General features: G+C 43.8%; 3 protein-coding genes, 1 long non-coding RNA gene and 1 pseudogene across 8 annotated transcripts; 2 read left to right on the top strand and 3 right to left on the bottom strand.

The window, feature by feature from the left end:
* Positions 1–1671: 1671 nt before the first annotated feature.
* LOC115147812 (zinc finger protein 76-like) lies at positions 1672–10105 on the bottom strand (annotated as a pseudogene).
* Positions 10106–20022: 9917 nt separating this feature from the next.
* Positions 20023–28228, bottom strand: LOC115208138 (bombesin receptor-activated protein C6orf89 homolog). Of its 3 annotated transcripts, none has more exons than XM_029775974.1 (8): positions 28103–28228; positions 27066–27438; positions 26472–26637; positions 26180–26346; positions 25687–25835; positions 25187–25322; positions 23541–23664; positions 20023–23351 (listed from the first exon to the last, which is right to left on the bottom strand). In XM_029775974.1, the coding sequence occupies exons 2-8, from the start codon at positions 27252–27254 to the stop codon at positions 23269–23271; spliced, it is 1014 nt and encodes a 337-aa protein (XP_029631834.1). In that variant the 5' UTR covers positions 27255–27438; positions 28103–28228; the 3' UTR covers positions 20023–23268. The 3 variants fall into 3 exon arrangements, with proteins under 3 accessions (XP_029631834.1, XP_029631836.1, XP_029631835.1); XM_029775976.1 differs by having other exon boundaries at positions 26198–26346; XM_029775975.1 differs by lacking the exon at positions 28103–28228 and having other exon boundaries at positions 27066–28073.
* Positions 28229–28505: 277 nt separating this feature from the next.
* Positions 28506–43828, top strand: LOC115208139 (ADP-ribosylation factor-like protein 8A). 2 transcript variants are annotated; one of them, XM_029775979.1, is made up of 7 exons: positions 28506–28955; positions 37277–37357; positions 37521–37594; positions 37761–37854; positions 38846–38913; positions 39628–39698; positions 39984–43828. In XM_029775979.1, exons 1-7 carry the CDS (start codon positions 28842–28844, stop codon positions 40040–40042), a joined length of 561 nt encoding a protein of 186 aa, XP_029631839.1. In that variant the 5' UTR covers positions 28506–28841; the 3' UTR covers positions 40043–43828. The 2 variants fall into 2 exon arrangements, with proteins under 2 accessions (XP_029631839.1, XP_029631838.1); XM_029775978.1 differs by having other exon boundaries at positions 28507–28964.
* Positions 43829–48073: 4245 nt separating this feature from the next.
* Positions 48074–53444, bottom strand: LOC115208137 (G-protein coupled receptor 37-like 1). 2 transcript variants are annotated; one of them, XM_029775973.1, is made up of 2 exons: positions 52294–53444; positions 48074–50931 (listed from the first exon to the last, which is right to left on the bottom strand). In XM_029775973.1, the coding sequence occupies exons 1-2, from the start codon at positions 52696–52698 to the stop codon at positions 49960–49962; spliced, it is 1377 nt and encodes a 458-aa protein (XP_029631833.1). In that variant the 5' UTR covers positions 52699–53444; the 3' UTR covers positions 48074–49959. The 2 variants fall into 2 exon arrangements, with proteins under 2 accessions (XP_029631833.1, XP_029631832.1); XM_029775972.1 differs by having other exon boundaries at positions 52030–53442.
* A 4652-nt stretch (positions 53445–58096) lies between these two features.
* Positions 58097–65327, top strand: LOC115208136 (uncharacterized). Its single transcript, XR_003881098.1, has 2 exons — positions 58097–58287; positions 65065–65327. It is a non-coding gene; the product is annotated as an uncharacterized LOC115208136 (long non-coding RNA).
* The last annotated feature ends 6126 nt before the right edge of the window (positions 65328–71453 follow it).

Genomic DNA, 71453 nt, shown 5'->3' with positions numbered 1-71453 from the left:
CATGTTGTTTTTATATTTTTGCTCAGTATATGTCTACGGCCACAACGCCACAAGCTATATGTTTGGCGCGCATGATGCCCAAATTGCAGCCTTCCAGACTGTAAGCAACCGGTTACTGCCAAAATAAAGGAAACACTTGAGTAAATGAGGGACACAAAGTTTATTTTATTGTGTGTGGGTGTATTTTCCTGGCATGGTTTAGGTCCGCTTGTAGAATCTATGCCAAGGCACACTAAAGCTGTTGTGGCAGCTCGTGGTGCCCAACACCCTTTTAAGACACTTTATGTTGGTGTTTCCTTTATTTTGGCAGTTACCTGTTAGCGCTTGTGACATTTTTTTATCCAGTAAATTTTTTTTAAACTATTGGTCCTCCATAGCTAAATTATGCTCTCTGGTGTATTTTGAACATTGAGAGTGGGCAAAATGTATTTTCTCTAAATGTTTTGCCTCTTGGGCCCCTGACTCACAATTGACCTGTCACATGTATTTATTATGCAGTTTATTTACTTTATTTTGATTTATCAGTTACCCAATCATGGCAGGCCCCCACAGTTACCTACGTGGGCTCCTTCCCTCCTCTCCTCCCCCATCTGATGATTAGCAGAGCGGTGGCAGTAGGCTGTCTGCACTCATTGAGAGCAGGCTCCTGAATCCTCCTGTGGTTTGCTGTTGCAGTAAAAAAATAAAAAGATATACTTCATATCAAATACAGTATATACTGTATTTTTGTATTACTTTTCTTGCTGCCTCTTGGGCCCCTCACAGGCCTGGGCCCAGGGGCTTCAGCCTCGGTAAGCTCCTGCATTAAACCGGCCCTGTTCATATTATTCAGATCAACATCAGAGGGCCACTCCTGTGTTACAGGTTGTAACTTGACCTCCTTCCCAGGGTGCATTGCATTGTGATTACCTGTGGCAGGAAGCCAGTTCCTGAGAATGTCTCTGTTCATCAGATTAGTAAACCAAGATAACGGCTGATTATACCACAGGAGAGGTCCATTGTTTTAAGTTATGGCTAGAGCCAGCCACCCTATCGGCCCCCAGCAAGACAGATAAGAGGTCTTCTAACTCCACCCAGCTCAATGGAGAGCACATTGTTTTGTGCTGAGACCCATCTAAAGCATTTGGGACACCAAGTCAACAAAACCAATGTTTAGTCAGGTCTAAAAGTAGTCTGAAATTGTAACCCAAAGGGAATCCTCCCCAACCCACCAGTGAGTCTTTAGGAAACAGTGGTCTGGCATCATTTAGCTGAAGAGGATATGATTACAGGCTATGAGGGGGGTTTGCTGAGTGCTAGGTTTCGGGGAGTTTGTGTGTGGGAAAGTGTGTGACTAAGACTTGAGTATGTGTTGGTTCTAGGCTTCAGGGTTAGTATGTGTGTGTTGGTGCTAGGCGTAGGCTCTAGTCTCCTCTCTCCGAGACAGGATGTAGCCAAGGCCGCTCTAACACGTGTCTCAGTAAACACAATAAACACGGAAAGCGAGGGAGCACGGAGAGCTGGGTGGAGCACAATAGAGAGGAAATGCAGGTTGTCCAAAGCGCTCATCTCTCTGGCCTCGCTCTATATTTCTCCTATCCTCCTCTTACGTCTTTCTTTGTTCCTCTCCTCTGTTGTTCTTTATCAAATCTCTATAGTTACTCTGTTTCTCACTCCTCTTTCACTCTCGCTTCACTTCCACTCCTTCTCCACTGCTCTCTCGACCTCCTCCGTCTCTTCCTTGCTGCAGCTGTTGGTCTCGATGAGGCGTGATGTCACAGCCGACCAGCCAATCAGGTGCTGTTGTCGAGGGAGAACAGAGCGACTAAGCAGAGGAAAGAGAGAAGGGGTGGAGGAAGGGTTTCCTGTGAAGTGTTCTGCCTGGTGGGAGCTGGTGTAGATAAAGGCCCTCCTTGTGAACAGCGATGAGAGCCAGATCACCATACCTCTGTGTGTTTAGTTCTTCTCTTTCCTGGCCTGGACAATCAACTCTTCAAGGAGCCCAGCCTCCAGCCCCAGTGTTTATTATCATATTCCCCTGGACTTCTTTCATTAGATGTAAACACAGGTCCTTGACTGTGAGTCTTATCTGGAATAGGTGAAGCCACACCCACCGTACGCCACAACTACTACCACCAGTGATAAAGAGGGGACTGGTTGGTACGTGGCTGGGCTGGAATGCACCGATCCTGGGGAGGGGAGAGAGGGCTGGGGTGTTACTTGGCCATCCCCCTTTGTGTGAGGCAGGCAGGATGCAGGGTGGGTGTGGCTTCAACATTGGCAACCCATAACAAATGAAAGGTGGAGACAGCTGGCGGTGGAATGCAAAGATTCAATGGAGACCTCATGTTTTGTCTTCTCTCTTTATCTATTTTTGATCCCAAAGTAGATTTTTCCACCCACTTTTTTTTGTCATGATTGGAGTTGTTTCATTACAACACGAATGATCATTGAATAGAGTCACGGACTCTATTCAAAGACTCATGTCTCTCGTTTCCTTTACCCATACCCCTTAACAGTAGGATCAGTAGAAGGCTAGCTTTACATACATTTAAGATGCAGTTTGTACTGTGACGTTTTACGGGGCGTTACTGCTTTTGTCTTGTGTTTAACATGCGCACGATGCCGCAAACAAAACTTCACATTAGGGGAGACTCAAATCAGTCAAGATAATCAAAGACAAGAATCTTATCTTTCTGAAAGGACAACTCCATAAAAATCTATTCCCCAAAGGAAAGTGTAACATTTAGGAAAGAATTAGCAGCAATTAGCCCCTTTCCTGTACTTTTTTTCTACAGTTTATAAAGTCAAGAAACTTTTCGATTCAGCAATTGTCTGAATCAAGGACTTCCTCCAAAACATGGTAATTGTTCAGGGTATTCTAGGTGCGAGTCTGACCCCTGGTGGTGAAAAGACAATGCCCAGATAAATTGTCTGGTAGAACCACAAACACACGCACACAAAAACAACGATTTATTAACAAATTTACACCTCAGCACAGGTCCAGATATACAGCACAGCATGATATCATATTGGACTCTGTGATTTTGTTCATTTCTTCAACGATTTAGACCGACAGCATCACTCACAGCAGATTCATCAGTGAAAGAATCCATCTGTTTAAGAGTGTCCTCCAAAGCAAAACTTCCAAGTTTTAGAGCTTGATGAGTAGACACAGAAGTACACAGTACTGGTCCTGGAAAAATCATTGCAGTCAGTGTTGCAAAACCACACCAAAAGTTATTGTATAAATGATTATTGTATTGTGATTACAAAGATTGGAGGTGAAATCTAAACTTCAGCTAGCTTCAGTGGAGCTGCAGCTTCTCAGAAGCATGAGTATACTACTGTATTGTGGTTAAACAAACAAAGATTGATCTGCTCATGCTCACATCCGAACATTCTAACCCAGTCTCCATGACAACGGGCCCTCGGATTCTCTCTCTCTGATTAGTTCTGAGATCCGCACACTGTGTTTGTGGCAGGAGGCTGGGCTCCAGGAGTGCTCTGGAGCTGGTTGGAGCGGGCTCCGTGTCGTACCCAGGGACGAGGGGGTAGGTGTGGGGGTAGGTGTGTCTCAGCAGCCCCCCTCTGAGGTGTCCTCGTCCCGAACCAGCCCTCCCTGCTGGATGGCAGCTGTCGCCATGCTGACGGCCTCCTCCGATGTCTGCTGCTCCTCCAGCCACACACACAGTATAATGCTAAGAGTGCAACTCGACAAGTTCTTAACCTCTGTGTGCATGAACTGACCTGAAAGGCAATCGGTGTGCCGTTATCCGTGGCCAGCAGCACCACCTGCTGGTAGGGCCAGAGCCCTGCGAGCCGCCTGTCATAACACCCTCCGACGTCACTATGGCAACCTGGAGATGAAAGACAAACCACCAGAAACATGATGATCCACTTTACAGCACAAACATTGACATGCAAGAGCAAATACTGCTTCATACATTTAGCCTAGTGTGGGCTAAGGAGTACGCGCGTGTAACCTACCTGCTGCAGCTCCTTGCCCTCCCCTGTAACCATGGTAATGTGGCGGTGTCCCATGGCGAGCATGTCCGTCTGCTGGGTCGGCAGGGAGATGGTTGTGCCGTCCCGCATTACCATGGTAATGGCCGTGCCAAGCGCCTGTAGGTCCTTTTCCGACAGACCCACCTGCCAGAAGAGAACCAACCAACTGTTTTTATAATACACGCAAGTTCTGAGAAACAGAACAGCTTGGGACTGTGGTGACAGCGTGTACTAGAACTGAGCACGCGGCTATCAAAAGAATGGGAATGGAAAATGTATGCCCTTTTCCCATATCACACAAGTGGAACCACTAGTTAGGAAAGTAGAACTACCTGAGAGCCAATGACGTCCTGGGAATCTGACCCATCCTCTTTCTGCTCCGCCCCTTCCAGGAAGGAGGCCTGTGAATGGTCATTCATCGCTTTTGCAAAAGAGAAAATGGAGAGGCGGGTCATTAACGAATGAGGGGATTCGATTATCTGGCCCGGGTTACTCCGGTGAGAGGAGTTAGCACCGTGTTAAAAGTGATTGCATTTGTTTTGGAAACGGGCAGCCTCCCGCTCATGAGCCGGGTGCCCCGGTCAAAGTCGACTTAAAACAAAAGTGACGTAGCCTAGGCTAGATGGAGCACGTGGAGTAATGAGTAGGATTCTGTGTTCTCACATTATAGATTGTATGTTTCTGGATGATGCACCATGCTGCCTTGTTGACAACATGACCGAGTGGCGCAGATTTATTGTTCAATTTGAGAAGGGCGCGCCTCCCTCACCGCTTTTGTCCGTTCACGTCACAGGTCATGGACCGTTGCACCGTGGCTCAGGTTAACAGAACTCCCTCAACGAATTGAATACTGTTAAGATCTTCAAGAGGAAATGAGTCCACAGCTGGTGTTTGTTATAAGACTGTGTGTGTGTGTCTCTCTACATACCTCCCCTGTCCCCTGTGGCCTCAAAGTCTCTGTGCATGGCCAGTATGGAGGGCTGTCTGTAGGTCTTGCCACAGTGGATGCAGGTGTAAGGTTTGCAGTGTGTGTGAACCACATGGTGCTTGTACAGGCTGGAGTACTCTGTAAATCACTTCCCACAGCCAGGTACTGTGTACACAGGTAGGGCTTCTCTCCTAAAGGAGAGAGGGGGAGATAGAAAGAGGGAGGGAGCAGGGGAGAGAGAGAAAGAGGAGTACTTATTTAATGTGAAGTATCTAACTAAACAGTCATGTAATCGCTCACCTGTGTGTATTCTCATGTGGTATTAGTAGTGTGCGTTTTATCTTGGGGTGCGTCCTACCTGTGTGTATTCTTGTGTTGTTCTTGTAGTTGGTGGCACTGGCGAAGCTTCGTCCGCAGGAGGGTTCAGGGCACATGTAGGGACGCTCTCCCGTGTGTGTTCTGATGTGGACCTTCCTGATGTTCGAGGTGGTGAAGGAACGACCACACCCCTCAAATGGATACTTAAATGGCTTCTCACCGGACAGAGAGAAAGACAAAATGTCAGGGAAAGAGATTGAGAGAAGGAAAGAAAGAGATATGGGGGAAGAGCACGTACAGCCCTTGAATGGGCACTTTAACAGTGTCCCATCTAACAAAAGGAGGGAAGGAAACAAGGAGGGAGAGAAAGTGAGAGGGAGCATAAGAGGTCTACACTGAGCTGTACAAAATATTAGGAAGACCTTCCTAATATTGAGTTGCAAACCCCCTTTTACCCTCTGAACAGCCACAATTCATCAGGGGCATGGACTCTACAAGGTGTCGAAATCTTTCTATAGGGATGCTGGCCCATGTTGACTGCAATGCTTCCCACAGTTGTGTCAAGTTGGCTGGTAGTGGATTTCTACTCAGAATAGCTCGTTCCATCTCATCCCATAGATGCTCAATTGGATTGAGATCTGGTGACTGGGCAGGCCACTTCAGTAAGCTGAATTCACTGTCATGTTCGTGGAACCATTCCTGGACAGTCCTAGCTCTGTGGCATGGGGCATTATCCTGCTGAAAAACTCAATTCGCAGATGGATACACTGCCGCCATGAAGGGATGCACCTGTTTGGCAACGGTGTTCAGATATGCTGTGGCATTCAAACGCTGCTTCACTTTTATCAAGGGGCCCAACGTGTGCCATGAAAACACACCCCACAACATCACCACCAGCCTGCAATGATGACACGCGGCATAACAGATATGCAAGGACTCGTGGTTTTCTCCATACCCTAGTCCTCCCATCAGCATGAAACCGGGATTAATCAGACCAGGCAATGTTTTTCTAATTCAGTGCTTTCGTTCCTTAGCCCACTGCTTCCACATTTTTTATTTTTTTATTTTTTTTGCTGAAGGAAGCGAAACTCAGGTCATCGACTTCCATACCCCATTCGTGTCAAGGTACAACGAGTTGTGCATTATTTGATGGGTCTTTGGGCACTAATGTTGTACTGGACTGTCAGTTGACTAACTGTAGCCCGTCTGTTGCTCTGCACAATTCGTGTCAGCCTCCTTTGTCCTCTTTCATCAATGACCCGTTTTCGACCACTGGCCTGTTGTTGGCTGGATGTCCTTTGGGTGGGTGGTGGACCATTCTTGATACACACGGTAAACTGTTGAGCGTGAAAAACCCAGCAGCGCTGCAGTTCTTGACACGCTCAAACCGGTGCGCCTGGCACCTACTACCATACCCTGTTCAAAGGCACTTACATATATTGTCTTGCTCTGAATGGCACACATACACAATCCATGTCTCAAGGCTTAAAAATCATTCTTTAACCGGTCTCCTCTCCTTCATCTACACTGATTGAAGTGGATATAACAGGTGACATCAATAAGAGATCATAGCTTTCACCTGGATTCACCTGGTCAATCTGTGTTACCGAAAGAGCAGTCATTCCTAATGTTTTCTACACACAGTGGAGAAGTACAGAGATATGAGGAGACTGAGGGAAAGAGAAAGTGAATGAAAAAGAGGGGGGGAAACGAAGGAAAGAACTGGTGGCGAAAATATGCAGTGTGTGTGTGTGTCCTGCTACCTGTGTGTGTGCGGACGTGTTTCTGGAGGTCTCGGGAGGTTTTGAAGGCCTTGAAGCATATGTCTTCAGGACACTGGTATGGTTTCTCTCCAGTGTGTGTTCGCAGGTGACTCTTCACCCTGTAACCTGTGGTGAACGCCTTTCCACATGTCAACACGTCACACCTGTATGGCCGGACATCTGTGTGAGCCCGCTCATGCACCTGACAAGACAGGGGGCAACGTTAGTACAACATTCACATCTTGTCACATGGTAACAAGTGTGTGGTGTTTGGTATCTTGAGGTGGCGACGCATGTGGAAAGAACTACAAACGATTGCGGCTTATAAAGCCAGCTGTGTGGCAAACACTGATGCCCCTCTCCCAGACCAGCTAAAGCACTTTTTCTGCTGACTCGGAGGTAAAAAAATGAATACCAATCCTCCTACGAGGGCCACCGGTGTTCAAATGGACTGTGTGCTCTCGATCTCTATGGCCAACGTGAGTAAGACTTAAGCGTGTGAATACTCGTAAGGCAGCCGGCCCAGACGATATCCCAGGCCGCGTCCTCAGAGCATGCCGCAGACCAGCGGGCTGGAGTGTTTACGGACATACTCAACCTCTTCCCGTCCCAGTCTGTAATCCCCACATGCTTCATGATGTCCGCCACTGTTCCGGGCTCCAAGCAAACAAAGGTAACTTGCCTAAATGACTATCGCCCTGTAGCGCTGACTTCTGTCATTGTGGAGTGCTTTGAGAGGCTAGTCAAGGACCACATCAGCTCCACCTTAACTGACACACTGGACCCACTACAATTTGCATACCACTCCAATAGATTCACGGACAAAGCAATCGTCATTGCGCTGCACTCGGCTCTATCCCACCTGGACAAGAGGAATACCTATTTGAGAATGCTGTTCATTGACTACAGCTTCGTTTTCAACACCATAGTCCCCTTCAAGCTCATTAAGCTCAGGCCCTCTGCAACTGGATCCTGGACCTCCTGATGGGCAGACCCCAGCTGGTGAGGGAAGGCAACAACACCGCTGCCATGCTGACCCTCACACAGGGAGCCCCCAGGGATGTGTGCTCAGCCCCCTCCTGTACTCACTGTACACCCACGGCGACAAGTGGTGGGCCTGATTGCTGACGATGAGACAGACTACAGGGAGGAGGTTAGAGCCCTGGAAGAGTGGTGCCAGGACAACAGCCTCTACCTCAAAGTCAGCAAAACCAAGGAGGCGATTGTGGACCACAGTAAACAGGGCGGAGCACGTCCCCATCTGCATCAGCTGGGCTGCAGTGGAGAGGGTCAAAAGCTTCAGTGCCTCTTCAACCTAAGGCAACTAAAGAAATTTGGCATAGCCCCTCAGATCCTCAAGAAGTTATACAGCTGCACCATCGAGAGCATCTTGACCGGCTCCATCACCACCAAGCTCCCTGCCCTCCAGGGGAACCACAGGAAGATCATCAAGGACTCCATTCACATGAGTCATGGACTGTTCACTTAGTTACCATCTGGCAAACGGTATCGGAGCATCGGGTCTCGGACCAACAGGCTTCGAAACAGTTTCTACCACCAGGCAAATCAGACAAACTTGCACCTTAGATACTATTTGACTCCCCACACATCCAACCCTTACACACAAGCACATACATACCCATTTTATACCTGCAGTAAACTGTGTACGTGACAAAAAATGGTTTATTTGATTTGACTGTGGTGAAGGGTGTGTGTGATGTAATGTAGAACAGTGGTTTCCAACCAGAGGTACTAGGACCACTAGGGGAAATTGGCCTATCCACAGGGGGTACTTGAGAAGACTCATGAGACCACTGGTAAAATGCACGAAGGGGTACACTAACTGAAAAGGGTTGGGCGGAGAGTGTGTGTGGTACCTTGAGGTGGTGTGCTGTGGTGTAGAGGCGTCCAAAGCCCTCGTAGTCACAGCCGAAAGTCTCCTCAGATGTCTGCTCACCCTTAGGGGAACCCCTGTACGATGGGCTCTATATCCTGGAGTCCATTGGTACAGTTCATGATCTCATCCACCTCCACCTTTGACCCAGTCATCTAGGGAGAAAATGGGCGAGTGGAGAGTTGGAGTTATAATGAATCAAAGTCCTACACTGTTTATGTCACCACAACAAGTACAACCCCTTATTATGAGAGCGAGAGCAAGAAAAAAAGAGACAGGGGAAGAAAAACAGAGCTTGCAATAGAAATAACTGAAAAAGAGAGAACGAATGCACACAAAGCAGGGACATGTGAAATGAGAGAGTGATAGAACAGACTGAAAGAGAGCGACCTTGGCATAGTTCTCCAGCGTGGTGATGGTGTCCACGTCCACGGTGTCGTCCGCAGCCAGCTCCGCCAGGGCGCCTCCTGGCTGCAGAGTCAGGATGGTGCTGCCAACCTGCAAGCCCAAGGGGTGGTGGATGTACGCTGCGCTGCCATCGTCCAGCTGCACTGCCTCCACAGCATTGGGGTCATACCCTTCTGCAGGGGTTAGAGGTTAGGGGCTCGGTTTGTGGATATTCGAGATCCCTTTCCTTCCATCCTTTTGAGAAGTAATACTAACTGATGTGTGAGGGACTGGACCAAAGAAAACAAGGTGACAACTCTATTGCTTTCACCAAGCCAACCTTTCCTAGAGTGGTGAATGCTGTATCTGGCCCAGGTTTGATGTTAATATACCTTTGGGTGTGTGGTGGATGTATGCGGTGGTCCCGTCCTCGAGCTGAACTGCCTGGCCGTCCTCAAAGGCCAGGGGCTCTGGAGAGAGGACAGGAGAACAGCCAGTATCAGGAGCAACATGGTCTCACAGAACACAGACAAGGTTATTCACAAACCCTCCAGCAGAGATGTGGTTCTGAGGGTGTAGAATGACCTTTCTGCTGTACAGTGACCTGGTGGATGTAGGCTGTAGTACCATCTTCCAACTGAATAGTATCACTTTCCAGCAGGTTACCATCTGAGGGTGAGAAATGTGGATTGTCGTTAATATCAGCTGCATCTATACATACTTAGGACATGTAAATGTTAGCTTTGAGTGTTTCATTATTTTTGAGTAGTGTGGCTTGTCACCTTTGATGGCTTGTTTGATGTAGGCGGTGGAGCCCAAACTCTCCATCCTTCTGCTCAGCTACAGATGCTCTGACAATGAGACATTCAAACAGAGCTACTGACACTCCACCGCTGACACACTTCTGCTACTGAGGAGCCCCAACAATCCTGTGTAATACTGCATTAACATTGTTCATATTTCTGTAGCCATTGTCCTAACATCTTGCTCTGTAACAAGGGTAGATAGTGTCACATCAGCTGACCTAGGTTATTGCACTGATGATGACCTAGGGGTTGTGTGTGGTGGCTTGATACATCAGGGAAGAGAAAAGGTGGTGAGTGACGGGTATTAACAACCTATGGCTGTCCTGGACCCACAACCACTGACTATACCATATTCTATAATATTTGTATTATGTGAATGCACCTAGGTTAGGTTCAAGATGAGTCTATGGGGAGAGTAACTTGGAGATCCGACGTTGAACCGCATTGGATTCAACGTCGGGTAGAAATGAGCGTTTGGACCTCTGCAAGCCAGAATGTTGAATAAAACTTCACCGGTAGTCCGTGCGGATAGTCCTTCTGCAGGTAGGAATGTGAGACAACATAACCACAGGAAAGTATAATTAAGTCAACTTTTCAAAGTGCTGTTAGTGCCTTCAGATCTTTAGCACCTGAAGCACGAGCTCAACATGTACACGTATATGTACAGTGCATTCGGAAAGTATACAGACCCCTTTACTTTTTCCACATTTTGTTACAACCTTATTCTAAAATGTGTTAAATTGTCCCCCCCCCCATCTACACACAATACCCCATAATGACAAAGCAAAAACAGGTTTATACATTTTTGCAAATGTATTAAAATTAAAAAGGAAATATTATATTCACTTAAGTATTCAGACCCTTTACTCAGTACTATGTTGAAGTACCTTTGGCAGCATTTACAACCCCAAGTCTTCTTGGGTATGACGCTACAAGCTTGGCACACGTGTATTTGGGGAGTTTCTCCCATTCTTCTCTGCAGATCCTCTCAAGCTCTGTCAGGTTGGATGGGCAGTGGTCGCTGCACAGCTATTTTCAGGTCTTTCCAGAGATGTTCGATCGGGTTCATGTCCGGGACTTGTCCCGAAGCCACTCCTATATTGTCTTGGCTGTGTGCTTAGGGTCATTGTCCTGTTGGAAGGTGAACCTTCACCCAAGTCTGAGGTCCTAAGCACTCTAGAGCAGGTTTTCATCAAAGATCTCTCTGTACTTTGCTCCGTTCATCTTTTGATCGATCCTGACTAGTCTCCCAATCCCTGCAAAACATCCCCACAGCATGATGCTGCCACCACGCGTCACCTTAAGGATGGTGCCAGGTTTCCTCCAGACGTGACGCTTGGCATTTAGGCCAAAGAGTTCATCCTTGGTTTCATCAGACCAGAGAATCTTGTTTCTCATGGTCAGAGTCCTTTAGGTGCCTTTTAGCAAACTCCAACCGGGCTGTCATGGGTCTTTTACTGAGGAGTGGCTTCCGTCTGGCCACTCTACCACAAAAGCCTGATTGGTGGAGTGCTGCAGAGATGGTTGTCCTTATTGAAGGTTCTCTCATCTCCACAGAGGAACTCTGGAGCTCTGTCAAAGTGACCATCGGGTTCTTGGTCACCTCCCTGACCAATGTTCTCCCCCAATTGCTCAGTTTGGCCAGGCAGCCAGCTCTAGGAAGAGTGTTGGTGGTTCCAGATTTCTTCCATTTAAGAATGATGGAGGCCACTGTGTTCTTGGGGACCTTCAATGCTTCAGAAATGTTTTGGTACCCTTCCCCAGATCTGTGCCTCGACACAATTCCCTTGACCTCATGGCTTGTTTTTTTTTGCACTGTCAACTGTGGGACCTTATATAGACAGGTGTGTGCCTTTCCAAATCATGTCCAATCAAATGAATTTACCTCAGCTGGACTCCAATCAAGTTCTAGAAACATCAAGGATGATCAATGGAAACAAGATGCACCTGAGCTCAATTTCGAGTCTCATAGCAAAGGGTCTGAAGAATACTATAGAAATAATGTAGTTCTGTTTTTATTTTTATACATTTGCAAAAAAATTGAAAAACTTGTTTTTGCTTTGTTATTATGGGGTAATGTGTGGAGATTGATGAGAATAACAATTAATTTAATCCATTTTAGAATAAGGCTGTAACGTAACAAAATGTGGAAAAAGTGAAGAGGTCTACTTTGAATGTACTGTATGATATACTTTATGTATAGTTGTGGCCAAAAGATTTGAGAATGACACAAATATTAATTTTCACAGTCTGCTGTCTCAGTTTGTATGATGGCAATTTGCATATACTCCAGAATGTTATGAAGAGTGATCAGATGAATTGCAATTAATTGCAAAGTCCCTCTTTGCCATGCAAACGAACTGAATCCCCCCAAAAACATTTCCACTGCATCTCAGCCCTGCCACAAAAGGACCAGCTGACATCATGTCAGTGATTCTCTCATTTACACAGGTGTGAGTGTTGACGAGGACAAGGCTGGAGATCACTCTGTCATGCTGATTGAGTTTGAATAACAGACTGGAAGCTTCAAAAGGAGGGTGGTGCTTGGAATCATTGTTCTTCCTCTGTCAATCATGGTTACCTGCAAGGAAACACGTGCCGTCATCATTGCTTTGCACAAAAAGGGCTTCACAGGCAAGGATATTGCTGCCAGGAAGATTGCACCTAAATCAACCATTTATCGGATCATCAAGAACTTCAAGGAGAGCAGTCCAATTGTGAATAAGGCTTCAGGGCACCCAAGAAAGTCCAGCAAGCGCCAGGACTGTCTCCTAAAGTTGATTCAGCTATGGGATCAGGGCACCACCAGTACAGAGCTTGCTCAGGAATGGCAGCAGGCAGGTGTGAGTGCATCTGCATGCACAGTGAGGCGAAGACTTTTGGAGGATAGCCTGGTGTCAAGAAGGGCAGCAAAGAAGCCACTTCTCTCCAGGAAAAACATCAGGGACAGACTGATATTCTGCACAAGGTACAGGGATGGACTGCTGAGGACTGGGGTAAAGTCATTTTCTCTGATGAATCCCCTTTCCAATTGTTTGGGGCATCCGGAAAAAAGCTTGTCCGGAGAAGACAAGGTGAGCGCTACCATCAGTCCTGTGTCATGCCAACAGTAAAGCATCCTGAGACCACTCATGTGTGGGGTTGCTTCTCAGCCAAGGAAGTGGGCTCACTCACAATTTTGCCTAAGAACACAGCCATGAATAAAGAATGGTACCAACACATCCTCCGAGAGCAACTTCTCCCAACCATCCAGGAACAGTTTGGTGACAAACAATGCCTTTTCCAGCATGATGGAAAAGGCAGCATGATGGAAAAGGCATCACCTTGCCATAAGGCAAAAGTGATAACTAAGTGGCTCGGGGAACAAAACATCGATATTTTGGGTCCATGGCCAGGAAACTCCACAGACCTTAACATTGAGAACTTGTGGTCAATCCTCAAGAGGCGGGTGGACAAACAAAACCCCACAAATTCTGACAAACTCCAAGCATTGATTATGCAAGAATGGGCTGCCATCAGTCAGGATGTGGCCCAGAAGTTAATTGACAGCATGCCAGGGCGGTTTTCAGAGGTCTTGAAAAAGAACGGTCAACACTGCAAATATTGACTCTTTGCATCAACTTCATGTAATTGTCAATAAAAGCCTTTGACACTTATGAAATGCTTGTAATTATACTTCAGTATTCCATAGTAACATCTGACAAAAATATCTAAAAACACTGAAGCAACAAACTTTGTGATAATTAATATTTGTGTCATTCTCAAAACTTTTGGCCACGACTGTATATATCTTATGCACTATAGGCACTAACAGTGCTTTGAAAGGTTTATGTAAATATACTTTCCTGTGGATATATTGTCTCACATTCCTACCTTCAAAGGACCTACCACACAGACAACTGGTGAAGTTAAAATAGATTTTTTTTGTCCTGAGAGAAAGCTGGCCTGATGCAAACGCTCATTTATGGCCGACGTAGAAATCAATGAAATAAATCCTCTTTGGGATAGGCATGCTGCTAGCGCCCCACCTCGTCAACATCCGGTGAAATTGCAGCGCGCCAAATTCAAAATTCGTAATATTAAACATTCATGAAAATACAAGTGTCTTACATCATTTAAAAGCCTAACTTGGCTCAGTGGCGATTTTAGCATGTAAATCTTGGTGGGGCGATGAAAAACCAGAGGAGAATCCATACGGAATTTTTTTGTTGTTGAGCTCACCACGGTTACTCCAACGACCATGTTGCGTTACAAATGTCTGATTCGAGCTTTAGACTTTCGCGCGCGCTTTAGTTACAGTAGTTAGCTACATGCCATATCAGTTCTGTTATACTCACAGACATTATTTTAACAGTTTAGGAAACTTTAGAGTGTTTTATATCCAATACTACCAATTGTATGCATATCCTAGCTTTCGAGATGTACAAACTATGGCATAAGGGGACGACAAGCAGATAAGAGGCAATCTGTAATTTCGATAAAGACAATGAGCGAGCTAGGACAGACATAACGTTAGTCAATATAACTATTTGTTTAGCACTTTTGAAATGTACAGCGACAGAATTCAGAACATGGGCGTTCTTACAGTGCTCTCCCTGTACACCAAGTTAGAACTGTAGGATAAATAAAAGGGGCATATAAGCAGACAATGAAAGCTCTTACAATATTCGATGAGTACATTTCTCTAAAACAGGTTATAGGCTACAGTAGAACAGTCAGAACAGTAGGTGAAATTATCAGGGGTAAATAGACCAAATTATTGGGGTGAGGCACATGGGCTACTAACATCTTACTACACAACATACACCTAGTATTACTTTCTTAGCTACAGTATACACATCTCCCTGGCATGTTACAGCATTTATGAAGCAGCATACAATACATTTTTGGACTTACATTGTTGTGCTCGGCTCATTTGAACAGGAAGGTGGCGCGGTGGTCCTCCAAGTTAAGTTGTTTTGTGCGCGGCACAAATCATGCTTCATTGACAGCATGGCCAATGTTGAAGGTTTTTCCTTTTAAACTTGGAAAAGAGCCCCTTAATCCCAGATTTGGGATCTGATTCCTTCCAAACCACTCATTGAATTTGCAATTTTCCAACTTGTGTAATGTTTGTCCACCGATGCGTTTTATCTATAATTTATCTTCATATGATTAAAAAGGATTTCCCAGTAGATTGTCGACTTGATTCATGATGACTGCTAGCTAAGATTTTTAAAGTATGACGGTGACATGATCAGTTCAATCAAAGCTACTGTAGATATGTGATTTGACATCATTTTATCTGTGGCAAATGACCTCTGAGCCTTCTTGGATGGGCACTTCTGTGGCAGCAGCTGAAGGGCTAGAACTTTCAATGTCTCCTCTTACATTTGTCAGTGACGTAAAGTCCCCATGAGTGACAGAACGCTGAGCCAATCACGTGGCGCAACGCTCCGTATTTTCTGCTGGCTTGCCCAACCACCACAGAAAGCACTGCGCTTGGCTGAAACACCTGTATTTTGGAGCTGCCAAAAAAGAAACTGTTTGTATGCGGCTTTATTAACTCAATGATATATATTGTTTGATATGTTACTCATATTAATGCCAAAATAACATGCAAAAGAGGCAAGCCCCCCCCCCCAAAAAAAAACAACAGGTGGGGCTCTGCCCTGAATGACGGGTCGCCACTGGATAGGCTAGGGGTGGGAAGGACTGATTCTAGCTCAGTGACTTTCAACGTGGCACAATCATTGAATGCCATTTTTCCAACAAGTCAGTTTGTGAAATTTCTGCCCTGCTAGAGCTTACCCGGTCAACTGTGCGTGCCCTCACTAATGCTGTTGTGGCTGAATGGAAGCAAGTCCCTGCAGAAATGTCCCAACATGTAGTGGAAAGCCTTCCCAGAAGAGTGGAGGCTGTTATAGCAGCAAAAGGGGGGGCAACTCCATATTAATGCCCATGATTTTGGAATGAGATGTTCGACGAGCAGATGTCCACATACTTTTGGTCATGTAGTGCATTTCACGGACGAGCAACTTCAGTCTTCGGGGGCTGGAGAGGTGTCTCACTTTTTCCCCATCCTTAGCAAACACAGCATATTAAACAAATTACATTCTAAACTGAAGATCATGATTAGTTTCAGTTTGAAGTTGTATTAGTCGTATGTATGGGATACGCGTGGTATACATCGTCCAACTAAATATTTACTTGCAGGTAAGTAACGTCACACCAGGGTAAGCCTACACGAAACACAGCCCTTATTTTAAGTGTTTCTAAAATCCCTTATGGGAAAAATGAATGGTAGAAAAACTATTGGAACCATTTCCCTGTTTGACCACTAGGTTTTATGGGTATTATAACATCTCCACTGTGGGGCTCTATAGAGATTTTTATTTGTTGATTATTGGAGTCAGGGGTGTTAGCTGGGGCTGAGGCAAAAGTATGACACCAATCAGGCCCTCGAGGACTGGAGTTGCCCATCAATTACATATTTAGATCCGTGTGTAAAAATAATCACATTTACTTCTGGAAAATATGTAGCTATATAGGAAAAATCCCTGAATGATTCTAGTATGCAAAGAAAAGCAAAGGCTAGCTTTTTCAAACAGAAATTTGCATCCTATAGCACAAACTCCAAAAAGTTCTGGGACAATGTAAAGTCCATGGAGAATAAGAGCACCTCCTCCCAGCTGCCCACTGCACTGAGGCTAGGAAACACTGTCACCACCGATAAATCTACGATAATCGAGAATTTCAATAAGCATTTTCAACAAGCGGCTGGCCATGCTTTCCACCTGGTTACCCCTACCCCGGTCAACAGCTCTGCACCCCCCACAGCAACTTACCCAAGCCTCCCCCACTTCTCCTTCACCCAAATCCAGATAGCTCATGTTCTGAAAGAGCTGCAGAATTGGGACCCCTACAAATCAGCTGGGCTAGACAATCTGGACCCTCTCTTTCTAAAATGATCCACCGCAATTGTTGCAACCCTTATAACTAACTTGTTCAACCGCTCTTTCGTATCATCTGAGATCCCTAAAGATTGGAAAGCTGCCACGATCATCCCCCTCTTCAAAGGGGGAGACACTCTAGACCCAAACTGTTACAGACCTATATCTATCCTACCCTGCCTTTCTAAAGTCTTCGAAAGCCAAGTTAACAAACAGATCACCGACCATTTCAAATCCCACCGTACCTTCTCCGCTATGCAATCTGGTTTTCGAGCTGGTCATGGGTGCACCTCAGCCACGCTCAAGGTCCTAAACGATATCGTAACCGCCATCGATAAAAGACAATACTGTGCAGCCGTCTCCATCGACCTGACTTAGAATATGTGGACAACTACAAATACCTAGTTGTCTGGTTAGACTGTAAACTCTCCTTCCAGACTCACATTAAGCATCTCTAATCCAAAATGTAATCTAGAATCGGCTTCCTATTTCGTAACAAAGCCTCCTTCACTCATGTTGCCAAACATACTATCGTAAAACTGACTATCCTACCGATCCTTGACTTCGGCGATGTCATTTACAAAATAGCCTCCAAACACTCTACTTAGCAAATTGGATGTAGTCCATCACAGTGCCATCCGTTTTGTCACCAAAGCCCCATATACCACCCACCACTGCGACCTCTATGCTCTCGTTGGCTGGCCCTCGCTTCATATTCGTCGCCAAACCCACTGGCTCCAGGTCATCTATAAGTCTTTGCTAGGTAAATCCCCGCTTTATCTCAGCTCACTGGTCACCATAGCAGCATCCACCCGTAGCACGCGCTCCAGCAGGTATATTTCACTGGTCATTCACAAAGCCAACTCCCCCTTTGGACGCCTTCCCTTCCAGTTCTCTGCTGCCAATGACTGGAACGAATTGCAAAAATCACTGAAGCTGGAGACTTATATCACCCTCACTAACTTTAAGCACCAGCTGTCAGAGCAGCTTACCGATCATTGCACCTGTACACAGCCCATCTGTAAATGACATCGCTGAAGACAACCCAACTACCTCATCCCCATTTTTTTCCCCTCCTTTGCACCCCAGTATCTCTACTTGCATATTAATTTACTGCACATCTATCACTCCAGTGTTAATGCTAAATTGTAATTATTTCGTCACTATGGCCTATTTATTGCCTTACCTCCCTAATATTACAACATTTGCACACACTGCATATAGATTTTTCTATTGTGTTATTGACTGTATATGTGTTTGTTTATCCCATGTGTAGCTTTGTGTTTGTGTCACACTGCTTTGCTTTATCTTGGCCAGGTCGCAGTTGTAAATGAGAACTTGTTCTCAACTGGCCTACCTGGTTAAATAAAAGGTGAAATACAATGAACATACCTGACAAGCAACCTCACTCACAGTAGAGCAGAAAACACATTTATTTATAAATATTATCCTAACATTCAGCGTCTGACAGATGTCATGACGCTAGCCCTCTAGCAGAGATGTGACCCCCCCCCCCCCTCCTGTTAGGAGGGGGCAGTGTTATGACTTTGCAACAGCTCCATCAATTTCTGGAAGAGGCCCTCTTCTCCCTTGCAACATGGAGTGTCACAGTAAGACAAAGGGACTCTCCCGCCAAATACTCCTACCTCCCCGAATTGGAGAATTAAACATTTTTCCTAATTTAGAGAATGTGGAAACGGTCAGTGGAGAAGCCAGCTACGGCCCGGTCTGTTTTGTTTCATGTTTGTGAGCTCATGAAAGACAACACAGTCACATTACCCTAACTCTGTTTAGACAGGTTCCTCAGTTATGAGGCTTGCATCTGAATGTGGGATAAAATGTCTAACGAAGTATAAGAATACTTTTCTAAAGATAATGTGATTTAGTCTTCTAAAATGAAAATCTTTGTTTTATGGTAACTTGTGCCCAGTCAGTAGCCACACCCAAGTGAATAGACATTGGTTGGAAATGATGAACCAACCCCTTTTCCACTCTAGAATAAAAGCTCCTGTGACGAAAAGTCACCTCAGTTCCAAATACCATGAGGTCCTCATGTTTAAAAAGGGCTAATTGTAATTTCCACCCTACAGGCCAGAACACATGAGAGCTTGCTCCACACTTGAAATGGTATGAACTCTGAACTATTGATCACTCAAGAAATGAGTCCTAGATTACAGCCTAACAGACTGCAGCTGGAAAGGTAGCAAATCTAGTAAGAATATTGACAGACGCAGAAAATCACAACATCTCACTCCACAACGACCCGGAAGAATCTACAAAAGGACAATGGCAACATCAACTGGGCAAACCAGAGCCTCACACCACTAGCTCAACTATCGAAGCCAGTTTCACATATATACAATGCATTACCTTTCTCCGAACGAGCGATCGTTAGTGGCATAGGTATTTGTGAGAATAGCTTCCCATGTCTGATAGAGACCCATTCCTTAGTCTTCCTTCTGAACCCCCCCCCCCTAACCCTCTGAATCTATCATGTTATAACCAAACTGTTTTTGTTTAGTCCACTAGGGATGGTATTTACTGTATAATGTTATTATGTATTGTATATTCTAAATGTTTAATTAGTTAGTAAATAAATAATTGAGCCAATTTGTGTATGGATGATTCATAGTAAAGGCTGGGTTTGTGCAGATAACCAAGAATTTTACGACTTTCAGATGAGACTGATATTATGTAAAGAATAATTAATTACTGATTGACAAAAGATCATGTATTTAAAAAAAAAGGATTTAACCTTTATTTAACTAGGCAAGTCAGTTAAGAACAAATTCTTATTTACAATGACGGCCTAGGAACAGTGGGTTAACTGCCTTGTTCAGGGGCAGAACGACAGATTTTTACATTTTCAGCTCAGGGATTCGATCTAGCAACCTTTTGGTTACTGGACTAACACTAACCACTAGGTTACCTGCCACCATTTAAGAATGGATTTGGGAGATAGCCGCTCAATATAAACGAACTCTTCCGTGGTGCCCCAGGTTATTAACGAGTTAATTGTTGCATCGTTTAATTCAATCACGTAATCAATCAAACGTTAGGTAATCAATTTGATAAAATAGCTTGGCATCACATTAAAGAAAGTCAGAGACTACACTGGAGTGCATGAAATCAAACTATTTGATATAATGGTCTCTGATTTTAAGATCCAACATGGAAATTATTGCACATTTTATAACATGATTTAAAGGGATATCAAAAATACATTAGTCAAATTAAAGTGTTGATTTCCATGACACCTATTAAGCACACAACCAAAACAAGTGTCCAATTCTTGACTCACATTGCAATTTGATCATACAAAACTATTGTTCAAAGACAATAAAAAAAGTTGAATTGCCGCTTTCACCAAAGTAATCACATTTAAAGCCAGTGATATACATTGCCCCATTTTCAATACAAAGAACCCACAGTGGACTGCTTGAAGGACACCAAATTCAGTAGCCTTGAGCTTGCTAACAGAAAAAGAAAACAGGGAGAATATTAGCTACAGATAGTATGCCAGATAATGTGATATAACCTATTATAACAGTCTTTGGTTACTGGACCCCAAAAATCTTTGGTTATATCACATTATCTGGCGTACAATCTGTAGCTAGGATAATATATGCAATGACATACAGTGAGGCGTGATAAGAAAAAGGCAAGCTTGAACTCAAGGGAAATGTGCCAGGTTTAGGAAGGAGGTGATATTGGTTGGTCAAAGCCGAGGGCCTTGAACCACAACTAGATTTTGAGTAGCAAAGAAGATGTAATGGTAAAGATATCGCACCCACCCAACTGGGTTTCAGACAGGAGAGATAAACCGAGTGCCACTTCCCGTGTGGATTCTAATTTATATCCAACAACTTTGATGGGTGGATATAAATGGCATGTTATGGAAGGGTCCAGAAACTTTTTTGCTATTTCACTTGTTTTTGAGAAACTTACCCCAACCAGCAATTCACTTCCTCGTTGTGCAGTATGGTGGCACTGAAAAAACATGGAACAAATCTCCAAAAACATCCAAATACTTAAAAACGGAAAAGCTCTCAGTATAGTGATGCAGTTCTTTAAATGTTGTACACATGAAATTGTCTCAGCAACGTTATATTCTATTTTGGATAAGTTCCTCAAAAACAAGTGAAATCGCAAAAACAAATTCTGGACCCTTCTAACATGCCATTTATATATTTTTTATTTTTAGATTTGGTTAAAAAATATATATAACTTCTTCAATAGACTATTTTTGGCACTATCCTCCGAGTTCATACGAAGGAGGGAATTGGACATGTGTACTACCAAATAACAGATGCATTCATAGTATGTATTATGCAATATGGCAGCAGTACATGCCAATACATCCACAGTCATGAAGAGATGAACAGTAATAACCCCTTAATAGCTTAGGTTCCAGTACATGGACATCATTTGAACTTGAAACAATAAATAATTATAAAATAAGGCAGCTCCAACAGGGAAGCTGAAAAACAGATTCATTTAAAATGTTAAAATATAGCTTAACCATAAGGCCATAACGTGACAATGGTGAATTCTGAGAGATTAAAACTCCATAAACACTATGTTGACTATACAACTGGATCAAATCTCTGAACATCGATAGTCCATGTCGCTATTCACATAATAATAAGGAATTCCCCTCAACCATGCCCACAAATCAGGGAAAACAAAAACTTATTTCCCATTGACCCCCAGTGTAAAAGAGCCAACTTTGTCGTCAATTCTTTGGTAAACAGAAATAACAAAACATGGCGAAAAGCTGCTGCTGTTGTTCAATGGACATGTAACTAGGTCAAAAGTCACAACCAGCGGTTCCAAATGCTCCCACATAGGGAAATAGAGCCTGCGAGAAGAGCCCTGTGGCTTCAGGCTATTCTCGGCGTGAGAGATGTGGGGACCTGGTGTCGAAGTAGGCTACACGTAGCTATGTGTGTGGAAAACATTTAATCATAGGTAAGACATTTAACTTGTTTAGTATAGTCCGTTTGTAACGACATTCAATACTTTTTTTTTTTTTTTGTGTTGTTGGTCTTGGCTAGCTTAATGTTCCGGTCGGTAGCACTCACTCGGCTGCTAGCACCATCGTGAAAAGGGAGGGAAGCCCTACAATATTTGTTTTTTCTAAGTAGTGAGAACGCAAGCAATGTTGAAACAACAAGAAAGTTGCATTTGAAAAATGTTTTGGCTGTGAACCAATGGGGTAACTTAGGTAACTACAGGTTGTTTTCCCCACAAGCGGCAGGGCCGCAACGTTTTATCTAATACCGACTGGGTCTATAACGTTAGTGACAAAACATCAAACACTGTGACATCAACAAATTCCGGCTTGTTAGTGCTCACGCGGGAGACTGGATGACAGGGAAAAAAAAGCAGTGACAAAACAAAAACTGTTAGTGAAAAGAACCTTAAGAAATAGCATTTCAGTCTTTCGGAAATTATGGCACAAGCACTTATCGTCAACTATATATTAAATGCAATATCTGCACTTTCAGTAATCAAATGTAATTCACCAAACTGACAAATCAATTTCATACATCTTCCTAACCAACTGTCATTGTTACACTAGCAGTGACATGTTGAACTTAGGTGATGAATATGGTCCGGTATAAGAGTGAGTAGATGAAGGGAGGGCAGCGCCACAAAACTGTTCCATTATTCCTGTTGTGGCTGTGTGATTTGATCACAACTAAAAAACATAACCAAAACAATCTTGAACATTCCGACTGAACAAAACAGAGGCGAGACCTCCTGCTGTTCAAAAAAATGGATCAGTCACTCTCTCCATTTTTCCTGTGAGGCAAACAGTCCGAGTTTGAGAACATTCCAGCCTCTTCCTCATCGAGACACACACCTCCAAGCCTGAGAGTGGTCTCTCCCTGCTTACAACCATCCAGTTGTCTTAGATCTGCGAAGGGATATCAACGAAGAGGCACAAGTAGGGGCTAGAGAGGAGTTTGGTATTAGGCCAGAGAAGGGTAGGGGAGATGAGAGGTGTTCAGATTTCTTCAGTCTATCTTGTACCTGTGGTGAGTGTGCTTTCCCATACCTAGAGGAGGGCGGGACTAGCCTACAAGGGACGATTAAAAGGTCCAATCACACCCTGACTCTACAGGAAGTGACATTATCAGCCAGTATGCAGATGTCTGGACCGGAGTGGAGTTTCAAGAGGTCTGTATGACAGAACCCTTCACTCTCTCCCTCCGCCTTCCTCCCATTCAGTTGTTCCTCTCCTCCCTCAGAAAGTGGAGCCGTCACAAACTATGTTCTGGTCTCGGCCGGGGAACAGCTCCATCTGCCAGTAAAGCGGGTCAGCGTACACTGGCAGGGTCAAAGCACAAAGGTCACAATGAGGTCAAACTAAATGCAAATTTGTATAGGTCTAAATCAGGCTTTGGTTACAGCCTAGCACAAACACACGATTCAAATCATTAATAATGGTCACAGTATACTTACAATATTACACAGTAATTACACAGTATACTTGCAGTGTGTGTGTGTTCTTCTCACCCATATCTCCAGGTCCCAGCCAGAGGTTGAAGGAGCTGCAGTGTTTCTGACAGTGGTGGACAGGGAGCACTCTAACCGTGGGCAGGCCCTCTCCTACCACCAGCCAGCCCTGCACTCGCACCCCCTGAAACACAAACACACAATACCACTGTAACAGCACACAGCTTCGGAAAGCATTCAGAACCCTTGACTTTTTCAACATTTTGTTACGTTACAGCCTTATTCTAAAATTGATTAAATAATTTGCTAATAAAAACAAAACAAAAACTGAAATCACATTTACATAACTATTCAGACCCTTTTCTCAATGCTTTGTTGAAACACTTTTGGCAGTCATTACAGAATTGAGTCTTCTTGGGTATGACGCTACAAGCTTGGCACACCTGTATTTGGGGAGTTCCTCCCATTCTTCTCTGCAGATCCTCTCTAGCTCTGTCAGATTGGATGGGGAGCGTTGCTGCACAGCTATTCAGGTTTCTCCAGAGATGTTCGATCGGGTTCAAGTCCTGGCTCTGGCTGGGCCACTCAAGGACATTCAGAGACTTGTCCCATAGCCACTCCTGCGTTGTCTGGGTTGTGTGCTTAGGGTCGTTGTCCTGTTGGAAGTTAGAACCTCAGACTGGGATGAAGGTTTGAGTGCTCTGGAGCAGGTTTTCATCAAGGAGCTCTCTGTACTTTGCTCTGTTCATCTTTGCCTCGATCCTGACAAGTCCCCAAGTCCCTGTTTCTGAAAAACATCACAGCATGATGCTGCCACCTCCATGCTTCACCGTAGGGATGGTGCCATGTTTCCGCCAAACGTGATGCTTGGCATTCAGGCCAAATAGTTCAATCTTGGTTTAATCAGACCAGAGAATCTTGTTTCTCATGGTCAGAGTCCTTTAGGTACCTTTTAGCAAACTCCAACCGGGCTGTCATGGGTCTTTTACTGAGGAGCGGCTTCCGTCTGGCCACTCTACCATAAAGGCCTGATTGGTGGAGTGCTGCAGAGATGGTTGTCCTTCTGGAAGGTTCTCCCATCTCCACAGAGGAACTCTGGAGCTCTGTCAGTGTCCACATGGTTCTTGGTCACCTCCCTGACAAAGGCCCTTCTCCCCCCCGATTGCTCAGTTTGGCCTGGCGGCCAGCTCTAAGAGTCTTGGTGGTTCCAAACTTCCCCAGATCTGTGCCTTCAAACAATCCTGTCTTGAAGCTCTACGTAGCATTTCTTTGACCTCATGTCTTGGTTTTTGCTCTGACATGCACTGTCAACTGTGGAACCTTATATAGACAGGTGTGCGCCTTTCCAAATCATGTCCAATCATTTGAATTTACCACAGGTGGACTCCAAGTTGTAGAAACATCAAGGATGCTCAATTTGGAAACAGGATGCACCTGAGCTCAATTTCGAGCCTCATAGTAAAAGGTCTAGTGTAAATAAGGTACCTGCATTTTTTTATACATTTGCAAAAAAAATCTAAAAAACGATTTTCGCTTTGACATTATGGGGTATTGTTTGTAGATTGCAGAGGATTTTTTGTATTTTTAATCCATTTTAGAATAAAACTAACATAACAGTATGTGGAAAAAGTCAAGGGGTCGAAAATACTTTCCCGAAGTCACTGTACATGCTTGTCTATTTGGACTTCATTAGAGGCCAGACTCACTCTGCTCTGAGAGTTGGCACTATGCGTGACCAGGCAACGCTGCAACGTTGTTCCGGTGCTGTCCAGTAGGGGACATAGCTCAGCCTTGGGGAACAGCCACCTTAACACCTTCTCTCTGGCCACAGATGTAAACCTCCTAGAGAAAGGAGGGGAGGACTGACAAATGCATCCTTATTTTCTTCCTTCCTTGAGACCTGTTTACTAAATGACTAAGTCATGCTCATTCGTATGCATATGTGGGTGTGGTTGGGTTTCTCTGTGTGTGCATATCTGCACGCAAGTGTGTGTGTGTGTGTGTATCTATATCAAATCAAATTTTATTTGTCACATGCGCCAAATACAACAGGCCTTACAGTGAAATGCTTACTCACAAGCCCTTAACCAACAATGCGGTTTTAAGACAAATACCTACAAAAAAAAATAATAAAAGTAACATATAATTAAAGAGCAGCATATATGCGTTAGTGTGTGCATCCATATGTGTTAGTGTGTGTGTGTACCAGAGCAGGGTGAAGTTTGCTGGGCCCTGTGGAAAACCCTCGTCATGTGACAGTAGGTTGTCTTTCTCCACTAGTATACTCATGGAGCCGGAGTGCGCCGAGTAGAGCTCCTCTAGCTGCTGCCTCTGCATGCGCAGATACTCCCCACCCTGCATAAAGACAGAGGACATACGTCAGGCACGGGGCAGAAAAGACTACCGACGTTAGCTAAATGAACGAGCACAATATTTATATGCTGTGGTGGACCTGTAAACAATAAGCAGACTGAACACTCACTTTCAGGTACGGTGCTGTTTTTCCAGTCTAACTAAGATTTTCAGTCTAACAAAAAAACTCTTCCTTTCAGTGATATTGTTGTTTTTTCTGTTGAACTAAAACGTATATTTGAGTAAATTTGTATGGTGTTAGTGTTTCAAGTTTTATTAGCCAAACAGTATGTACGGGACAGGCATAGTATACATCGTCCAACGAAATGCTTCCTTGAAATGCTTACTTGCAGTGGTGGTCGTACCTTAAGCAGCACAGGCTGTGGCCCCCTGCGCATGGCCGCAGACTCTCTGAGGATCTCGGGGACCTCCAGCACAGAGGAGACCTCTGCACAGCCAGAACAGTTGACCAGGCCCTGCTGCAGAGCCCCCACACTCCACCACTCATGGAAACCTACAGGAGAGAGACAGTCCGGGAGCTGTTATTACACACACACACTGGCTAGGAACAAAGATCCATCTATAGTGAACAACTAAGAATAGTGTCTAACAGAGGTCTTTTCCCCTCTGGAACTGTACCTTGCAGGTTGTACTTCTTGGCGATGGGCAGAGCTAGTAGTCTGACGTGACTGAGGGGGGAGGACCAGTTGTGTCCCCCCGTGTACATCACACCTAGCTGGGGCCGAGTCTGGGGGTAGGTGAAGGCCAGCACCACCACCAACAGAAAGCCTACCGCTACCACAAACTACAGCAAGGAGACATGAGGACAAGTGAGAGGATGGTTGATCAACGCAGAGATTGACATTAAGGGTTGCCTTATTGCCGGGGCAAGTGACCTGAGTAGTCCTGCAAGTTGAGCCTGCTCTGAGGTTTCCTCATTGGGCAGGTGATTTTTGGACTGATAACCAAAATGCTAAGAATTCCAGTAGTCTGTTCTTTCTGGGTCCTCCCGTGAGTAGGTGAATAGCTACATTTTCAGGCAAGTGATCATAATCTTCCGGCAACCAAAAAAAAAAATACTCCTGACTTGCCCAACGGGCGAGTGCCTTTCAAACCTTAATGTCAATCCCTGCAATCTGCTTTTGATATGTTGACTGGGATAGGATTAGCTGATGGACATCGAAAGTCCCATTGCTTGATGTATGATCTGTTGTGTGTGTGTGCACATCTTACCTTGATAGTGGCTCGAAGGATGGGGAACTGTGGCGGGTCTCGTCGAGGCTCGTTGGTCTCCAGGACTTGTTTGATAAACTTCTCGATCTCCCTCTCCGACATGCCATAGCGATACCCCGACTGGCGGAGGATATCGATGCTCTCTGACAGCTTGTCGTAGATGCAAGGCTCACTCAGTGTGGTGCCCATGACAAACGTGGTCCAACTGAATCTAGTCAACAGTTATTTTAGAAGGGGCAGCGTCTCTAAGTCTTCGGTTTGTTGCTGTGTAACTCATATTCCCTCGGAGGTTGGGGAAAAAAACTGCACTTCCAAAGCCCCAGACAGAAGTTACACAAACAATCCAGATGATATGGTGGAACTTGGCCTTGGACTGTGGTCAAAAACATACACCTTGTCAATGTCAACACAAGCGTTCAGAGGCCCACGTGAACTGTAAGCAATATGTGGTCGTTATTTGCACATTACAATAATATCAACAAATTGAGAGGTTGAAAACGTTGGGACAACATCTAAGCAGGCAGAGACATATGTCCTTAACATAAAACTACAATGTACAGAACGCGTCAACCAAGTTCAATTCGATGACAATCTAATTTTTTTAAATGTATTTAACCTTTATTTAAACTAGGCAAGTCAGTTAAGGACACATTCTTATTTACAATGACGGCCTACCCTGGGCAAACCCTAACGCCGCAGGGCCAATTGTGCGCCACCCTATGGGAATCCCAATCACGGTCAATTGTGATACAGCCAGAAATCGACCCAGGGTCTGTAGTGACGCTTCTAGCACTGAGATGCAGTGCCTTACACCGCTGCGCCACTCGGGAGCCCCAGTGAATCCAGTTATCGTTTTACCTTTATCATGCAGTGACTGTCAGTGGCAGCAGAGGGGTAAACAAATAAAGCTAGCTAAGTGGCTAGAGTCAGATATTTAAGAAAATGAGTCTGCTTGGGTTACTAGCTAGCTAACAGGTGTAGCTATATTTCATAAGATCAAGTAAACATCACATGTCAAACAGTGACCACGAACTCACCGTAATTAAGGGTTAATTTGTAACTACAGATCTACTATGTCTTGTTCATATTTAGCTTCGTGTCGACCGACCAACCTTTTCCCACTTTTCTTGGTGCTTGAGAATTTGCGATGTCACTTGACTTCCCTGTTTTACGGATTAAAGTTGAGTGTCAACATCAGATTCGAGTAGCAAAACTCAAGATGGATGTTTAAATATAATATAATTAGTACAATTGTATGCATTAAAACGAACTTATATTTTTACTCTTGTTTGTCTTGTATTGGCAGTATTTGTTTTGCATGTATAAAAGAAATAAATAGACGAATCTGCCTTGCCACAAAATGTTATATTTAGTGTAATATATCTTATCAACCGGTAGAGGGCAAACTTTCCAGAGTGAATCATTTTTTTTTTTTTTTTTTTACACCTCAGTGATCGTTACTGCAGCTACCAATACTTGCTCCTTTTATCAAAGCGCCCCTCTCCGCGCATTGTTTCGTGGATCAGCTGTGCATGGATCTAAAACCCCACCCGATTAGGAAGGAAAGGGGGAAAAAAGCAATAATGACCGCAAGAAAATAAGAGGCTTTAAAAACAATTGATATTCTGTAAGGCGTCAAATCAAAACACCGCCGTTTATATAGCGATTCTCGAGGACTGAAACGGGTGACATCTTCGCATTCCTCCCAATCTGATCGCAGCCGCGGTGAAGACGTCCAGTCAGTTGATATTTCGCTACCCCAGCCACTCTCTCAAGATGATAGCCCTTTTTAACAAGCTGTTGGACTGGTTTAAACAGTTATTTTGGAAGGAGGAGATGGAGTTGACACTGGTCGGTCTGCAGTATTCGGGGAAAACCACCTTCGTCAACGTAATAGCGGTAATTTCTCAGTTTACTCGCTCCGTCTGTGTGTGCACCGATTACGACGGGAATAGACCTTTGCACAGAGTAGCGGTCTCGTGATTGAAACGCCGCTCCTCCTTTCAATTGGTACAGTGTCGCAGCATTATTCGTAATCCGGACCTTTTCGTCCCGGCTAGAAACAAATAGACTATATGTGTGTGAATAATGTCTAGATGTAATTGAATAGGAAGATACGCTATATTAATTGGCCTATATGATTTATTGAGGGATGGAGACAGCATTACAACCTTGAAATGGTGCACTGTTATTTCGTTGTACACCAGAGAGCGTATATGTTACACATAACCTCGATAATTATGTGCAGTGTAAAATGTGTTGGGGCTAAATCCGCCCAGGAATGTCCAAACCAAGGTCTTGGATTAGGATGCTGAGACTGCTTACATGGATGTATGACAAGGAACGAGAAAAGGCCAAGACTAGGACCAGAAATGACCAAGGCATAGGCCTACATTGGGTGTAGTACTTTTACACACTGCAGGCTACACCGGGCCCTAAAATATTGTATCTCTCTGATACACAACCAGTAGGTCACAGTTGGGCTGTACATTCGATATTGGCCTTCACTCTGACTGTATCATTGTATCACCCACTCCTCATTTGCTTCTACTTTGTGGCGACAACAACAGCCCTTTCACCTGCTCCATTGCAACACTGTATCAAGCCTCTCTCAGTGTGTGATTGTAGTATTGTAGATATACTTGCAGTGTGTTATGTCGACGGGTGTATAATGGTTTGTACATTCTACAGGTATTTTTGTGTGAAGAGGACATGATTAGCCTATCTTGATTTGAATTTGTGTTAATACTGTAAGTGTGTGTGTGTGTGTGTGTGTTCACCCCTCTACCAGTGCTGATGAGTATTCCCTCTGCGAACACACACAAAACCAGGCTGTGCAGAAGAAGGTCATATGTGTATAAATTCACCTGTTTATAGAGCGCATAAATTAAACCTGGACCTCACCTCCTTGCATCTGCCTGCTCCAGCTGAGCCCAATCTCCCAGCCCTATCTTCGTCCCCTAGCCTAGCAAGCTGCCTGATCTTGCGAGCTCACATGAATGTTCGCTGCACGGATATGCTGTAAATCAGCCTTATGAGGCTACCCAGGCCCTGCCTCAGACCCTGCCCTTGCTCCTACCCAACCTGAGGCCAATCCTCATCCCCGGCTCCAGCCCAGGCTCAGCCAGCCCCAGCCAATTCCCCCAGCCTCAGCTCATTCCGCTGCCCCATTCACAGCTCCAAGTCCAGCCTCAGAGGATTTCCCCAGCCTCATCACCATCCCCATACTCAGCCCATTCCCGGCCCTGTGCCCATCCCCCAGGCCCACTTAGTTCAGGGCTCTCAAACTCACTGTCCGGGGCCATATCCGTCTGGTTTCACAGACAGTCCAATTCCCAACTTCCGGATCCTTATGGTGTATCTGTTGAGCTGCCACAGGTGGCAGTGAGTAGGGTTGTGCTGTCTTGTTGGAGGAGTGAGAATCAGAAGGCTGTCAGCCTTGGCCCTGGCTCCCCACTGAGTGCTAGACAGGGACTTGGGAAGATGGTGACTTAGTGACTCATCCTTGTTTGTCAGATCCTCCCATCTGGCAGTTTTGTGTCTCATCTGTCTCATAACAGTCCCAGTGAGTGGCAGTTAAGTGTCCTTTATCTGTCTGCTTTTATTACACAACTGAAGGCCCAGAGTCTAACTCGGCCATGCTCTGATCAGTATGCACAGGTTATGGGTGACTGCAGTATGATCACTTAGTAGGGAAGTGTAATTTTTAATGGTGTAATTTTCAAACTTTTTGTGATGACGCTTTCAGATAGAGATGTAATGTATAGAACATAAATGGCGTTCTGTTCCATTTTAATACAGAGGGAATCATATCAGTTCTAGACATTACATTTCTATGTCCAGGTTGTTGTGAAAGCATTGACGCAAGATCTCCTTCTGGAGAGACATCAGGGACATACTTTGTAACATACTTTGTTTTACGGAATCATGGCTCTCCGGATGTACTGTCCCTGTCCATACAGCCAGCAGGGTTCTCCCTACATCGTGCGGACAGGAAGAAAGAACTATCTGGGGAAAAGAAAGGTGGAGGCGTATATTTCATGATTAACTACTCATGGTGTACAAGAACTCAAGTCTATTTTTTTTTCTCCCAATCTGGAATACCTCACCATCAAATGCAGACCGCATTACCTCCCGAGATAATTCTCTTCGGTCATCGTCACGGCCGTGTATATGCATTCTACCCCTCCCCACCTATAGACAGAAATCTTTGGTCTGACCAATCAGAATCTATGCTTCTAGATTGTTTTGATCAAACTGGGATATTTTCCGGGTTGCCTCCAAGAATAGTATCGATGTATACACTGACTCGGTGACTGGGTTCATCAGGAAGTGCATAGAGGATGTTGTTCCCACTGTGACGATTAGAACTTTTCCAAACCAAAAACTGTTCATAGATGGCAGCATCCGCGCAAAACTGAAGGCACAAACCACCGCATTTAACCATGGCAAGGTGACTGGGAACATGGACGTGTACAAACAGAGCTGCTATGACCTCCGTAAGCCAATCAAAGAGACAAAACGTTAGTGCAGGGACAAAGTTTATTTGCAATTCAATGTCTAAGATGCAAGACATATGTGGCAGGGACTCCAGAAAATCACAGATTATAAAGGGAATACCAGCCACGTCTTGCTCCCGGACAAGCTAAACACCTTTGCCCACTTCGAGGAAAACACAGTGCCCGCCGCCGCGAGCCACCACCGCTCACAAAGGCTTTGAGCTCAGCCGCTGTGGAGCGGATGAAACACTTCATGTTCCTCTGCGTGCACATCACGGACAACCTAAAACGGGTCCATCCTCAGGAGGCAGTATCTGGGGCACGCTGCCTGCCCTCTAAGACATCTACAGCCACCTGAGCCATGGCCTGTTCACACCGCTACCATCTAGAAGGCGGAGACAGCTGGGACCGAATAAACTGTTTTTCAATCTCTATCTCCAGGCCATCAGTCTGTTAGTCGCCACTAGCCGGCCTCTGCCCTGCCCTGAACTTAGTCACTGTTACTAGCCAGCTACCACCCGGTACTCTACCCTGCACCTTAGAGACTGTTGCCTTATGTACAGTACATAGTCATTGAACACGGGTCACGAATAATGTTTACATACGGTTTTACACACTTCATATGTACATACTGTATTCTAGTCAAGGTTCATCCTATATACAGTTGAAGTCGGAAGTTTACATACACCTTAGCCAAATACATTTAAACAGAGTTTTTCACAATTCCTGACATTTTAATCCTAGTAAAAATTCCCTGTCTAAGGTCAGTTAGGTTCACCACTTTATTTTAAGAATGTGAAATGTCAGAATAATAGTAGAGTTTACTTACACTCAATTAGTATTTGGTAGCATTGCCTTTAAATTGTTTAACTTGGGTTTAACTTGGGTCGAACATTTCGGGTTGCCTTCCACAAGCTTCACACAATAAGTTGGGTGAATTTTGGCCCATTCCTCCTGACAGAGCTGGTGTAACTGAGTCAGGTTTGTAGGCCTCCTTGCTCGCATACGCTTTTTCAGTTCTGTCCACATATTTTCTATAGGACTGAGGTCAGAGCTTTGTGATGGCCACTCCAATACCTTGACTTTGTTGTCCTTAAGCCATTTTGCCACAACTTTGGAAGTATGCTTGGGGTCATTGTCCATTTGGAAGACCCATTTGCGACCAAGCTTTAACTTCCTGACTGATGTCTTGAGATGTTGCTTCAATATATCCACATAATTTTGCTTCCTCATGATGCCATCTATTTTATGAAGTGCACCAGTCCCTCCTGCAGCAAAGCACCACCACAACATGATGCTGCCACCCCCGTGCTTCACGGTTGGGATGGTGTTCTTCGGCTTGCAAGCCTCCCCCTTTTTCCTCCAAACATAATGATGGTCATTATGGCCAAACAGTTCTGTTTTTGTTTCATCAGACCAGAGGACATTTCTCCAAAAAGTAGGATCTTTGTCCCCATGTGCAGTTGTAAACCATAGTCTGGCTTTTTTATGGCGGTTTTGGAGCAGTGGCTTCTTCCTTGCTGAGCGGCCTTTCAGGTTATGTTGATTTTGGGCTCGTTTTACTGTGGATATAGATACTTTTGTACCTGTTTCCTCCAGCATCTTCACAAGGTCCTTTGCTCTTGTTCTGGGATTGATTTGCAATTTTTTGCTCCAAAGTACATTCATCTCTAGGAGACAGAACGCGTCTCTTTCCTGAACGGTATGACGGCTGCGTGGTCCCATGGTGTTTATACTTGCGTACTATTGTTTGTACAGGGGAACGTGGTACCTTCAGTCATTTGGAAATTGCTCCCAAGGATGAACCAGACTTGTGGAGGTCTCCAAATATTTTTCTGAGGTCTTGGCTGATTTCTTTTTATTTTCCCATGATGTCAAGCAAAGAGGCACTGAGTTTGAAGGTAGGCCTTGAAATACATCCACAGGTACACCTCCAATTGACTCAAATGATGTCAATTAGCCTATCAGAAGCTAATAAGGCACAGTCAACTTAGTGTATGTAAACTTCTGACCCACTGGAATTGTGATACAGTGAATTATAAGTGAAGTAATCTGTCTGTAAACAAATGTTGGAAAAATTACTTGTGTAATGCACAAATTAGATGTCCTAACCGACTTGCCAAAATGATAGTTTGTTAACAAGAAATTTGTGGAGTGGTTGAAAAACGAGTTTTAATGTCTCCAACCTCAGTGCATGTAAACTTCCGACTTCAACTGTAGCTACTGCTGTACACACCTTTTCTATTCATATACTGTCCATAATGTCTATACACACCATCATATACATATAGATTTATTCCGGACTTTGACATTGCGTGTTCTGAAATGTCTTAATTATTTTCTTTTTTGGATTTGTGTGTATTATTAGGCATTACTGCACTGTTGGAGCTAGAAACATAAGTATTTTGCTGCACCTGCGCTAACATCTGCAACATATGTGTACGTAACTAATCAAATTTGATTTATGTACAAATATGTTTTCATATAAGATGGGATAGATGAGGTGAGATGCAGACTGGGATCAAGAGAGCTAAATGCAATCTATTATAGCTAGGGCTCTGAGTCTTTTCTTACCATGTGACCTGACCAGGACAACCTCAAGGCCCTATTCCTTTTCTGGTCAGGTCACGCAGTCAGGGAAAAACTCAGGACCCCAATTATATCATCTATAGACAGAGAGTGACATTATGCTTAAATGGCATCTGACTTAACACTGAGTTTCATGTGACGTTGATACAATGCTGTGAGGACAATGGCCCTCCTTGACAGTGCTGAGGAAGTCCTGAAAAAAATCAAAGGGCTGCTCTGGCATCCACTGAGAGATTTACTTTTTATTTAACTAGGCAAGTCAGTTAAGAACAAATTCCTATTTACAATGACGGCCTAGGAACAGGGGTTTAACTGCCTTGTTCAGGGGCAGAATGACATTTTTACCTTGTCAGCTCAGGGCTTTGATCTAGCAACCTTTCGGTTACTGGCCCAGCGCTCTAACCACTAGGCTACCTACTCTGGGATCCTCTCCAATATTTACGTCAGATGTTGTTCAGTGGTTATGAAGGAGTAACAAAGGCCTCACTTATTTCCTCCCAAGTTGATATGGGGTCACTCCATGATCAAAACAGTAGGCTTGGCTGTAGGCAAATCCTATTGACCTTTTTTACATAGGCTCCCTGTTTGGGGTTTCTATATCCAGGAATGTTTGCCCTTTGAATAAAAATAGATTTCTGTAGTTTTGCTATCATTTCATTTGGACTGTTATGGAAGTTTACATCTTAATCTAGGGATTTTGGTCAAAATCACAGTTTTGATTGATTCCACGTGAACTTTGAGCTCTCAATCTTTGCATTGGGACATATGCAGCTTTTGCATTAGGAAATACACAGCAGGTAAAGCTCGCCACATTTGTGTCCATTGATCCCAATTGATCGTCAGGCTGTTTTCTTATTTGAACTACACAAACAGGCTACACACAGTTCAGATAGGCCTACACACAAGTGTATGAACCCCCTGCCAGCCTCTGAAAGTCTGTGAGAGACTTATTCCCTTGGCTGAACAGATCTTTGCTAGTAATGTGTCAGTCTGGCTGAAATATAGTTCCAGGTTGCATTAGTCTTGTCTGAGACACCTCTACAGCATGATCAGGTCAACACATCGCCCCGGGACGACGGAAATTACACTAGTCTCAGGCCGTATAGAGTGAAAGTGTAACATTGATATCAAGTAGAGATATGGCTTTGTGCCCTAGTGTCCTACTTTTACTTAGTATACTTATTTAACCTTGCCTCAACCGAACTGACTTCATAAACAAAGTGGATCAGGTGGTGGTGTGGAATAAGCTTGTTTTGTAATGACGGCACGAGGACAACTGCAGCGTTCACGAGGACAACAACCTGTTCATTTAATGGGCAGCCATTCCCTCTGCTTCCTGTGTTTGCTCTCAACTCGAAAAGGTTGTCCGTCGGAGAGAGTACAGTAGCAGCGTTCCGACAGTACAAGATGAAGGCTTTCTTCTTGAGTTAACCTACTACAAGCGCCTCAAACGGAGTCTTTTCATAATGCATTTTACTCACAGTTTCACTATTTGGTTTATATTTGTGAAGGGATTTAGACCTGGAGATTAACATGACGCTACCACTGCGTATGTTTAGTCATTTTTCAGCTGAACTCGTGACATTTTCCTGGAAGTTGTGTTGTCTAGGCTGAACTCTGGTGTCAGCATTCTGCAGATTTAATGACTAGTCAGAAATGTCTGCTCCGGGGTGAAGTTTACCCCAGGTACAGATCAAACATCCACTTTCCCCTCCCCGTTCCTAACTTTAAAAAGGGCTAATCTGCAGCTGCTACATCCATTTTTGGAATTGTAAATGAATGGTATGTACTCATTGATTCTTGAAGAATATAACTTATAAATACCTCATAAGCTTAGTTCAACTGTCGTACCCCATCAGAAACCCGTGTGCGTGTGTGTGTATACGCTTGTTTTACCTTTGTAAACAAAGTAAATGTAAACAAACACTATATAGCCTCAACATGGTTCAATCTATCACTTTGATATCCATGGATGGTCAGTCCTTGCAGCCATAGCTCTGTCTATGAATTTGAGAGTAGTTACATTTCTCCAGCCCCTTCCCTCAGCTTTTTATCGAAAGGGTGCGGGGAGACTCTTTGTTACCGTTTCAACGGATGGGTTTCCCCTTTAAACATAAGCGGAGGGAAATGAAAAATGGACCTAAGATCAGCGTCTAGAATCAACTCCAACCCTGCGCCGAAATGTCAATCTTTCAAAGTCCCAATAGCCTTGTCATCCTGTCGGACACAGAGACACCTAGCATAATTACCACCCCCCCCCCCCACCATCAATTTGACCCAGTGTTTCAGCGTGGAACCTGTCTGCTATTTCAGTGAGTTCTAGTCAGCTTACTCTCACAACGGTAGTCTGAAACAACTCAATATTCGTCTTGATTCTTGATGAATATAACTTCTGAATTCCTCGTGAGATTAGTTCAACTGTCATACCCCCTTTTTTTTTTTTTTTTTACTCTTGTATGTAAACTGTAGCGCCTCAACATATGTTTAAGACTGTAACTTTGATCTCATGCATGGCCAGTCCTTGCATCCATAGCTCTGTCTATGAATTTGAGAGTGGCTACATTTCTTCAGCCCCGTCCCTCAGCTGTTTACCATATCTGCGGTGGGTGGACTGCTTTGTTATCGCTTGCTTGAACCACACATTGCCCCTTTTATAGAAAGAGTCATTGGTATTACTACCTCATTTGATAACGTTAGCTTCCCTTTAGTATAAGATAGCAAGTTAGGCCTATTTGGTTGTATCCAAAGGTGGCTAGATAACTCATTGATCCTGCTTCATGAAATACGCTACCGCTTTGCTTTCAGGTGAGAAACCAAGTACATGGGTCTATCCACTGTATACTGAGACCTGAGTGTGTACGGTACAGGAACCCTGCTTACTCTTCTTCATACACACCTCCCAGGATGCATCTGATGACGTAGCCTGGGGAGTGTGATGAAAGTGCTGCTGGCCGTTGGGATCGGGTGACTTGCAGTCATGTTTCTGAGTTCCGCAATCATCGTCCAATATGGCTCATAATAATAATAATAATGATGAATGTGTCTGCTGCACGGTACTGCGTGTCTAACGGTCGCTCCCTCCGTCTGTCCTCTCTCCACCCCCTCCCCCCTCTCTCCCTCCAGTCAGGACAGTTCAGCGAGGACATGATTCCTACAGTGGGCTTCAACATGAGGAAGATCACCAAGGGCAACGTCACCATTAAGGTCAGAGCGTCAGACCTGATGACGAGAACACAGGCAATGTTTTGATGATGAGCTGGACTTGTCCTTGGTGCTCATGCTGATAGTGTGTATACGCGTCAGGTTACGTGAGACTGAGAGCGAGTCCACGTGTGTGTTTGTACGCTTACATTCCGTTGTTCTCCAGCTGTGGGATATCGGGGGTCAGCCTCGATTCCGGAGCATGTGGGAGAGATACTGCAGAGGAGTCAGTGCCATTGTGTGAGTACACACACACACACACACACACACACACACACACACACACACACACTCATCATCCTTTGAAGAGTAAGATCCATGTGCCCTTTTTACCTTTCACATGCTCATGCAGTAATACGTACTGCTGAATATCTCTCTCTCTCTCTCTCTCTCTTTCCTCTCTCAGTTACATGGTCGATGCTGCAGACCCAGAGAAGATTGAGGCCTCGAAGAATGAACTACACAACCTCCTAGACAAACCCCAGCTACAGGGGATCCCAGTGAGTACAGCCTTTTACAAAAATATGATATTGGTATCGGTGTGTTGACGTTACTGAAGAGGTCAATGTGAGTGTAGGTATCGTGGAGGTATTGGGCAGCAGAGGCTCACCTTGACCTGAACTGTAGACAAGTCGAGGGGCGGGCGTAGGAGAGGAAGAGAACGAGTAGAGGTTTAAGAGAGACAGGGGAGAGCGACGAATGGACAGAGCAAACAACTGGGTGGTGGTTGAGCATTGCAGATTTTCAAGCATCTCCGAGGCTAGTGCCGTAGCAGTGATGGATGGAGGCGGGGGAAGGACGGAGGGAGGCATGGAGGTGGGGGAAGGACAGAGGGAGGGGATTGTGTGTCTCTGTCTGGGGCCGGACGTGTATTGACTTGGGGGGGGGGGGGGGGGGGACCATTAGCAGACCTGGGCAGTGCAGTGAGATCCAGACAGGATGGCAAATGATTCTCAGAGTATTGTTAGCATCGGGTCATCTTTACATCTTTAAACACATCACTGCTCTCATAGACATGACGATAGGGACCTAGCACACAGGGATGGATGACACGAGTCACATCGCACACTACACGCTTGCTGCTGACCGGGGTGAGGGCATGTTTATTTAAAGCCGTGGGGACTGTGGCTGTCAGCCATTTTAAATGAGAGAGGGAAGATGGATAATGTTGTTCTGACACTAGCTAGCTATTCCCCCACTCACATCAATTCTCTTTAGCTGCCTTTGTTTCTCCACTAGCAGATATTGGCTCCCAACTGTTATTTGGAATGAGCTCTAGTTACAGCGTTAGCCTGTGTAATGTAGTTCACAGCTCCAAGTGGACTACACAGCTCCTAGTGGACTACACAGCTCCTAGTGGACTACACAGCTCTAGTAACAGTGTTATAAAGCCTGTGGAATCTATTGTTAAATGGAATTGGGTTTGCAGGAGAAAAGCAGGTGCGTTGGCAAAGGCAAAATCACTCATGTCATTTCCGTTGACTCTCTCAGGTACTGGTTTTGGGGAACAAAAGAGATATTTCGGGTGCCTTGGATGAGAAGGAGCTGATTGAAAGGATGTGAGTATGGGAGCTCTGCCGTTTCCTTTAGCATGATTTGCATAATCTACTGTGTGTCTCTGTCTGTGTTTGTCCTTGTCTGTCTGTGTTTGTCCTTGTCTGTCTGTGTTTGTCCTTGTCTGTCTGTCTGTCTGTGTTTGTCTCTGTCTGTCGGTGTCTGTCTGTGTTTGTCCTTGTCTGTCTGTCTGTCTGTGTTTGTCTCTGTCTGTCGGTGTCTGTCTGTCTGTCTGTCTCTGTCTGTCTGTGTTTGTCCTTGTCTGTCTGTCTGTGTTTGTCCTTGTCTGTCTGTTTGTCCTTGTCTGTCTGTCTGTGTTTGTCCTTTTCTGTCTGTCTGTGTTTGTCCTTGTCTGTCTGTCTGTCTGTGTTTGTCCTTGTCTGTCTGTGTTTGTCCTTGTCTGTCTGTCTGTGTTTGTCTGTGTTTGTCCTTGTCTGTCTGTTTGTCTGTGTTTGTCCTTGTCTGTCTGTCTGTCTGTCTGTCTGTCTGTCTGTCTGTCTGTCTGTCTGTGTTTGTCCTTGTCTGTCTGTCTGTCTGTCTGTCTGTGTTTGTCCTTGTCTGTCTGTCTGTCTGTCTGTCTGTGTTTGTCCTTGTCTGTCTGTCTGTCTGTGTTTGTCTCTGTCTGTCTGTCTGTCTGTCTGTCTGTCTGTCTGTCTGTCTGTCTGTCTGTCTGTCTGTGTAATTGAAGTTTTTCTCTCTTTAACATTTCCCTCACACAGGAACCTGTCAGCCATCCAGGACAGAGAGATCTGCTGTTACTCAATCTCCTGCAAGGAAAAAGACAACATCGGTAAGAAAACAAATAGTTAAAATTCCGAGGGGTTGGGTTAAATGATTCCGAGGGGTTGGGTTAAATGATTCCGAGGGGTTGGGTTAAATGATTCCGAGGGGTTGGGTTAAATGATTCCGAGGGGTTGGTTTAAATGCATTCAGTTTTACAACTGACTAGGTATCCCCTTTCCCTTTTAATGTTATGTAATTACATAATAATGGCCTGATAACTATACCTTTATACTTTTTGTGTCGTTGGAGTAATTGAAACAAACAAAACAATTGCGTTTCTATCTTCTGGCAGACATCACACTACAGTGGCTGATCCAGCATTCCAGAACCAGGAGGACAACAACAACATGAGGCCTCAACTTCCTGGATGACCCCCCCTCCCCTCCAGGACCACAACTCTAAGACCAACCGTACCCCTCCTTCTCATCTGCTCTCTCCTCTCCCCCTCCTTTCCCTCCACTCCTCCCTTCTCTCATCGCCCTGGTTCCATTTCTAATCCCTTCGTTTCACTCCGGCCTCCTGGTGTTCACAGATCTGAGAGGATTGGATAGGTGTGAGCAATATGGCCGAATATGGAGCCATCACCACAATGCTTCTAAACATCCAGTCTACTCGGATCTGTGTACATGGAATGAATAGAGGCTAAGAGAAGGGGCTGTCTTGTCATCCTCAGCTCTCCTTCCTTTTTTAGCTATCTGAGATCCCTACATTTTACTCTTTAACCCCCCCCCATCCCCACCTACCTGATTCTGTTCTTGTAAAGTGTGAAAAATTATGATTTGCACTGTTTGAATTGTTTTAGTATGCATTTTTTACACCATGTACTTCAGACTGGATAATGTTGACTCTTGACAGTCACCCACTGAGTAGTTATTGTTTGCATTGACTGTTGCAGATTTTTGGTTATTATTTTTTTTTATATATACTATACTTGTACAGTGTGGGTCTGATTGGATGAGATTTTGGTCAATGAGGTAATTAATCATGGTAGCCTGTCATTCAAAGTTAAAACTACTCACACAGACACTCACTCATTCTGTCTACTAACTTGTCGCTTCACAGCTGTTCCCATAGCAACATGGTGGCCATTTTGTCTCTAAAACCTGATCAGGTGATCAGCTCTGACCAATTATTTGTTGAGATTTATTGGACACAGTCATTTCTCCTTTCTCTTGCATGTTTTACCTAACTGGAAGGAAAAGCATTCCACTACAATATGAAGGATACATACGTTTAATACATAGGTCAGCTCACAAGTTAGCAAAACTGAGATATATAATAATATGACATTACAGGAAATTGTTCCGTATTGATGCAATATAAATTAATAAAGTTTCATGCAGGTTCGATATCCTTGACAATAAGTACACCAATGTGACGGTCTTAAACGAACATGTTTACTTTTGCTGCTTTTCAAACATCTTTTCTCATATCACAGTCAACGTCTGTTCCGATTCCAAATGCAAAAACAATGTAATATAAGATTGATATCGTGTTATTTGGGGTAGATTTGTACCCTGCTTTGAGTTGTACATATTCTCACCAATATCAGTTTGCAACATTTTACTTGAACCCTCCTTTTAAAAGTCCTACGTGACACTGTCGTAACAGTGACATAAGTTATGTCAAACAGTCATGTTTGCTTATGGCAACTGATGAGTTGGAGAGGTCAGATGGAGAGATCAAGTAAAGTGTAACTCTTGCAATCACTTTAAGCTAGCTATTCCCAATGTTACTTAACAATATTTGAATTGGCTATTCCTAGGTCACCTCACATTAGCACGCATTGACATTCACACGCTTTTCCGTTTGACATGTATCTTACTAAAACACATGTCCGTGAATTGTAATGAATGCTACAGTACTCGCCATCTCATATAACATGTTTATAAGGCCCTATGTATTGACTCTTAGCGTTAGGTTTTCTTTTCACGTCTTAACTTTGAACATAACCACGAAAAAAAGATGCGATACAACAATTCAATACTAAAATCAGCAGTATGTTCTTTAAAAACATCTCATAGAGCACAGAAATGATGTAAAAGCACACAATATCCAACTTGTATATTTTGTTTCCAGTGGGTTTTGTCTGATTATTCACTCCCTGAATATGAATCTAGCCATTGCCTCCACTAACAGTTCCTCCCTGTTGGATCTGGAGATTTCAGCTCAGCCTTTAGTTTAGTGCCATGCACTGTGCTGTAGCTATAGGGTGCACACTAGTAGTCTACTGTTGCTTCCTCCCCCCCTTTTCTCCTTTCCTACATTCACACAGATTTGAAAGAACTAGACCGGTTAAAAGAGGCATCCATCCACCATATTGCTTTCACACATCCTGTCTGCCCAGATCAGTTCAGGTAAAGACGAAGAGTTGAGCCGAGGAAGTCCCTTTAGAGTATCGAGATGCATCCCTAGTTCCGTTCTTCACTTCAACGCCACTCCACAGGCTTAATACCTGTTTAAGGTTGCTAGTCGTTATTTGAAGTTGGACGTTTGTACCTGACAGAATGTACCATGGGTGAATTGGCTTGTTTAACACAAAGTAAAAATGGTCTCGTCATGAAGTGAAAGGTGTGATTTGTTCCACGATGCACCTGGCTACAGTAACTGACAGTGATGTGTTTCAGTGTTGTTGGTTAACGGTAAAGGACCTCTTCGTCTTAGTTCCTCTGCCTGAGAATAGGAGTCTCTTGCCTTATGCTGAACAGGCCTGGTTGTGTTGGGTTTTATGGGTGTGGGTTCAGAGAAGTCTGGTGCCAGTCTGTTTCTGCTCTCTTGACAATTCCTTATGGAATTGTCATGCAATGGCTAGGTTCAGAGTACAGTGAAACGGAGAGAACTCATATCATGACTCTCTGCTGGAATTATCTCAGCCTTTACTTAATGTTTTTTTTTTTATATACAATGTAAAAATGATTTTTGTTTCAGTTTAATGTTAATAATACACATGCTTTTTGGGAGAATATACACATTCCTGATTAAAAGGAATCAGTACAAAGAAACGGAGCTCTATGTACTTAGTGTTTTTAATACTTTCAGATAGGATCTTGTACATAGCAACTTTCAACCAAAACAACTCTCCTGAAAATCAGGCCTGATGAATATGGCTATTCTTTTAATACAAAACTACACACACTTTTCCTACAGCAGCTGTCTGCAGCCGTAACAAGCTGTTATGAGAGCCAGGATGTTATCCTTGTAGCAGTCTACTGAATGCATTGTGATCAAGTGTATGTCGTTCTTATAGTGGGGGATGATGGGTTGTCTGTGTCTGTCTTCTGTGAGCGAGCGTGTGATTTTGGATGAGTGGGTGGTGCGTCGTTCCCAGTGGTTAGCACATCTGAAATACAGTGGTGCGTCGTTCCCAGTGGTTAGCACATCTGAAATACAGTGGTGCGTCCTTCCCAGTGGTTAGCACATCTGAAATACAGCTGCAGTTGAGAAGCTCAAAACTATTAGTTTCCTCGCTCTCTTAATACATTATCCAGAGTGACTTACAGGAGAACTTAGGGCACGTTGACTGATTTTTCACTTAGTCGGCTCGGGGATTCGAACAAACAACCTTTTGGTTACTGGCCCAGTGCGCTTAACTACTAGGCTACCTGCTGTATTAATACATAAAATCAGGTTGACCAATTGACTAATGAAAGACCAATAAGGCCACATTAACATATAGAATATATCATTTCATCTTGGCACATATTTCAATATTTCCATCATGGTTCATGAACCTCTTTGCAGTGAACTACAGTAAACCAATCTCTGCTCCATGATCCCAGCATAAGGAGGAGAGTGATCCACAAAACTCTTGAATCAAACCTCCAACCTGCTGTTTGTGGAGCTCCCAAGGACAAGAGACATGGTTAGCCAGTTGAACTAAAGGCCACAGTGTGAATGTACAAAAAAACGACGTCTGATCTTTGCAATTTCTTCTTTTAACTATTTTTTTATATCAGTTGATGTGGTCGACAAGGTCGGACAAAACATAAAGTCCAGGTGTCTCTGTCATCATGAGGACACACGTGACTTTAATTAATGTATCTTCATTTTCTGTCTATCAGTGACCACTCTGTACATGTCGCTATTGTTATCTTGAGATGAAGAATAAAATAAAACTGTCCCACTCTGTAAACCCAATTTATGGATTTTTTTTCTGTGAGTTTCATTGTATGAGTGTAATTTATTATATACAGTACCAGTCAAAAGTTTTGACACTCCTACTCATTCAAGGGTTTTTCTTGATTTTTTACTATTTTCTATATTGTAGAATAATAGTGAAGACATCAAACTATGAAATAATACATATGGAATCATGTAGTATCCAAAAAAGTGCATGCTATTGGCATTCTCTCAACCAGCTTCACCTGGAATGCTTTTCCAACAGTCTTGAATGAGGTCTTACATATGCTGAGCACTTGTTGGCTGCTTTTCCTTCACTCTGTGGTCCAACTCATCCAAAACCATCTCAATTGGGTTGAGGTCGGGTGATTGTGGAGGCCAGGTCATCTCATGCAGCTCTCCATCACTCTCCTTCTTGGTCAAATAGCCCTTACACAGCCTGGAGGTGTGTTTTGGGTCATTGTCCTGTTGAAAAACAAATGACACTCCCACTAAGCGAGAAGGCCTGATTCACGCAGTCTCCTCTGAACAGTTGATGTTGAGATGTGTCTGTTACTTGAACTCTGTGAAGCATTCATTTGGGCTGCATTTTCTGAGGCTGGTAACTCTAATGAACTTATCCTCTGCAGCAGAGGCAACTCTGGTTCTTCCTTTCCTGTGGCAGTCCTCATGAGAGCCAGTTTCATCATAGCGCTTGATGGTTTTTGCGACTGCACTTGAAGAAACTTTCAAAATTCTTGACATTTTCAGTATTGACTGGCCTTCATGTCTTAAAGTAATGATGGACTGTCATTTCTCTTTGCTTATTTGACCTGTTCTTGCCATGATATGGACTTGGTCTTTTACCAAATAGGGCTATCTTCTATATACCACCCATACCTTGTCACAACACAACTGATTTGGAAGTAATTCCACAAATTAACTTTTAACATGGCACACCTGTTAATTGAAATGCATTCCAGGTGACTACCTCATGAAGCTGGTTGAGAGAATGCCAAAAGTGTGGAAAGCTGTCATCAAGGCAAAGGGTGGCTACTTTGAAGAATCTCAAATATAAAATATATTTTGATTTGTTTAACACTTTTTTGGTTACCACATGATTTGATATGTGTTATTTCATAGTTTTGATGTCTTCACTATTATTCTACAATGTAGAAAATAGTCAAAATAAAGAAAAACCCTTGAATGAGTCAGTGTGTCCAAACTTTTGACCGGTACTGTATGTTTGCTACATAATGAAACTATTGGTCATTATTTTTGGAGTGGGGACTGTCTACAAATGAATCTGGAGTTTCATTGTTGGAATGAATTTCTCCATGGTAAGTACAGTTCAACACAGATGAGAACACTTCTTTATTTGTCCAGATCATTATGTGTTGCACAGACGAGAACAGTTATTTCACTGCATAATAGACGTAATTCCCAAGTAGACCCAACAAGAGGCGCTATAGGATCAGGTTTCAGATGGAAAGGGGTGTCTTTCTGGGGGAGGGAAAGGGGATACCTAGTCAGTTGCGCAACTGCATTCAACCGAAATCTGTCTTCCGCATTTAACCCAAACTCTCTGAATCAGAGCGGCTTGGGAAAAGTAATAATATGGGTGGACCTTTCTCTTCTCATCCTTGAACTTGTTTTTTTTGTCTCCTTCTCTCTTTCTCTCTCCCTCTCATATTCACATGCATAATAGACTCAGTGTAACTCGGGAAAGAGTTAAACTCATTAAGTAGTGTTGATGGGTCCAGCCAGTTTGGCAGTGGAAACAAGGGACAACCAGATTACAAATGTCCGACACAGATGGGTGCTGATGAGACGCCTTGCATTTAGCAAAGAAAACAAGTCACTTGTACAGAACGTTCACCATTTCATCTACAACAGTCTTATCTCAAAAGACCTGCTAGTTGGACTGTCTTTCAATAGATGTTGGTTTTCCGGGGCCTGCCTGACTATGTAAAGCTGTGAACCAGTAAATAAAGCCAATGAAAGCACTGTTTAAACTGGGATAGAAAAGTGATGTGATGTCTTTAGAGCTTATTTATGTTTCCCGTGTTCCTTTAAAACCAAAGCCAAACACCCTCACAGAGGAAGTGTCCTGTGGTGGTCTGTCACTGGTACCAGTCCTGATTGAAAAACAACCCCAGTCACTCACATAGTCGTCGCCCCCCCCCCCCCCCCCCCCCCAGCCCCCCCGCTGTCCCGACTCCGGTCCGGTTCCACCCCCAGCAGTGACAATCACAGGACAGTGACAGAGTGGACTGAGCCGGTTCTGTGTTCTGCTGACAAAAGGGACACATGGAGACTGAGAGGTCCAGAACCTCTGCCCTCTCTGGGAACTGGGCCCAGGGTTCTCTGCAGGGTTCTAGCCTATGGGCCTGCGGAGCGCCGGACCCCCAAAAACCGGTTCTGTTTGCATTCTCCAATGTTCCAGAGCTGGCTGCTAGGCAGTAACCGTGACAACGTGTATATTGTGGTGTGATCAGAGCCTGCTGAGCAAGAAGGGAACAAGACAAACAGAGGGCCTTAACTCTGTCAGTACACACATGGGGAGGCTGAGAACACACACCCACACACATATTTTTCTCGCTCCTCTCTATTTTCTCCCATCCTTTCTCTCACCATCAATGAATAAATGGACATAAATTCCCAAAATGCATTCATTCGCATATGTGTACGGCTGTGAATGAATGGACATGTGCATCTGTATATAACTATGAGTAAGATTTGCTTGTGTGCCCCAACAAAGATCCCTCTTTAATTTCATAGGCAGCTTGTGTCACCGAATTTGTCTCAATCACAAGCTTTCCCTTCACAGCCGAGAAGGAGCTTTACTGCGATACAGTGGGGGATCTGTGGCTTTTCTAAACACAGACGGCGCATTTTAGACACCGGCTGCCTCTCAATGGTCAAAAAGCGTTTCCCTCTCCTAATCTCCTTTCCTTAATCTGCACTGACCAGAACGAGCTGGACAGGTGAATGTACATTCACAGTTGGCACCCCACCATACTGCTTTCACCTGTCCTGTCCCATTAGACCAGTCCCTTTTCAGAAGTCTGCACTGAAACCATGCTCTTCTTTCATACCCTTGCTAATGTGAAAGCACTGATTAGACGAAAGCTTCATGGTGGATTCTCTACTCTGACCTATTGGAGAGCTAGGAGAAACCATCTCCATAGTGTTGTCCACTCAAGTGCTTCCCAAGCTGTTTCTCACCCAGACTGGTTCCTAACTGGCTAGAACCTGTTCACTTGGTGAGTCACCAAAACACTCCAACCGCGTTATGTGGGTCACAGTTTCAATAAGTTCTGTCAACTGTGCCCTCCTCTTCCTGGCTTTCATTGCTGCGCTTTGTCACCTTAGCCTACTTCAAGAGTCACTTCAGCCCCACCTCGCTTCATCTCGGATGCAGATCAGGTTTGAAAACCTTGTCTGATGAGAAAAGTAAGCAGTCTGAGAGAGCGATAAGGCCTCTCATTTTAATGAAACTTCCCATTATGCAGCCTCAGACACTCAATGGTGGCTTGTTAGACAGAGGAGAATTTCATGCCGCAGCAAAAAAACGGATGGTCTGGCCCGAACAAACAAGAGACCAGACCAAAAAAGGCCCCTCATCCGTCGTCATGGGAACCACAGGGGAACTGAAGGGTTTGGGAAAGCGCGGGTTGTTTTGGTCGCCTAGTGCCCCCTTTATCCCTCATTCTTCCCTCTCTCCTCTCGTCTCCCTCTCTTGGTTCTGTTTGGTGACTGCGAGGGGGTCTTCAGTGTGACGGTAGCTTGGCAACTCCCCCAGTGGCTGGACATTGATATGCAGTGAGGGGACTGGGACTGGGGAGAGGGCTGAGGAACAATGCTCTCCTTATGAGAGTCGTCCCCCCCCCTCAGGCCCAGGCAGAACTAAGTGGGAGGACAAATATTTCAGCTCAGGGAGCCGAGAAGCAACACATAAGACAGGGTCAACCAGCCGAAGGATCCTCACTGTCAATGTCCTCTGTGCTGTTAGTGTGTGTGTGAGAGGGATGATGGATGAGTATATGTGTCTGTGACAAAGAATGTGTGTGTGTGTACTTGTGTGTGTATGCGTCCGTGTGTGTGCATGTGTGTTCGTGCATGTGTGAGTGTGTGTGTGTGTGTGTGTGTGTGTGTGTGTGTGTGTGTGTGTGTGGGCAGACGTGGTGGTCTCTTTAAATTGACAGTGACTTGTTCATGCTCTGATAGATGCATGCTTTCCCTCAGCCATGATTTATTTGCCAGTAAAAACAAGACCACAGACACTGTCTCACTATTTATTGAGCACTGAATAAAAAACATACAAAACACCCGCTACTAAATACTACCTCAGATAAACTATGTTAGATTCAAATCAGACATAATTGCAGTAAATTCACAATATAAGAGAATATATACTAATTCCAAAGAAAAACTCTGGATTTATTGATCATTTTTAACTACATTCATATGATTTGACTGATCTCTTTTTGAGGAGTGAAAGTTTTCCAGATTGTACACATGTACACTGAAATACACTGAAACATGTACACTAAAATATTGTTCATTGGGTCCTGCAATCTGAGCAGGTCGAAATTCCAGTATTGTGTCACATTATAGATGTACTATTGTAAAGTGGTTGTTCCACTGGATATCATAAGGTGAATGCACCAATTTGTAAGTCGCTCTGGATAAGAGCGTCTGCTTAATGACGTAAATGTAATGTAAATGTAATGACAGCAAACCACAATAGATATCAGCATTGTATCAGTCAGATTGTACTCTACACAGATTCACCATTTTGATAGGGATTGGTTAGGTTCTATCTCGACTTACAGTATATCAACATATTGACACAGGAGCCATTGTGTGGACTAGTGGTTACATTAATCGCTTTGAATAATAATAATCATAATAATAGCGTTTATCTGTAGAATAGACGTGGTGTAAAATCTGGGCACGGTATCAACAACGCGTCTCAGAGTAGGAGTGCTGATAAAGGATCTGTCCATATAATAATATTCAAGTTTGATCCAAAAGGCAAAACTGATCCTAGATCAGCATTCCTACACCGAGACGCTTGGTGGATATGGGCCCTGAGCAATGTTCGTAGCTCTGCAGAAGATGCTCAGCAGCATGGTTTTTGATGGGCAAAATGATGAGAAGACCCTGAGCAACACAACAAACAATACTGGAACAATTCCTAACACACCAGACCGTTGATTTGCGCCCACTGCCACATTGCTCTGGAGAGATCCTAGACGACTACACTGTACTGGTTGTTAGTTACTTAGCTAATGACAAGGTCAATGAATATTTACACCACGTGTAAACAGCCTGTCACCAGCAGTAGTGGGTGTTATGACTGGCGTTTGACGGGTACCATTCTACCACATTCCTTCCCTTGTAGATCACTGTGAGATGGGGAGCAGGGGGTTAGAAGGAGGTTAGAGAGGGAACATGTACCCCACAGACACAGTCAGAGGATCCCTCAATGGCTCTTTCTGTTGTTAATCTCTACTAATAAAAACTCAGGAAGTTAAAAAAAAAATACACCAAGAATCCAGACCATTATTCACAGCTAAGATAATTGTTTTCTTTTTTTTTGTAAGGATAATGGAACGTCTTTGTTGGTGTTCTTTTTATTATAAGAGAGTATAGAAACTAGTTTAAAAAAAGTTGAGAAACGTTTATGGCAGTTGATTCAGCTCTCTTCTAGCTTTCAGCTCCACCACTACAATTGATATGTTGTCTCGTGTCATAATGGTTAAGTTATCTTCATAACTTATCTCACGGCTGGGAGGGATTGAAGACAACCAAAGCCCTAAGCCAAGAGTTCATCAAGTAGTCATAACCATAATTCTCTCAAAACCAATGACCTTAAACTCATAAAAAGTTGTCTTTAAGAAGGAAGTCGCCCCCGATGCATGATGATGTCAACAGTGCTGAGTCTACCTTTCATCTCGATGGTCTTCTTGGTAAAATGAAGGTCGAATAAGTCACTCTCTAAAGACCCAGCATCATAGAGATCCTTTATCTTCATTCAGTTCAATGCCCAGCACAGCCACCGTGGGCCGAGAGAGGTTGGGGTAAGAGAGCTAAAGGTCTAAGGGGGGCTTGGTCACTTTGTGCTTCAATGAAGTGACTCCTGGCTAGTCAGGGAGAGGACCTCAGCAGGGTGTTCCGATGACCATGAGAGAGGAGCTGTCTTTGGCCTTGTCGTAGAAGATGGCTGGTGTGGTCCCAGACACAATCGTCAGCTTCTCCTCCTTGGTGGAGGACGGAGAGAGTGATGACGGAGAGGAGAGGGAGGTGGAGGCCGCTGTGGCGGTAGTGGAGGAAGACAATGAGGAAGAGGCTCCGTCTGGTAGACACTCCTCACAGCAGCAACAACAACAGTCCATGAAGGCCTGGCCCAGTGACCGACACAGACACAGGAACAACACCGGTGTCACCGAGCAACGGACAAACAACAGGAACTGGCCAATCAGAGCCAGCAGGGCCTCAGTTGTCGTGGAGACGGGGTTGGCGATGTAGGCCAGGGCGATGTTGCAGACGTTCTCGGGGAGGTTACACGCGGCGTAAACGATGGCCAACGCCACGACCGTGGAACTCAACCTACGCTCCCTCTTCAGCTGCTGCTGCTTCTTAGGAGCGGAGTTGGATGACGACGAAGAGGAGGTGGAGGTGGAGGAAGGGCGTACTCTTTTCCCTCCTACTACCGTGGTTGCCCCCTGTTTCCTCCGTGCCTCTTCAGCGACAACGTGCCTCGTCACCAGCTGGCAGGCGAGGGTGAAGAGGAGCGGCAGGCAGAAGTAGCAGCCGAAGCACCACCACATGCGGGCCTCGTGGTAGGTCAGCACCAGGGAGTAGACCGACTCAGGCAGGCTGAGGGAGGGCCTCCGGACACACAGGTCCACCACGAAGCCCCCTGGCTGGACGGAGACCTCCTGGGTGAGCTGCCATAGCAGCAGCTCTGGAGCGGCCAGGACCATGGAGCCGATCCAGACCACAGACAGCTTGGCCAGGATGGACTGGCAGGGCTCCACCCGCGGGGCCTGGGGCTGGGGGCTGGTCGCTGCGTGGAACCGGTCGATGGTCAACGCACACAGGCTGAATGTGGCTACTCCCAGAGAGGTCACCTAGAAGGAGAGGGGTAGGAGAAGGAGGGAGGGAGAAATAAGTAAGAAGAGGGGGGAGAGATGTAGGGAGGGAGGCGAAACAGGCAGAGAAAGTGAAGATGGGAGAGAGGGGTGAGGGAAAAGAAGGAGAGGAGAGAAGAGGACAGTGGAAAGGAGAGAGGGAGAGTGAATGAGATAGATGGAGTGACACTGGTTTCAATACAAGATGTTCATTTGGCAGGTCTTGATGCTGATTCTGAGGCTTCTCCAACCTGCCAAAGAAAAAACTGGGTGAAGCACTACTGCCCCGAATAGACGCCCCAGGAATATGCAAATGTCCTAAGCTTGGTTAAAAAGAGCATATAGACTAACATTAGAGCGTCCTGTCTGACCCAGATCCCCTCCTCGATTGAGTTCCTAACAACCTCAATTAGTTAAGCACACCCCGCCAGACTATTAACGTGGGGCACTTGTTAGCATAACAATGGGCTAACTACCGTAACACAGAGTGGTCTGGCAGACTGGGGCGTTCTGAAGACAGCTATATTCACGGGCAGTGGTGCACATAGTGTAACTACAACTATAAAACACACACATTATAGTGATTACGTATAGTTTGTGTTTGAAATATATAAATACCCAGACAAGTAGAACAGCCAGTGCTGGGCTAGCACCATCAACCCTGCAAGTGCACTATTTCAACCCTGATGGCAGATGCCCCATCGCACTAACACAGGGAGTATTCATACTCAAAAATGTGAATAGTAGCCTAACACCCATATATATAAATAAAAAGATAAGACATTTTACAATAAGAGTTATTTGTATCTCTTCATGGACTCTTTATTTATATCTTTGCTACCTATCACTAGGCATATGACCATCCCGTTCCTATATGTGTAGCTAGGTATAATCATTTGTAATTATACAAAAGTATGAAAACTTGTGTGTATGACTGGCCTAGCCCTACTGTTCAATAATGGGAGAACGAGGAGAGCTAGATCCCATGCAGAAATACGGGCACCTGCGCATGACGCAACAGTTGCATCTTTTTGCGCTTGTGAACGCACACGGCCGAAAGGTCCTCACGTACGTGGACGTTCAATGTGAACTTTTTACCTCCATGTAAGGCACAATCCGACATGACAAGTCGCCTAGCAACCGTCTCTTGGTGAGCTCGTTGAAGACGACCACCGGCATGCAGAAAAAGAGCACGAGGAAGTCCCAGAACGCAAGGCTGGCCAGGATGCAGTTCCACGCGCTCTTCAGGTAATAGTTGTGCCAAACGATACACATGAGCGCGAGGTTACCGATGATGCCCATGGCGAATAGGATGAGGGCCAGCAGCATCACTGCGTAAGCCCGGTAGGAGCTGTCAGTTACCGGGTAGAGTGGGTTGTGGAGCAGCACCGACCCCTTGGAATCTCTGTCTGGGGTGCTGTTGGCCAGGTGTGCATTCTTGGGCGTGGTAAAGTAGCCGTCCGGGTCATACGGTCTGGGGTGTTGGTAGCTGTGGGGAGACTGCTGGTCCCGTTTTCTCGAGCTCCCATCCTTGGCGCCCCGGGGGATTCTCTTTAGGTTTGCGTCTGGTTCCTGCAACAGAGATTCGATATATCCTCCTCCAATCTGATTCAGATTCACCCCAGAGTCTGACTCTCCGTTCCCCGTGGTTAATACACGTGCTGACCCGTCCCTGTCTTGGGTCCTCAGCGCCGTGTAACCAGAGCCGACATGTCGGGGCTCCGCAGCCCCCAGGAAAAGTACGAACAAAGCAAAAAGCGGAGTCATTTTACCTTGATAGAACGCTCAGAGCAAAGTACGTAAATATTCTGAAAGTGTTGAGCTTGTTTATAAGGGATTACTCCATAAAAGCCAAAATGTATTCACAAATAGTTTCAGAAGCGTATCCAAAAATCCGTCCACCGGCTGGTCCTGATGTAGAAGTTTTGAGCGTCTGTCTGGCCCCAATATTCACTCATGCCCTGCACATTCAAGAGACCACATCCGCCCTCTGGTGGCCTAGATGGGCGAGACAAGGAACTCAAGCCCTGTAATTCAGAGCAAAAGCCTAGTTCAGTTCAATCAAAGCAAGGCAATTCATCATGGCCATATTTCCCACAAAAGTGGCAGAAAGCAGGCCTAAAACAAAAAAAAAACACAATGTCCAGTGGACAGGAGATGTTAGGAAAATATATTGTTCAAAAGAGCCATTTTTATTGAATAGACTTTTTCTTATGTCTTTCTATAGAATGTATTTATTACAGGCCTACAGGTGATTTATTTACGTTAGAGAGATCTCCACACTCCAACAGCGATCTAATTTTTCTAATTTTCCACGGCAACTGGATTATTTAATGATGGTGTTCCATGCAAAGCAAACAGCAATCCTGATTGGCATTTTATGGATGTAGGCCAAAGCCACAGACACCCTGGTAGAGACAGAGAATAACCTAAATTCCATTTTTTGAGTTGGATAGATCGAAGTAGAAAGAGAAAGATGGAGAGATAGATGGAGAGGTAGATAGGGGAGACTGGGGCACAAGGTAACACTTTCGTTCCTTTTCTTATTCATGAAAAGGTGATTTGAGTTAGATTAATAATATTTGTTATAACAACATACAGTGCCTTCAGAAAGTATTCACACCCTTGAATTTTTTTGGAAAAGCTGCAATGTCTTGAGTCAATAAGTATTCAAGCCTTTTGTTATGGCACGCCTAAATAAGTTCAGGAGTAAAAATGTGCTTAAAAAGTCACATCGTACTTGCGGGGTGGCAGTTAGCCTAGCGGTTAAGAGCTTGGGGTCACTAACTATAAGGTTGCTGTTTTGAATCGCCGAGCTGATAAGGTGAAAAATCTGCCAATGTGCCCTTGAGCAGCAAGGCACTTAACCCTAGTTTCTCTGGATAAGAGTGTCTGCTAAGTGACAAAAAAATATATTACATAGACTCACTCTCTGTGCAATAATAGTGTTTAACATTATATTTAAACGACTACCCCATCGCTGTACCCCACACACACAATTAAATGTAATGTCCCTCAGTCGAGCAGTGAATTTCAAGCACAGATTCATCCACAAACACCAGGGAGATTTTCCAATGGTTCGCAAAGAAGGGCACATGTTGGTAGATGGGTAAAAAAAAATGCAGACATTGAATATCCCTTTGAGTATGGTGCAGTTATTAATTACACTTTGGATGGTGTATCAATATATCCCAGTCACTACAAAGATACAGGCGCCCTTCCTAACTCGTTTGCCAGAGAGGAAGGAAACCGCTCAAAATCCCACCATGAGGCCAATGGTGATTTTAAAACAGTTACAGCGTTTAATGGCTGTGATAGGAGATAACTGAGGATGGATCAACAACATTGTAGTTACTTCTAACATAAATTACAGTGAAAAGAAGGAAGCCTGTACAGAAGAAAAATATTCCAAAACATGCATCCTGTTTCCAATAAGGCACAAAAGTAATAATGCAAAAAATGTGGCTAAGAAGTTAACTTTTTGTCCTGAATACAAAGCGTTATGTTTGGGGGCAAATCTAACACAACAAGAATGGTGGTGGCAGCATCATGTTATGGGTATGCTTGTCATCAGCAAGGACTAGGGAGATCTTTGGGGGATATAAAGAAATGGAATAGAGCTTAGCACAGGCAACATCCTGTAGTGAAACTTATTTCAGTCTGCTTTCCAACAGACACTGGGAGACAAATTCATCTTTCAGCAGGACAATTACCTAAAACACAAGGCCAAATATACACTAGAGTTGCTTATCAAGACAACATCGGCAAGACTTGAAAATGGCTGTCTAGCAATGATCAACAACCAACTTGATAGAGCTTGAATCATTTTTTCAAGAATAATTGGCAAATATTGTACAATCAAGGTGTGAAAAGCGCTTAAGACTTGTACACACTGCAGGCCTTAATGCTCAAATCAGTTTTGTTTTTCAAATCAGTTTTGGACTACTGACTGTACAAACACAAAGTTACCAGTGACCAAATCAGATGTGTCTGTTCAGACAGTCATTTGCTGATACAAAACAAATAATGTTTGGCTAGCCACAGCATTCAACTAGCCATTTAGCTTTCTAGCACGTTGACTCGTTTATATGTAAACAATTAACAAGCTATTAAGCTACCACATGTTCTTGTCAAACTGTGAACACAGTAGCTAGTGAGCAACAAGATATGCCAAATAAAGATATGCCAAAAAAGATATGCCAAAAAAACACTTCTTGAAGACAAATAAATCAGATTTGACCGTTCAGATGTAAGTCACATGGCCAGGAATCAGATTTGTATCAGACTTGGAATGTGGCATAAAATATCAGATTTCATGTGCTTTTTGGCTGTTCATCAAAGTAGACTTTAATGACATATGCCATTTAGCAGACGCCTTTATCCAAAGCAAACTGTGTACATGGTAGTGGAAACAGATCATAGAAACAAGATTACAATTGTGATATCATGGATGGTCAGTCCTTGCATCTATAGCGCTGTCTATGAATTTGAGAGTGGTTACATGTCTCCATCCCTCAGCTTTTAACCAAAAGAGGACCAGGGAGGCACTTATTGTTATTGTTTCTACTGCTGATTGCCTCTTTAAGAAGTTAAGATGCAGATTAAATACACTCCGAAATATGTTACAGATACTATACAAATGTCCTATCACTCAGACAGTTAGTGAATACACAGCATTCAGCACAGCAAACAATCAATCAATCAAATGTATTTTACAAAAGCCCTTTTTATATCAAAATAATAACCACAGTGGTTATAGACGGTGCAACAGCTCAACACCTCAGGAGCAAATGTCAGAGAGAGAGAGTCGAAACAGCAGGACCGGGACAAGTTTGAAACGGGTCAACAACAAAAAATATCGGTAGAAAAATAATTCCACTCCGATTCCCTTTATGGATGGGTGTATCTTTGAATTCGCTGTTGAATGGCCAGCTCCTTCTCCATTTTTGGAACACCAGCCCGCTCCCCCAAAAGTGATCTTTTATGGTCTTCGCTGATCTCACTCTCCGTCAGCTCCATCTGAGGCGTATAGGGGCAGACCTCGGTTGTATACTGGTGGTTGTGAGCGCAATCTAGCTGGGCACTGAGCTCTTTAGTGATGGTCTCGGTGGACCTCTTCTCCACCGCAGCACAGGAACACTCTGGCACCCAGGGGTCCGTTTGGCATGCTGTACTAACTAACCGTTCTTTCCTGTTGGTAGAAAAATATTAAGGCAACTATTAGGCTATAGGTATATTCAAGAATCACTGCATATACCGTAAATTCCGGACTATAAGCCGCAACTTTTTTCCCAGGCTTTGAACCTCGCGGCTTAAACAATGACGCGGCTAATATATGGATTTTTCCCGCTTTCCATTTTTTTTTCTCCAAAAAACCACATTCTGTGACGTGCTCAGTTTTTTGGCGGCATGAAGCTTTCATTAGACCAATGAAATTGCCGAACGGGTTAAGGTCAAACAACTTTTTTGTTTACTGTTTAGATTAAATCGAGCGCTCTCAAACTTCCCATCATTCTGATTACGGTAGTCATTATGTCACCCTCATCATGGCAATGATGAGGGTGAGAAATGCATATGATGCAGCTTTCAAGTCCTTGGGTAGTTTACTGAGGGATTTTTTTTTGGAGCCAATTCATACAGCCTGTCGCTATACTGTTCATGTTAGAATTACTACTTGTTTTAGCCTTCTTTGTTGTCCGCACCTAACCTCATTCTCTTCCATTCACTCTACCCGCTTATACTCAATACCACAGACAATTTGCAGATATGGACCCTGTCACCTCTCATGTAATTACACAATATGACCACACAGAGGCAGTGTAAGATTCTCTCTCTCGCTCTCTCAACTAAGGATGCTTGCCACCTGCTAAGGTATGACAGAGAAAGTCATGAGTTGTGTTTGAATACTCATACTAACCGTACTATTTGTGATGTAAATTGAGTATGTAGTATGCTTACTGGACAAGCAGTGGACACTACTTCCGTGCTTTTAGGCCCCATAATGCAATTATTCAGAAAATGGGCCTGGATTTGATTTGAGGAAAATGATGGAAAAAATGCAGCCGAAGTTCGACGAGAGCGTATACAAATGTATTGCTTTAACCAATTATGACAAATGTTAAGAAAATGTTGAGCAATGTAATAAAGTAAGGACTTTTCAAATGAGTTATGTTACACGTTATGTTGGCTGACAATTTGTTAGCTACGCTATCCTTACGAACCGCATAACATATCATTACAGCAGTATGTACCGGTATGTTAGCTAGCTATCTAATGTTATTTAGCTACTAATACATTGAATTGGCCAGTATATTAACTATATGCTATCTAATTAACTACCCAACATTTATTGACTTGATTATTCACATCATTCTTAGCTAAGTGGTATAGTCATTATGCGTTCTCAATGGACAATGTTAATGAAGTCGTAAGATGCCTAGCTAGTAATTTGTTATGCTACCAAGCTAGTGGTAGCATAACAACAGCATCAACTTCCGGTAGACAGGCGAAGCGCTAGTACGCTCAACTGAAAGGATACCATTCATTTACAGTATACAAAAATGAACTAATAGTATGTAGTATGTAATTAAGTATATAGTATGTTAGTATGGGTATTCGAACACATCTATGGTCTTGACTAGCATACCATTTATAGTTTTATTCCTGTTACAGCAGATGCCTTCCAAACATCCAATATTTTCTGTATGCAATCATTTCATGGAGAAATATAGCCACCATCATCACCTTTATTATGAAAGGGACCTTATTGTAGTTATTTTAGTTATCACTGTTCTGGCCTATTTCGCCTATTTCTATGGGCACAAGTACTGTTCATGACACCAACTGTTCACACCCCTCTTGATGGTGGAGAGAATTTTGCAGGTTTAAAGTTGATTTCCTGGAATTCTACACATTTTGTTATGGGGTTCAAAGAAACTGTAGCAGTTTTAAAGAAAATGTCCTTGCAATTGTATACATTTTGCCATTTGTAATGTGTATTCATGTGATATTTGAGTGACAAAAAAATTACAGCAATATCTATGGGCTAAAAAACCTAAATAAAAAAACTTGAATTGACATAGGATAGTTGATTTAAATACAAAAACTAGGACGCTCGTAGGCCTTACCCTCTTCAAAGACATACATGGTAATTATGACCACTTCTGGGGGCCGTCCTCCAACCAATCAATGTTTTTGCAATGTGAACTGACATGTTGTCCATCCAATCATAGGATTAGGATCATGCTAACAATGTAGTTGATTTTTTGTTGAAGAACCCCTTTATTGCCGCATCGATCATGTAATGGATGAATGGATGAACGTCTGTGTATTCGAACTGCGCAACACAACGAGAAGGTAAGAAGAAAGTGTCACAAGCAGCTTATTGGCAAGAGTTGGCTTTTACTTAGGGCACAACGAGAGGGAAAGTTCAGCTAACAGGGGCAGCTACAAGGAGCTTACAGAGGTATTTGCACATTACGATGCTTTACTTGCTGAGCATATAGAAGTTTGTACTGTCTTCTCTGGGATGTCGAAATCAATTAATCGCATCATCCATTAAAAGGGAGATTAAAAAGAGAGGAGTGACGCAGCGCATCTTTTCACGCTTGCTCAAGTAAGCTTTCCACTTTCTTCCGGGTTTTATTTAGCAAAGGTAATAACAGATCATGACACCCGACAGACACAAGCAAAAAGTCTTTACATAAATGTTGCAGAAGCCTAGGCACACCAAAACATTAGAGATCTGACACGCTGTATGGGATGAAAACGAGACGATATTTCAGTCTGATCAACTGTAGGCTACTAATAATAGAGCCCAACAGTGGAGGTGTCATAATACCCATAAAACCTAGCGATCAAACAGGGAAATGGTTTGTGGCGTGATGTTGTAATAACCATGGAAATCTCTCGGACAAGGTGACTTATCAATATATTCGGCTATATTTACTCTCAGATTCGAAAATCCTAATTGGCATCAAAGTAGACATCATACAGGACTACAAATCCCTGCAAGCTCCTACACGTCATCTCTAGCTGACACCTTTGCTAACAGGTATTGTGTCAATTTAAAACTTGCACAAGACAGTTCAAAGAATCGTCAATTTAAAGAAATGTAGCCAATGTATACTTTACAAAATGTAGATTGCCTCAATTTGGCAGTTTCGTCCAGATCATCATGGCATTTGTAGTTCTTTATGATAGCTAAATTAGCAGCTAATTAGCATTTTGTTTAGGGGGGGGGGGGGGGGTAAATACAGGCAAATATATTGATAGAAGTCACCTTGTCCTGGAGAGATTTACACGGTTATCAAAACGTCATGACAGTGTAAGCCTACACGAAACACAAAAATGTGGAACCATTTCCTTGTTTGACCGCTAGGTTTTATGTGTATTATGTCATACTGTAGTACTCTATAGCAGCTGTATACAGCCTATGTGCTCTGTCCATCGACAGCTCCAACAGCTGAGCCTCTTCATTGCTTGGCAAAGTGACGCTTCCCATCTCCACTTGAAAGGGGTCCAGTATCCAGTCATCTTGTCTCCTGTTTTCCTCCGGGAAGTAGTTGCAAAACTTTCCCTGCAACTTGACAAGATTCTGTTTAACAGGTTTCAGGGTGTCGCTGTGCACTTTGTTGATCAGATTCTGAATCTCAAAATCAGCATTGAGAAACATGTCAATCCTCCCGTTAGAAACATGATTTGCCCAAACGGCAAGCTTCATCTTGAAGGCATCCACTTTGTCCCTCTGTTCAAATCGATTGTGCCACCTCCCTTGCGTTGACACATTGAGAGAATTCAGAAGATCTAAAATATCCGCCAGGTAGGCAACTTGCCTACCACAGCAATCTCTGCTCGAAGCTCAGTCAGGGTGAACACATTAATAACATTATGCATTTAAAGCCCATTTGTTTGTCAGGAGAAAATGTGAATGTGATCAAATTTGGTTTATATGCAAACTTGTTCTGGCTAGACCTTTTCGATCCAAAATTATTCACTTGAATTAATAAATCATCATAATAGTGATGACATAGATTAATTTTTAATTAGGCCTGCAGTTGCATAGGCCTGTGCTATGCAAACATGCATAAAGGAAGCTCAGCCCTGTGAGTTCTATTGTCCATCTGTTGTTGCCTCTGTGTCTGGGTAGAGGAAACCCCCCTGTTAGTCTAGTCTAAATATAATTCATATGAACAAGTATAAGGTTGCTGTAGTTTGACAGGGTTTTCATCCTCCCCAGGGCTTGTTGACCAAACCTTGTTTACCAAACCTATGGTGGTGCTGCTGTAATGGAATGTACAGTGCATTCGGAAAGTATTCTCACCCCTTGACTTTTCCCACATTTTGTTACATTACAGCCTTATTACATTTTTAATTATTATTATTTTTTGTCATTTTAGCAGACGCTCTTATCCAGAGCGACTTACAGTAGTGAATGCATACATTTCATACATTTTGTTATCTTTTTTTCCCCCCATACTTATTCTAAAATGGATTAAATAAAAAATAGTCCACATCAATCAACACACAATACACCATAATGATGAAGCGAAAATAGGTTTTTAGACATTTTTGCAAATGTATATACAGTATCTCACAAAAGTGAGTACACCCCTCACATTTTGTAAATATTTGAGTATATCTTTTCATGTGACAACACTGAAGAAATGACACTTTGCTACAATGTAAAGTAGTGAGTGTACAGCTTGTATAACAGTGTAAATTTGCTGTCCCCTCAAAATAACTCAACACACTGCCATTAATGTCTAAACCGCTGGCAACAAAAGTGTATACACCCCTAAGTGAAAATGTCCAAATTGGGCCCAATTAGCCATTTTCCCTCCCCGGTGTCATGTGACTCATTAGTGTTACAAGGTCTCAGGTGTGAATGGGGAGCAGGTGTGTTAAATTTGGTGTCATCGCTCTCACACTCCCTCATACTGACTGGTCACTGGAAGTTCAACATGGCACCTCATGGCAAAGAACTCTCTGAGGATCTGAAAAAAAGAATTGTTGCTCTACATAAAGATGGCCTGGGCTATAAGAAGATTGCCAAGACCCTGAAACTGAGCTGCAGCACGGTGGCCAAGACCATACAGCGGTTTAACAGGACAAGTTCCACTCAGAACAGGCCTCGCCATGGCCGACCAAAGAAGTTGAGTTCACGTGCTCAGCGTCATATCCAGAGGTTGTCTTTGGGAAATAGACGTATGAGTGCAGCCAGCATTGCTGCAGAGGTTGAAGGGGTGGGGGGTCAGCCTGTCAGTGCTCAGACCGTACGCCGCACACTGCATCAAATTGGTCTGCATGGCTGTTGTCCCAGAAGGAAGCCTCTTCTAAAGATGATGCACAAGAAAGCCCGCAAACAGTTTTCTGAAGACAAGCAGACTAAGGACATGGATTACTGGAACCATGTCCTGTGGTCTGATGAGACCAAGATAAACTTATTTGGTTCAGATGGTGTCAAGCGTGTGTGGAGGCAACCAGGTGAGGAGTACAAAGACAAGTGTGTCTTGCCTACAGTCAGGCATGGTGGTGGGAGTGTCATGGTCTGGGGCTGCATGAGTGCTGCTGGCACTGGGGAGCTACAGTTCATTGAGGGAACCATGAATGCCAACATGTACTGTGACATACTGAAGCAGAGCATGATCCCCTCCCTTCGGAGACTGGGCCGCAGGGCAGTATTCCAACATGATAACGACCCCAAACACACCTCCAAGATGACCACTGCCTTGCTAAAGAAGCTGAGGGTAAAGGTGATGGACCGGCCAAGCATGTCTCCAGACCTAAACCCTATTGAGCATCTGTGGGGCATCCTCAAACGGAAGGTGGAGGAGTGCAAGGTCTCTAACATCCACCAACTCCGTGATATCGTCATGGAGGAGTGGAAGAGGACTCCAGTGGCAACCTGTGAAGCTCTGGTGAACTCCATGCCCAAGAGGGTTAAGGCAGTGCTGGAAAATGGTGGTGGCCACATAAAATATTGACACTTTGGGCCCAACTTGGATATTTTCACTTAGGGGTGTACTCACTTTTGTTGCCAGCGGTTTAGACATGAATGGCTGTGTGTTGTGTTATTTTGAGGGGACAGCAAATTTACACTGTTAAACAAGCTGTACACTCAGTACTTTACATTGTAGCAAAGTGTCATTTCTTCAGTATTGTCACATGAAAAGATATACTCAAATATTTACAAAATGTGAGGGGTGTACTCACTTTTGTGAGATACTGTATATATAAAAAAAAAAAACTTTACATAAGAATTCAGACCTTTTGCTATGAGACTCGAAATTGAGCTCAGGTGCATCCTGTTTCCATTGATCATCCTTGAGATATTTCTACAACTTCATTGGATTCCACCTGTGGCAAATTTTAGAAAGGCACACACCTGTCTACATAAGGTCCCACACATAAGGTCCCACAAAAACCCAAGCCATGAGGTCGAACCAATTGTTTCGTAGAGCTCTGAGACAGGATTATGACGTGGCACAGATCTTGGGAAGGGTACCAAAACATTTCTGCAGCATTGAAGGTCTCCAAGAACACAGTGGCCTCCATCATTCTTAACCTGTCTGGGCTAGGGGGCAGTATTTTCACGGCTGGATGAAAAACGTACCCAATTTAAACAGGTTACTACTCTGGCCCAGAAACTAGAATATGCATAGTGTTAGTAGATTTGGATAGAAAACACTCTGAAGTTTCTAAAACTGTTTGAATGGTGTCTGTGAGTATAACAGAACCCACATGGCAGGCAAAAACCTGAGAAAAATCCAAGCAGGAAGTGAAAAGTCTGAGAATTGTAGTTCTTCTTTTGATTCTCTATCGAAGCTCCAGTGTCTGTGGGGTGACGTTGCACTTCCTAAGGCTTCCATTGGCTGTCTAAAGCCTTCAGAAAGTGGTTTGAGCATTTTCCTGTCACTGGGCAGATAATAGGAGCTCAGTTACTGAGTGGTCTGCCTGGCAACAAAGGGGTTGGATATGCTCGGTCTCGCGAGCGCGCCCCTCCTTCTTTTTCTTCTTGAATGAATATGCTATTGTCCGGTTGGAATATTATCGCAATTCTACGTTAAAAATACCATAAATATTGATTTTAAACAGCGTTTGACATTCTTCTAAGTATGGTAATTGAACATTTTGACTTTTCGTCTCTCGTTCTGCGCTCGCGCGTTACCCTTTGGATAGTGCTCTGAACGCACGAACAAAACTGAAGTGTTTGGACATATATGGATTATTTGGAACAAAAACAAAATTTCTTGTGGAAGTAGCAGTCCTGGGAGTGCATTCTGACGAAGATCAGCAAAGGTAATACAATATTTCTAATACTAATTCTGAGTTTAGGTTGCCCCGAATTTGGCGGGTGTCTGAATAGCTCGCCGTGATGGCTGAGCTATGTACTCAGAATATTGGAAAATGTGCTTTATCCGTAAAGCTATTTTAAAATCTGACACAGAGGTTGCATAAAGGAGTAGTCTATCTATAATTCTTAAAATAATTGTTATGTATTTTGTCAACGTTTATGATGAGTATATTTGTAAATTGATGTACACATTCACCGGCGGTTTGGTGGGAATAAATTTTCTGAATATCACGCGCCAATGTAAAATGCTGTTTTTGGATATAAATATGAACTTTATCAAACAAAACATACATGTATTGTGTAACATAATGTCCTAGGAGTGTCATCTGATGAAGATCGTCAAAGGTTAGTGCTTCATTTCGCTGTTTTTTGGGTTTTATTGACACATGTCCTTGCTTGGAAAATGGCTGTGTGATTATTTTTGTCTATGTACTCTCCTAACATAATCTAATGTTTTGCTTTCGCTGTAAAGCCTTTTTGAAATCGGAGAATGTGGTTAGATTAACGAGAAGTGTATCTTTAAAATGGTGTAAAATAGTCGTATGTTTGAGAAAGTTGAATTATGACATTTTGTTGTTTTTGAATTTTCCGCCCTGATATTTCACTGGCTGTGTCCCGCAGGTGGGATGCTACCGTCCCACCTAGCCCATTTAAATGGAATAAGTTTGGAACCACCAAGACTCTTCCTAGAGCTGGTTGCCTGGCCAGACTGAGCAATCGGGGGAGGGCCTTGGTCAGGTGACCAAGAATCCGATGGTCACTCTGACAGAGCTCCAGAGTTCCTCTGTGGAGAAGGGAGAACCTTCCAGAAGGACAACCATATGTGCAGCACTCCACCAATCAGGCCTTTATGGTAGAATGGCCAGACGGAAGCCACTCCTCAGTAAAAGGCACATGACAGCCCGCTTGGAGTTTGCCAAAAGGCACCTAAAGAACTCTCAGATCATGAGAAACAAGATTCTCTGGTCTGATGAAACCAAGATTGAACTCTTTGGCCTGACTGCCAAGTGTCATGTCTGGAGGAAACCTGGCACCATCCCTAAGGTGAAGCATGGTGGTGGCAGCATCATGCTGTGAGGTTGTTTTTCAGCGGCAGGGACTGGGAGGCTAGTCAGGATCGAGGGAAAGATGAACAGAGCAAAGTACAGAGAGATCTGTGATGAAAACCAGCTCCAGAGTGCTCAGGACCTCAGACTGGGGTGAAGGTTCACCTTCTAACAGGACAACGACCCTAAGCACACAGCCAAGACAATGCCGGAGTGGCTTCGGGACAAGTCTCTGAATGTTCTTGAGTGGCCCAGCCAGAGCCCGGACTTGAACCCAATCAAACATCTTTAGAGAGACCTGAAAATAGCTGTGCAGCAGCGCTCCCCATCCAACCTGACAGAGCTTGAGAGGATCTGCTGAGAAGAACGGGAGAAACTCCCCAAATACAGGTGTGCCAAGTTTGTAGCAGCATACCCATGAAGACTTGAGGCTGTAATCACTGCCAGAGGTGCTTTAACAATGTACTGAGTAAATGGTGTGAATACTTATGCAAATGTGATATTTCATTTTTTGTATTTTTAAAAAATAAATTAGCTAAAATATCTAACACCTGTTTTTGCTTTGTCATCATGGGGTATTGTGTGTAGATTGATGAGGGGAAAAAACAATTTAATCCATTTTAGAATAAGGCTGTGGAAAAAGTCCAGGGGTCTGAATACTTTCCGAATGCACTGTATATGCTATTTGTATTTACAGTGTGTGTTGTGTTATTGTTTTTTGTGTGTTCCCAGTCGACTCCTGTCCTGCCCTCAGTGGAAGAGTTGATCTCTTCTCCAACACCATTCATCCATGATGAGCCTGTCCTGCACTGAAGCCTCTGAACACCTCAACCCCAACCCCTGAAGTCAAGTCTCTGAACACCTCTGCTCATGTCTCATACCCTCATTCAGTCACTGCTGTGGTCCCTCCCCAATACTGTATAAGGAGCCCTCTCATTCCCATTCCCCATAATATTGTACTATAAATGTCTTTATTAAATGCTTTAGGTTCAAATAATTTGTCTTTGACAATTTTTGTTACACTTTTTGTCGTCTCCATGCGGTCCGAGCCCATCCTCCTCAATTTTTCAAGTCACTACCCTCCACTGGTGCATGTGTTTGTGTTAGAAAATCACAAACCGCAGAGGAGAATGCCACCAGTCTGCCTTTCCATTGTCTCGAATGCCTTTGTCCAACTCTCCTTTCAACATCACCTTGGTTTCTCACATCGATTATCTTTCACTTCACCAAAGCGGACAGAACTAGATTCTCTGGTTCTTGCTAATCCCTTATATAACAACGGTTCTGTTTAAGGAATGCACACATCTCTCTGTCCCATGATGCAGAAAACCACATCATGGTGTTTTGATCACCTCAGTGGGAACTACCTGAGGGACTGATGTAAATACCTTACATCACTGTCTAGCCTTGCTACAGAGGACAGAGGCACTTTGTAACCATAAATATGTTTTTATCACTTTACCTGAACATAAACCTCTTACCTTATCCTTAGCCATAAATCAGTTGTAGAGAGATACAGTAGTGCAAGTGAGGGGCTTGTAGATAAAGCAATCGATGGTAGACTAATTCATATAAAAACAAAGCCTTTTTCATGAGAACCTTGTCCGTCTAATCATCTGATCAGCAGCAGCAATAATATGTTGCCTAAATGGGAAACAAACCTTCACCAAACTCTTTCATTGGGTTTAACTACTTTATTGCCTTTCACAGTCTGGTAAAGCAGCACTCAGATCCCACATAGAAGTCTCTCTTCCAGATACAGTTTGTTGAAAGGTCTGTAAAACCTTCAAAGACGTTGCTCCTAAGGTACACTATATTGAGAACAGTTGCTGAAGCCATGGCTTTGGTAGGAGGCAGAGCGAATTACATGAAAGAATGGTTAGCTAATCATTGATATGTTTTTTTTAATTTATAATATCAGTCAATCATTTGTAAATGGTCATTTAGAAACTTAAACTTATCAGCACTCTCTGGATGCACTGCAAAACCAAAATCAATTTTCCCAAGGTGAGGCTTGAGTGCCATATAAAACTAATATTACCCTGGCTGCACCAGATCTACTAAGTCCAGTTGGTTTAAGTGTCTTTACTTCATGGGGGTCTATGGAGACCCATATGCCCCAGGCCAGTGAGTGGGCACACTGTTCTACAAAGGGTGTCGGTCTTTGGACATGAGATGGTGAACGAGATCCTGATTCTCTGCCAATCCATCATGGAAATGAACTGAGCTGACCTGATATGTCTAGAAGCTGATTGGCTCTCTGCTTCTTGAGATAATCGGATCTCGGAAGACTGGAAACAGGTCCGTGTTAACTGTAAATGAGCACCCGTCTCTCGCCAAACCAGTCTTTACCTCAAAGAACGAACAACCCAAATCCATTCCTGACATACAGTATTTCTCACCCTTTGCCTTGGTAGGAGGGCTGGAAAGATGATTGCTCTACATGATTGCTGTTATGGTGTGCGTGTGTGTGTGGTCCTAAAACTTCCTTCTCTCATTCTTATGGGTGAATACCTGGGCATATTTTCCCACTATGTCTTGGCAGTGGCCCAGAAAAAGTATCAGACAATTTGTGTGACACAAAGATACAGAGACAGTTGAGGTCACCTTTAACGTTCTGCTGAGTAATGGTGGTGGTTACGATGATGTAATGCGTTGAAAACTGCATTACATTATTATATATATTTTTTAAACTAATTTGTTTATGTATTTGTCTTATTTATTCGAAATGGTGTATTCTACATGCTTTAGCGTTAGTAGTCCATCAGGCCAATAGATGGCGGTGTAGCACTGTGGTAGTAGGAGAAACAGCAAGTTCTGGCCAAGCGCACGCACCATTCTTCCGAATAAAGAAAGAAGCAGAATTTTGCAGACGTTAACTTGTGTCCGTTCTTTTGACTATTATAGGCCACAGCCCGGGAAAATGCTGAATGACGTAATTCAAAGCCCTGGCTGAAACACACGAGCGCTTTTGCTAAGTGGTCTATCAGCAGACAAAAGGCTTAGGCGCGTGCCCGAGTCGACCCCGTGATGTATTTTCTTTCGGCTGTTTACCTAATTGCAGATTCCCGGTCGGAATATTATCGCTTTTTTACGAGAAAAATGGCATAAAAATTGATTTTAAACAGCGGTTGACATGCTTCGAAGTACGGTAATGAAATATTTAGAAATCTTTTGTCACGAAATGCGCCATGCGCACGACCCTTATTTACCATTGGGATAGTGTCTAGAACGCACGAACAAAACGTCGCTGATGGAACATAACTATGGATTATTTTGGACCAAACCTACATTTGTTATTGAAGTAGAAGTCCTGGGAGTGCATTCTGACGAAGAACATCAAAGGTAATCAAACTTTTCTAATAGAATATCTGATTTTGGTGAGCGCTAAACTTGCTGGGTGTCTAAATAGCTAGCCCTGTGATGCCGGGCAATCTACTGAGAATATTGTAAAATGTGCTTTCACCGAAAAGCTATTTTAAAATCGGACATATCGAGTGCATAGAGGAGTTCTGTATCTATAATTCTTAAAATAATTGTTATGTTTTTTGTGAACGTTTATCGTGAGTAATTTAGTAAATTCACCGGAGGTTTGCGGGGGGTATGCTAGTTCTGAACGTCACATGCTAATGTAAAAAAGCTGGTTTTTGATATAAATATGAACTTGATTGAACAAAACATGCATGCATTGTATAACATAATGTCCTAGGGTTGTCATCTGATGAAGATCATCAAAGGTTAGTGCTGCATTTAGCTGTCTTCTGGGTTTTTGTGACATTATATGCTAGCTTGAAAAATGGGTGTCTGATTATTTCTGGCTGGGTACTCTGCTGACATAATCTAATGTTTTGCTTTCGCTGTAAAGCCTTTTTGAAATCGGACAGTGTGGTTAGATTAACGAGAGTCTTGTCTTTTAAAATGCTGTAAAATAGTCATATGTTTGAAAAATGGAAGTTTTCGGATTTTAGAGGAATTTGTATTTCGCGCCACGCCCATCATTGGATATTGGAGCAGGTGTTCCGCTAGCGGAACATCTAGATGTAAGAGGTTAACTTGTCCTCCCAGAATCTACGTTCCGACTCCCATGTCCATCCTTCTCCCCGATGCTCCAATCCACGCTGCTTGGTCCGTTTGTGGTGGGTGGTTCTGTAACGGCTGTCAAATGGAGTAGACCAAGGCGCAGCGTGGTTAGTGCTCATCATGAATTTATTTGATCAGAACACTGAAACAAAGAAACAGAAACCGACAGCCAAACAGTCTGTCAGGTAAGAATTACTAAACAGAAATAAACCACCCCCAAAACCCAAAGGAAAACAGGCTACCTAAGTATGGCTCCCAATCAGCGACAATGGTGTACAGCTGTCCCTGATTGAGAGCCATACCAGGCCAAAACAAAGAAATACAAAACATAGAAAAAAGGACATAGAATGCCCACCCTAGTCACACCCTGGCCTAAGCAAAATAGAGAATAAAACCCTCTCTATGGCCAGGGCGTGACAGCAGGCCATGGAAGAACTTTAGAATTTTCAGCCTCCAGGAATTGTGTAGAGATCCTTGCGACATGGGGCCGTGCATTATCATGTTGCAAAATTAGGTGATGGCGTTGGATGAATGGCACGACAATGGGCCTCAGGATCTCATAACGGTATCTGTGCATTCAAATTGCCATCAATAAAATGCAATTGTGTTCGTTGTCCGTAGCTTATGCCTGCCTATACCATAACTCCACCGCCACCATGGGACACTCTGTTCACAACGTTGACATCAGCAAACCACTCGCCCACATGACGCCATGTGGTTGTGAGGTCGGTTGGACATACTGCCAAATTCTCTAAAACGAAGCTGGAGGCGGCTTATGGTAGAGAAATTAACATTACATCTGGTGGACATTCCTGCAGTCAGCATGCCAATTGCACACTCCCTCAACTTGAGACATCTGTGGCATTTTGTTGTGTGACAAAACTGCACATTTTAGAGTCGGCTTTTATTGTCCCCTTCACAAGGTCACCTGTGTAATGATCATGCTGTTTAATCAGCTTCTTGATATGCCACCCCTGTCAAGTGTATTATCTTGGCATATGAGAAATGCTCACATGGATGTAAACAAATACGTGCATAATATGTGAGTGAATTATTTTTTGTGCGAATGAAACATTTCTATGATCTTTTATTTCAGCTCATGAACCATCGGACCAACACTTTACATGTTCAAATCAAACTTTATTTGTCACATGCTGTCAAAGATCCCTCTGGAACTTTCATTGCGCACACCTGGCCCCTATTACCACTGATTGTATTTGTGTATACAGTTGAAGTCGGAAGTTTACATACACCTTAGACAAATACATTTAAACTCAGTCTTTCACAATTCCTGACATTTAATCCTAGTAAAAAGTCCCTGTCTTAGGTCAGTTAGGATCACCACTTTATTTAAAAAATGTGAAATGTCAGAAAAATAGTAGAGAATGATTTATTTCAGCTTTTATTTCTTTCATCACATTCCCAGTGGGTCAGAAGTTTATATAAACTGAATTCGTATTTAGTAGCCTTGCCTGTAAATTGTTTAACTTGGGTCAAACGTTTCGGGTAGCCTTCCACAAGCTTCCCACAATAAGTTGGGTGAATTTTGGTCCATTCCTCCTGACAGAGCTGGTGTAACTGAGTCAGGTTTGTAGGCCTCCTTGCTCGCACACGCTTTTTCAGTTCTGTCCACATATTTTCTATAGGACTGAGGTCAGAGCTTTGTGATGGCCACTCCAATACCTTGACTTTGTTGTCCTTAAGCCATTTTGCCACAACGTTGGAAGTATGCTTGGGGTCATTGTCCATTTGGAAGACCCATTTGCGACCAAGCTTTCACTTCCTGACTGATGTCTTGAGATGTTGCTTCAATATATCCACATAATTTTCCTGCTTCATGATGCCATCTATTTTGTGAAGTGCACCAGTCCCTCTTGCAGCAAAGCGCCCCCACAACATGATGCTGCCACCCCCGTGCTTCACGGTTGAGATGGTGTTCTTCGGCTTGCAAGCCTCCCCCTTTTTCCTCCAAACATAACGATGGTCATTATGGCCATTTGTTTCATCAGACCAGAGGACATTTCTCCAAAAAGTACGATCTTTGTCCCCATGTGCAGTTGCAAACCGTAGTCTGGCTTTTTTATGGCGGTTTTGGAGCAGTGGCTTCTTCCTTGCGGAGCGGCCTTGCGGAGCGGCCAGGTTTTGTCGAGATAGGACTAGCTTTTGTACCTGTTTCCTCCAGCATCTTCACAAGGTCCTTTGCTGTTGTTCTGGGATTGATTTGCACTTTTCGCACCAAAGTACGTTCATCTCTAGGAGACGGAACTCATCTCCTTCCTGAGCGGTATGACGGCTGCATTGTCCCATGGTGTTGATTCTTGTGTACTATTGTTTGTACAGATGAGCATGGTACATTCAGGCGTTTGGAAATTGCTCCCAAGGATCAACCAGACTTGTGGAGGTCTACAATTTTTTTTCTGAGGTCTTGGCTGATTTCTTTTTATTTTCCCATGATGTCAAGCAAAGAGGCACTGAGTTTGAAGGTAGACCTTGAAATACATCCACAGGTACACCTCCAATTGACTCAAATTATGTCAATTAGCCAATCAGAAGCTTCAAAAGCCATGACCTAATTTTATGAAATTTTCCAAGCTGTTTGATGGCACAGTCAACTTAGTGTATGTAAACTTCTGACCCAATGGAATTGTGATACAGTGAATTATAAGTGAAGTAATCTGTCTGTAAACAATTATTGGAAAGCTTACTTGTGTCATGCACAAAGTAGATGTCCTAACCGACTTTCCAAAACTATAGTTTGTTAACAATCCATTTGTGGAGTGGTTTAAAAACGAGTTTTAATGACTCCAACCTAAGTGTATGTAAACTTCCGACTTCAACTGTATGTGCCATTTGTTGACCATGGTGGGGTTGATTATTGTTACAATGTCCATTAGTGCGTGTGAGTACCTCTGCTGTGCGTTTTGGCTTTTGTGCCAATGTGGATTGCACAGATGATTACGGGTCTCGTCCCGTGTGTTAATCATCGCACGCTTGTTATTTTTTTCGAGCTACTCCTCGCTCTTTTGTTTGGGTTACCAACC

The sequence above is a fragment of the Salmo trutta genome, chromosome 14, assembly GCF_901001165.1.
Source record: "Salmo trutta chromosome 14, fSalTru1.1, whole genome shotgun sequence".
In the NCBI taxonomy this organism is placed as follows: domain Eukaryota; kingdom Metazoa; phylum Chordata; class Actinopteri; order Salmoniformes; family Salmonidae; genus Salmo; species Salmo trutta.
Note: the sequence above shows the minus strand (reverse complement) of the source record. Positions and strands in the feature narration are given on the sequence as shown.

Excerpts from the sequence above, each read along its gene's own strand:
- LOC115208137 (XM_029775972.1), bottom strand. The coding sequence starts at position 52,698 with ATGACTCCGCTTTTTGCTTTGTTCGTACTTTTCCTGGGGGCTGCGGAG. Across the intron at positions 50,932-52,029 it reads GGATTGTGCCTTACATGGAG|GTGACCTCTCTGGGAGTAGC; the intron begins GTAAAAAGTTCA and ends CTCTCCTTCTAG.
- LOC115208138 (XM_029775974.1), bottom strand. The coding sequence starts at position 27,254 with ATGGGCACCACACTGAGTGAGCCTTGCATCTACGACAAGCTGTCAGAG. Across the intron at positions 26,638-27,065 it reads TCCTTCGAGCCACTATCAAG|TTTGTGGTAGCGGTAGGCTT; the intron begins GTAAGATGTGCA and ends TCCTTGCTGTAG. Across the intron at positions 25,323-25,686 it reads GCAAACTTCACCCTGCTCTG|GAGGTTTACATCTGTGGCCA; the intron begins GTACACACACAC and ends TCCTTTCTCTAG.
- LOC115208139 (XM_029775978.1), top strand. The coding sequence starts at position 28,842 with ATGATAGCCCTTTTTAACAAGCTGTTGGACTGGTTTAAACAGTTATTT. Across the intron at positions 37,595-37,760 it reads AGAGGAGTCAGTGCCATTGT|TTACATGGTCGATGCTGCAG; the intron begins GTGAGTACACAC and ends TTCCTCTCTCAG. Across the intron at positions 39,699-39,983 it reads CAAGGAAAAAGACAACATCG|ACATCACACTACAGTGGCTG; the intron begins GTAAGAAAACAA and ends ATCTTCTGGCAG.